This window comes from Labeo rohita, chromosome 1 (assembly GCF_022985175.1).
Source record: "Labeo rohita strain BAU-BD-2019 chromosome 1, IGBB_LRoh.1.0, whole genome shotgun sequence".
Lineage (NCBI taxonomy): Eukaryota > Metazoa > Chordata > Actinopteri > Cypriniformes > Cyprinidae > Labeo > Labeo rohita.
Window position 1 is genome coordinate 50,270,978 of NC_066869.1, and position 69,217 is coordinate 50,340,194.

The window sequence follows — 69,217 nt, forward strand, 5'->3', positions numbered from 1 at the left end:
CAGTATCTTTTGGCAGATGTATAAGCCTTTTAACTAGGGAGGAACAGTCAGATGTCTCAGCAGTTGGCTGTCATGATATTTGAGGACAAAAGTGAGGACATTTGGTCCTTACAAGTATAGTGAAACAAGTACACGCATACATAATAACACGGCCGTATAAATGAGGACATACTGTGGACTGTGGATTTTTGTATTAAGCTCATCATAAGGACTACACTTTCAGTCCGCTGCTGAAAGAAAACAACATTATTTATTTATTTATGAATCATTTTCACACAACGATGTCCCTGAGTGGCCTCGGAGTTCAGCTCTTGCTGCAGATTGTTCAGCCAACAAAATAGTTAAAATGCATCATTACAAAACATTTTCAGTGGACAAAACAATTAGACATGGCTAAGACATTAAGACAGACTGTGATTCCAGCCTCAGTTTCGTTGGTGTTTTAGTAAATATCACACCTGCTCTGATGGTCCATGAGATGACTGATAGACTGATGTTGCAAGTGATGTGTGTGAGTGTGTCGACTGCCACAAATTTAAAAGGGGGAAGAGATGCCGCACACCCACAGCGCTGCTGATGAGACACAGAAGCCGGAGCTCCACAGATGTCAGGATCCATTTGACTCTTCTGAGGGCCAGAGATCAGTGATGATCCGCACTGAGACTCTCGCACCATCTGCTGGACACCCCAGGAACTTCATGCTGTACAACTCTACTGAGCTTCACTGATCTCAGGCCTGTCCTGGGTGAACAGACAACAAAAGTGCCTGAAACTTTCAGCAATAAACGCTGTATCGTTGTTGATATTAACGGAGCTTACTATGTATTCAGTTACGTTCACGTTTTGTCGCCAAGTCAAGACAGGACGTAAAGTCTTGTCGTTTATGCATTCTGGTGCTGAGCGAAAGCGTTTATGATATATATACTGTATATATATATATATATATATAAAATAACGACTCCATTTTGTGTGAATGTCACCTTCAGAGCTGATTCCTTAAAATGTACGTGCGTGTTTGTTCATATGGAATGAGCTGGCATACGCTTAATTTATTTAAAAGCCGGTGATTTCACGTCAAATGAATATTATTATTATGAGTCAGACAAACTCGTGTAGAGCTCGAAACGCTTCACACGCGCTGTCCAATCAAACCCCAGCAGCGCAGAGAATGTAAGTCTCGGATAACACGTGAGGTCATTACATTCCCAAACTAATAAAGCGGAACCTCACTAGCAGTAAAATATGGGCTGTGCCTTTAAAACATTACTCTAGTCATCCATCTGAAACTTGTCTTGCTGTAGAACAGTTTTTTTTTTTTTTTACTGGAACTGAACTTATCATATAAGACATATAAGTTGTTAAATATTATATCCTAAAAAGGGTATTTCCTTCTCAAGGCGCACGTTACAGTGATGTTGCTCGTTTTGTGTGAGTAATTAGACTTGTTTGTAAGAAAACACAATGAGGCAAACGTTATAGTGTAAGTGCGTTTACATATAGACATGATTACATTGTTTAAATGAAGTTTCTGCTCGTGTTACCTGTGCGCATGCGCGCTACATGATGTACCTGTTTGGGGTGGAGTATTGATGGTGATCATGATGATGATGACGACGAGGGGGAGGAAGACGAGAGCAGAGGAAACACAAACCGGCCTCTGAGAGAGACACAACTAAACGTTAAAGCGTCTCAGATAAAATGCCGTTTTGACTGAGCTACTTTCGTCGTATTCACACTGGTTTCGGTTCGCGGTTTTTCTGGAGTTGATCAGATCAGCATGAGGCGGGTGATCGTGTCGGCGCTGCTTCTGAGTCTCCTGACCTCAGGTGAGTCTGATCTTCACACGGAACATCTCACACACACACACACACCTGTCCATTTCACTGCGAGAAAGCCAATATTACAATGACATTGTGAAAGTTGATCAATGGAAACGGGTACGAGTGTCACCTGTGCGCGTCCGTATCGATCACGTGACCGATGACTGTCGACACAAAGAATCTAATTCTAAAAACGTACACATTGAAAGACTGATAGGATGGACGTGTATAAAACTCGAGAATAAAAAAATTATGGAATCTAGAGAAATGCAAAGAAAAACAAGTGAGACACAAACGTACAGATGGAGTGATCATGAGCGAAAGTTTATAGGATGAGTAGGAGATTTCAAGAAATGACGTTTCCACAAATATTATGATGAACATGTCTCTTTATAAACGTGTTGGCCACTGATACTGAATTTGTCTGGAACCAGTAAAGAATTTCCTGCTCTTTGTCTCATTACCAGTTTTACAGGTTTGGCAGCCTGTGTGTTTCTGTGTTAACTCTCTGTCTCTTACTCAAACACAAACACACTTTCGCTTCTGTCCTTTCAGGGATTCTGTCTATCCAGGTCACCCTCTCAGAGACCGAGAGGCGTACGACTCTCTTCGCTTCGGTCACCTTGCGCTGTGATTACTCCACCTCAGCTCAGCTGCAGAATGTTGTGGTCACTTGGAGATACAAATCCTTCTGCAAAGACCCTGTTCTGGACTACTACTCCACAGGTAGCGCTTCAGCATCACGTAGAGCTCTATTATGTCTGTGTGAGATGTGTGGAAGAGTTTCCTGTGCGCTTTCTTCTTCTTCTTTTTCTTCTTTTTAACTTTATTTTTTATGGAACTTTATTTTTTTAACATCAAAAACATTTATACATCAAAATAAATTAGAGAAAATAAACGAAAACAAAACAAATGCAATGCAGGGGGGGTATACATTCTGTTTTTTAACAAGTATGCATATAATTCAAATTTGCACTTGTACTATATATATATTAGGGATATAAGGGATAATATCAACTTGTGGAAAACGGGCATCCGATGACCCCTTTAATAATTACTATCCATTTACCAAGTGAGGGGGTGTCCTGCTTATACCAGTGCTGTTTCCTGTACGTTTTAATAGACGTCAGTGTGTCTGTATGGGATGTGCAGTGATGGTGATGCATCTGGTGATGCTTTCTTTGTATTAGTGCTTTTTTTCTTAAAGTGGTGGAGACCAAACAGAAATGTATTTGAGTGTGCAGATTCACTATCCAGATCTATGGCCAGAGTGCAATTAGGAAAACAAGTTGTGGATTGAAACACAACACCAGAACTTTAATTAGGTGTTGTGACATTGTTGTCTTCACATCAACAATGTGCATGTGGTGTTGTTATTGTGCCACAGCGTACCAGTCTTCCCTCCAGTTGGGTCGAGACCCTGCCAACGACTGCGTGGACTCACAGCGCACCATCCGAACAGTGGCTCAGAAACTGGGATCCAATGAGGCGGTGCTGGGCGTCGAGTACAGAGATCGCAAAATCTACATTCAGAACAGTGAGTTGATGATTGACGTGCTACATTACTGCAGTGAGACTGTGCTTTTGTTTTGCTTTATTGTCTGGAGAATACTGCCGGACTAATAGTTGAGCATCTGACTGATGAGGATGTATGCAAACCTGAGCAGTAGTGAACTAGATTCAAGCCTGAGTGGTGGTGAACAGGAATCAAGCCTGTGCAATAGTGAACTAAATTTAAACTAGAATCAAACCTGAATGATGGCAAACTGTAGTGAACCGGAATCAAACATGAGCGATAGTGGACTAGAATCAGCTTAATTCAGTTCAGTTCAACTCAAATCACACTCGGTTCATTTTCAGTCAGTCAGTATGAATAAATAAGTGCCTGGCTAATATCTAATTTAGTGTTTGTTTGTTTTTTCGTGACTGTAAAGTAGAGCTGGGTGATCTATCGAGATTATTGCAATAACTCAATAAATGTAAAAGGACAGAATATTGTGGATGAGGAATATCGTTGAAAGTGCTTATGTGTCTCAGCAACTAGTTCCCCATCTGAGAGCTGATGGGAACATCGTGTTATGCCACAGAGCATCCGAAACTGCTGATAAAATCACTGATAGACGTGTGTTCTTAGATAAAACATTATGAATAATGTGTGAAATGTGGTCTGTGAATTACATTGCTCTTAAGAAGCTGTCTACATGTTGACCTATTTTTTTTTTTTTTTGTATCACTACCTTTGTGTTAATAAAAAGTAGTAAGTGGTCACTAGTAGGGTTGGGTATCGTTTGGGGTTTTTTCGATACCGGTGCCAAATCGATACTTTTAAAACGGTACCGGTGCCAAAACGGTGCCTGAACCGATACTTTTAAAAAAGCCACAAAGTGGTGGACGACACAAAAATATATTTTTATTGGACAAAAAAGTTCTTTAAATTGAACAATGTATTAAAAGTAAAAAAAAAAAGAAAAAAAAAAGTAGTAGTACTATACATTATTAAGTCAATGCAAAACGCAACAACAATAAAACCTAAGCCACCTAACCCAACTACAATAATTTAACAGCTTAAAATTTCAGAAATTCTTTTGCAGAAATATGACTATATGTGATGAGATCTGGGAAAACCCGTCGGATGTCGCGGTGGGACGTTTTCAGGAAATTCGTTTTTCATTAAATTATTATTCTATAACATCTTGTCTACCATCTCTGAAAATATCTCTTCGAAATTGACTTGTTTAGTGCAGAAAAATAGACATTTATTGCAGCAAGCAGAAATGACTGTCTTTCTCCTATGTTAAGAACGCGCTGCGGAGGTGCTTTCCCAAACAGTTAACCTATCAAAATAAACCACATAACATATTTAGTAAAGGCGTATCAGTTCACATTCTCCACCAGTCCTGTGTAAAGTACGGCAAGCAAATTTATTTATTTATTTATTTATTTACTTACTTACTTACTTTAATATGGTGAGATGGCGGAGCACAACAACGCCGTCTAAAGTACTGCAGCTGCTCACTTAACCGATCTTACTCGTCTCAGTCTGCCCAGTTTTGGTGATGTCAGTGCCCTAAATGATGTTACGGGCTATTTCACATCCAGAGATGAAGGATCGGATGATGAAGTTACTAAAGAGGAGTCCGATGACAGTCTGTTTTATCACAGTGCGCGAACAGTTGCGCTGCGCTCGCTTTTACTACAAAGTAGGCTGCATTATTTACTAAACATAAAATGGGTGATCAACGGAAAACAAACGTTAGTCTGTTTGTGTAATGATGCAGTAGCGCTCCTAACTTGACAGACAGCTCTCGTTAAACCCGTAAAGTGAAAGTGAAAGCCGTCTCACTTTAAAGCCGTTTTTCTCAAAATCCCATTCCTGAAAATCATCGCTATCAGCCAACCTAAGATAGCCATAACGCAGGTTATGTAAAAAATAAAAGTTTTGGAAAGGGGCCTGAACTCAGCTTTCATATGGTGTTAAAACCTAAAAAAGGTCAAATTTCACCATGTGTTGGGTTTTCCTAGATCGCATCACATATTTGTCGTCTCTGGCAAAATACGACACCTCTCCAGCTGATGTCTGCAAACTGTCAAACACGGCGCATCCCTCTGCTTTCACCTTTATTCCACATACCATCAAATGTTTCATGAGGTTTGACGCGTTTTCCCCTTCACACGCAACTGCTGTAAAACATTTGCTGCACGTCGCAGTGTCTGAATCATTTCTCGTGAAATATAGCCACACTTTAGAATGTTTAGTTTTTGGCATTTTAAGTTAGACGTGTTTAATGTCGCTAGCTAAGCTAACGGCAAACCACCTGCTGCAGTCAGAGCAAGTGTGACGATAGTTGCAGCATTCACGCGCTTCTCGGATGGTCTCATTTCCAGACGATTTGTGCTTTTAATTCGAAATGTGAAAATGGATAGTAACTACAAAGATGTCTTGGATTTCTATCATCAAAGCTTTCCGACTTTCCCGAGTTTTCTCATTCAGTAACAAAATGTTCTGATCATTCCGACACCCCATGAATGCAATATTTAAATTTAACTAGCGATCATGCATGTTGATGAATCAATGCTTCTACATCCGTGTCATAGCACCAGAAGACAAATATTTCAATCGACAGTTCAGGCATTTAAGTGGCACCGAAATTCGCGTTCTGATTCGGTCCGGTACATACCGGTCACATGGGTACCGGTGCCCAACCCTAGTCACTAGGTCTGCATATTTTCTTTTTAATAGTATACTTTTTTTTTTTTTTTTATTGGGCCAGAAGAAAATCACCTTATTCTAGCGCAAAAGATTTGTTTGTGTCGATTAGTCATTGCAGTCCTAGTGTAGATGTTCCTGCGGTGATGACGGCAAACATTTCTATGATTCTGCTGACTGTGTGTGTGTGTGTGTTTGTGTGCCATCAGAGGCCGATCTGGTCATTCAGGAGGTGATGTGGTGGGATAACGGGATGTACTTCTGCTCTGTGGAAGCACCCGGAGACACGGTCGGAGATTCGGACCAAGAGATGAAGCTCATAGTGTACCGTAAGTGAATCAAACGATTACCAGCACAAGAGTGTGTCCATTAAACACGGGAGAAGAGAAACCCTTTCAGCTCAGACTCAGATGCAGCCTATAGAGATGCTCATAAACGACAGCTTTGTGCTGAATGTCTGTATGAGTTAGGACCAATAATGGAATAAATACATTGGAGAAATGAGACACACTCAACATGCAGAGTAGCAGATGAGCAGTGCACGTCTGAATGCGTGTTGTGCTTTGTTCTGTTAGATTGGTTGACGGTTCTCCTCATCATCCTCGGCGTGCTGATGCTCGTCATCCTCTTCTGTATCTGCTGCTGTCAGTGCTGCCCGCAGAAGTGCTGCTGTTACGTTCGCTGCCCCTGCTGCCCCGAGACCTGCTGCTGCCCCGCAAAACGTGAGAGCGCACGCAAACGTCAGCTTCTGTCGCTGAACACAGAGATGAAGACGCTCGTTTTAATGCCCTGTTCTGTGTGTTTAGTGGTGATGCAGCACAGGCTGATGAAGGAGGCGCAGAAGGCCATGACGCCGTGGCTGAACGGACAGCCGGTCTACGCGCCGATGAGCAACCACAGCTCCTCTTACCAGATGAACCCCATGCTGTACGCAGGTCAGTCTCTGAGCTTCACCAGAGGAATAAATGAGGAAGTGAACGGATGGTGTATCTAGACCCTGTAAAGCCAAGTCAAGTCACCTTTATTTATATGGTACTTTTAACAAAGCAGCTTTACAGTATTAACGGAGAAGTTCACTTCCAGAACAAAAATGTACAGATAATGTACTCACCCTCTTGTCGTCCAAGATGTTCATGTCTTTCTTTCTTCAGTCGTAAAGAAATTGTTTCTTGAGGGAAAACTTTTCAGGAGTTCTCTCCAAGTAGTGGACTTCTGTGGTGGCCCCAAATTTGAACTTCCAAAATGTAGTTTAAATGCAGCTTCAAAGGCTCTAAACGATCCCAGCCGAGGAAGAAGGGTCTTATCTAGCAAAACGATCAGTTATTTTAAAAAGAAAAAAGGTAAAATTTATATACTTTTTAACCTCTTTTTTTGTAAAGGGTGTTTGATCTTCTTTGCATGTTCACTTTTTGTAAACACTGGGTCGGCACTTCTGCAGCAGTGTAGGGTGATTGTGAAGTTGGAGGAGAAAATGAGATGGGAGTTTTTCCACGTACCTTAACTGTATTGAGCTGGATTGCAAAGAGTTCACGCAGAGCTAGACAAAATGAAAATTTGAGGTTAAAAAGTGTATAACCATTTGGGAATGTGTAGAGCCCTTTGAAGCTGCATATAAACTGCATTTTGGCATTTAGCGGGCACCATACAAGGAAAGGACATGAACAAAATTTTTGTCCTGGAAGTGAACGTCATTAAATGGGAAAACAGTGTGACAATGATGCAAAAGGGCAACAGTAAACATTCAGTTTTCAGTTTAAGGCAGTTCATCATTGAATTCAGTGATGTCATCATCCCATTTGAGCATAGATGCCACTTAGTTCGATATTTTCTATATAATGCAGTGAAATTGCTTTTTTTGTTTGCAGAGATTGCTGTGTGTTTATGTACCTATACGTCTCTGTTTTCTCACGTCAGGCTCAACATCGGGGAAAGGTGGCATGACGCCCGTCCCACTGCCGCCTCCGCAGATGACAGCCATGCCCGTTAACATGCCTCCACCCAGCCTTCACGGTAATGGCAGCGCCCACGGGACCAACCAGGTACTGGACTACCTGGAGAATCAGATGCGCGGCATGGACGTCACCAGCCCGCTGTTACAGCCCCAGCCCGCCATCCCGCTGCAGCACATGCCGCCTCCACCCCAACACATGCCGCAGCACGTGCCCTTCTCCGCCGGCCCTCCCAGCATGCTCTCCGGCCTGGACGACGGTCCCGCCTCCCGCAGGGTCCCGCCGGGCTCGCGAGGAGGACGCTCCAGCGGCTCGTCCGCTTACGGCGCCTCCCGCCGCGACGACCGCCACTATCCTCGTCCGGCCATCCCGCGCAGCTACAGTCAGGAAGACGTCCTGGACGCCCGGAGCCGTTCCGGAGCGTACCGTCCTCGCTCGCGCTCCAGGGAGGACCTGCTGGCCGACGACCGCCGAGGCCCGACCCGACGAGACGATTATTCTCCTTTGCCCCGCCGCGGTTCGTGGAGCTCGACCAACGACGAGGACAGCAGACGCGGAGGCGCTCGAGGAGGCCGGGGAGGCGGCTGGTCCGATCATCCGCCCAGTTACAGCGAGTACGAGCCTGGAAAGAAGCCGGGGAAACGGCCCGAGCGCTTCTCTGTAAGAGTCTGAACTACTTGCTGTTTAGTCGTTTGTGTTCATGCATTCACTAACACTTTTGCTAGTCTCATCCGATCACACCATTAAACTAACGTGTGATGTTCTTGTGTCATGAGTAAAGCGGAATCCAAACATCGGAAACCACATCGATAACTTCAAAAGGTAGATAGTTTCTTCCTCGTTTAAACCTGGAAAGAAACGTGAATAAAGATGAGAACAATCAAATGAATTTGTCAGAAAGTAATTAATTACGCAAGTCACAGGTTAAGGTCAGATTCCAGTAAAGATTTTTAGATCATCTTAGGACCTGATCATCAGGATTAGTTCATGTAACTCTGGTGTAAAAACTAAAATTGAGCTCGTTTATCAGTTCAGCATTCAAACATTTGTGTGTTTCATTGAAAACGAACGCAAAGAAGTTGCATCTCTGATGTTTGGAACCCTCTGTATCTACACGTCACTTGCAAACACACACACACACACACACACACACGACTGTCTGTAGTTCAGTGGTTGTTGTTGTTGATCTTGTGTTTGACTGCAGCTCTTCTGTCCTGCAGGATAAAAGCTCTCGCAGCGGCACCAGTATAGTCATCTGACGACATCTGCGTCTGATCCAGAACTTCATGAAGGCTTCTGTATTCATGTGCACACAACAAAGCACATTTGTTTTATTGACATGTTTGAAGGATGTTACACTGACCGCTGATTTCTTTGTTTTTTAAATTTTTGTGCAGAGCAGTTTATATTAATGTGAATATGAATAGCAGTTTATAGTAACAACATTAGAGGAAGCTGTACTTTAATGACATATTTTTTACATTATTATTTTAGGTCACTTGGGTTTTAGGATTTATCCGTGTAAATATAACTGGTTTCATGTCAATATATTTATTCATATATTGGATTTTTAGTAATGTAGCCACGGCATTACAGCATAGGGAGATAATGCAGTCGAACACAAGAATTGGGGTTTGCACTGAACGCTATGGCCACCGATATTCTAAAGATCAGGTCTGCAGTAAGTCATTCATTGTGACTTGTGTTTGCTACTGGCCATGACTGAAGTCGCTGTGATCCTTTCAGTCTTTAGCTGCATAAACGCAAGGAATGACTTGTACAGACGTCCAGTGTGAAATGTGTATTTACAGTTTTATGAATCAAACTCAGGTCAAGCTCTTCTGTAATCTTTCTGTAAATAGTGTCTTTTGTGTAACTTGTTACTGTATCAAAGCTTAAAATCAACCTTTCTTCAGTCTCTATATAAACTTCCATTAAATATGTGAAACACTGTGTTGCTGCATGCCAACAGCCTCTGTAATGATGACAGACTTGTTTCTGTTTTGCAAATGTGAAGGGCCGTCAGTTTAATAATGTTTAGCATCTTATGTGTGTCTCGTGCAGGCAGTTTGACACAATTCTTGCTTTTCCATCTGCATAAATAAATCCTGAGGTCTGTAGGACACGTTCATCTGTGTTTCTCCATCTGCTCGGGCCAATATCACAGGATCTCTCCTCACTTGAATCACTTCAAGGTTTCAGCTTTGAGCGAAATGAAATGAATGAAAATGAATGATTTCTCTGAGCTCACGTGAAAGACTGTGAGTGACATAATGCCATATATTTTATTAATCAGTCAGTCAAATTCATCACAAAGAGACTTTATTTGTGTCTCTCGAGGCCGAAGCAAGAATGTTTGCTCTGTCTGAGAACCCCAGGCAGTTGCACACAACAGTTAAAACTCAAAGTCAAATATTGCGCTGTATACTTCTAGCATTGCAAGTTCCCATATTCCACAACCGCGAACCGCAGACGGAGTCTAAGGAAGTTACGATAACGATTATATTCGTAATACAAACGTCAACGCATTTTTTGTTTACAAACAGAACGACAATGCTGATCAGCCGAAAGAAAGCGAGTCGCGTATCTACGGCTAAAACCTTTTCGCCTCGTGTACAGCGCGTGCGCATCACACGCGTCGCGTCGCGTCTCTGATGGCGTCATGTGACGCAGCCATCGCTTTGCCACGTCGGTCTGTAACTGCAGCGCGAGGAACTTCAGCAACTTTGTGTTTTGCATGTAAAGGCCGTTAATAACGAGCAGCGCGAAAGAAAACCTCCCCGCGCTCTGATCTGAAACTCCACACGGTCTCATTGTTACAGAGCGAGAGAAACAAATGAGGTTGTTACAGAGTTTCGGTGACTGATGTCTGCGCTCATGATTGATGTGCGGTAAGTGTTCCTTTAATTATTCATTTCAGTGTTAATCACGCCTTCGGTCGCTGTTTACACAAATAAATATCAACTCATTAACATTCAAGTAGTTGAGTTCGTTTAGTTGGGGTTAGTTCAGTTACCAGCGACAAACCAACTAGTCTGTTTATTTCCTGTTTGTTTGTGTTTGTTAGTTGATGTGTTAGTCTGGGGTTCAGCCGATAGTTAGTGGTGGAGGTTTAGTCGCGAGTCTTGTTAGGTGAGCTGTTAGTCTGGTCTGATCTCGCAGTGTGTTTCTGTGCATCATGAGGTGATTCCCATCATCATCATCATCATCATCAGCAGCAGCAGCAGCAGCCGTCGTCGTTTGTGAATGAGTTTGTGTTCTTCGTCTCATGTGCAGTAAAACTGTTTTCTTTTCACAGTTCAGCTTCATTACTCTCTAACTTCCTCTTTTGCTGCAACAGTTTCAACTGCTGCTTTGTGTCTGATGATGAAACGTTCGTTTATCAGAACAGTACCAGCACTGACCTCTGACCCCAGTCTGTGAGGATGAGAGTTGATTCAATTGATTCTCTTTACAGCAGTTTTGTGCGTCGCCTTGTGATTTTCCCCTCGTGTTTAAGGGTTTTCTTCCTTCAGTGTATGTGGTGTTTATTACCAGGGTAATACTGCTGTAGCTGAGTTGGCGGTCAGCGTACTGACGGATTGTCTCGTGTGTTTCTCCCGCAGTGTCCGGGCTGCATTGGGCCGAGACGTGAGGACGTGGTCGCAGGGAGCCGCAGACGGAGATGCCCGGGGGCCGCAGGGGTCCGAGTAGACAGCAGCTGAGCCGCTCCGCACTGCCGTCGCTGCAGACGCTGGTGGGCGGCGGCCTCAGCAATGGGGCGGGGCTCCGGTGCAGGTGAGCTTACCTGAGCGACGTTCGCTCGCCGTCACCTTCTTTATTAACAAACGCATCTGGTGGATTCTGGAGTCCCTCCTTCATGTTACACAGTAACTAAAATGCAGGATGGCACACGCACACACAGTCCATATTAACGGCTGAGCTAAATATTTAATTGTAATTCATCTAGTTTTTTATAGTTAACACATTAACGCATCCAGTGGTGAAAGCAAAACTGTCGTTATGTGGATGACGGTCATAGTGAAATAGACATTTATAAAGGCACGAGACGGAGGTGCTTCGCTCGTCTCGCTCGCACAGCAAACGGACTTTGTGTTTTTGTATGAACTGCGTGACGAAATGTAGACGCTCAACCCTGTGAACTGCGATACATCGATAATAAAACGGCTGTCCTTACACCTCATGGGCTCAGACACATCAGACTGATGTTTGGCTGTTCTCCACTGGTCTTCACATGAGCATCTCTTCACTCACTTCAAAAAAACGCATGAAGAGCAGCACACCAAACGATGCTGTGTTCACCTATTACACAATTATCCTGATTATGAGATTCATGCTGTCGGGCTCATAAACGATCAGTTTCTATCTAAAGCTGTTAACGATCCACGCGTACTTTTATCAATGATCAAACCTTGAACAGAATTATAGACGGACACATGTCGAACAGTTTTACGTCAGTTCTGACATCTGTTTGCTTGCGCATCAATTCACACTGTCAAAGCAGCTTCACAGAAATCTGTAATGTTCACGTTTATAATTACACTTTAGAGCTGGACTGATGATATTAATAGCCCTACTGACAGTCTGATCTCACACACATCAGGATGTCGAGTCTGTTGTTCGCGGCCGGTGTGAGTAAATGAAGACTTACATGGTGTTAGTGTGAAACGGGTCTGATGTTTCCCTATACATGGTGACTCGATATGATAAAGCCCGCACTAGTTGAGCAGATTCACTTCAGTATAACAAGGTTATTGTTTATCTGTTTGCACACAAAGTTGTCTTTCTTTGTTTGCTGTGCTCTTTCACTCGTTTGTTAAGAATATAGGCCAGATTTTCACTGTCAGACGTGTGTTCTGTGTCTTCACGTCGGTCCTAATGCCTCTAAAAATGTTTTTGTGCGTGTTTTATTCTGAACTGCCATTGTTTTATATATTCTTAAATGTAGCTTCTTTTTCCTTGTGGGCTGTGGAAGAGCTGACATGAGCTGGTGTGATCACTGCTTTGAATATCAGACTGAAATCTACTTCCTGATGGAGCGGGAGGTTTAGTGAAGAGACTCGTGTTTTTCCCTGACGTGTCTAAATCATGGACTGGTGGCTGTTTGCTGTAGTTGGCTGTAGTTTGTAAAGTTTTCTTCTGTGTGTGTGTGTGTTTGTGTGTGTCTCAGGAACAGCGGTGTCGTGGGTCTTTCGGCTCCGCCCCTCACGGCCCTCATCACTCCCGAACCCGTCCGTCATTCCCGCATTCCCGATCTTCCTCTGGACAGTAACCTGCTGTTCGAGACGCTGCTCTTCCTCTACCTGCTGGTGGCGCTCTTCGTTCAGTACATCAACATTTACAGGACGGTGTGGTGGTCTTCATACAGCCACCCCACAGCCTCCACGTCACTGGTACAGTCAAATCACACTCCATACAAATCGATATTACTATTAACATATGATTACTGATACGAATCATTTGCTTCGCTTTATGTTGCTCCAAACCCGTCTGAGTTTCGTTCTTCAGTGGAACACAAAAGGAGACGTTTGGCAGGATGTTCATGCTGCTCTTTACTGTAAAGGTGCGATCGGGGGCACGTGTCACAGAAACAGTCGCGAATATGTTTTCTCGCGTCACACGATGCTTTGCGTGACGAGCAGACTGAAATGAAGTCTGTATTTCACTCGTGATTCTGTTTGGTTGAATTAGGTGCGCCACAGTTGGTCACTTGACGTACGAGATTCAGAGTTACAGTGAATTAATTTTCAGCGAAAGTCGAGTAAACAGACACAAATGAAAAAACTTCATGATGCTGTCACTGTATGATACGGAGCAGCGTGAACATCATGCTAAACGTCTCTTTTAGTGTCCCAGCGGAGAAAGAAGGTCATACGGGTTTAAACGACGTGAGTAAACGAAGAGAGAATTTGCTGTCGTTTCACATGAGTGAATGATTGAACGTGACAAAAATGAAACTGTTTTCTATACGAAGCGGTATGTGAAATGCCCTTTTTCTGTGTGAAGAACTTCCATCTGATGGACTATCACCTGGCCGTCTTCATCACCGTGATGTTGGCCAGAAGACTGGTGTGGACCATCATCTCAGAGGTGCTTCTGATTCTGTTCTCAATGATCAAGTAAAACTTTCCAGTTGATTGGTTGTCAATCAGTGTTCCCTTTCATTTGGCAAACATCAAAAATATGGCTGGCATCTATGTGTGTGTGTGTGTGTGTAATTATACAACAGTTAGAATGCTTCTGGAATCTGATATGTTGAGCAGCAGCTCCAGCAGTGTTATTATCACACCGTCTAACAGCTTTCACACAGTTTGTAGCTCAGAGGGAGCATTGGTTGTAACGTATTTGGATGTGGCTTTCCCTCTCTCTCTCTCTCTCTCTGTTAGTGCGTAGGAGGAAGTTTGAATGAGGGTTTCTGTGGTCTGTTTGTCACATCATGCCAGTGACATTTACATGACGATCATCACTCACTGTGAGCTGAAAGTACCTCGGGATGAGCGTTTCTCTGTTTCCTCCTTAATAAAGGTCTTGTTTGTGGTGTTTCAGGCCTCCCTGGCGAGCCCGTCGTCGTCTCTGGTGCGGTACGTGGCTCTGATCGCGGCACGGTTGATCCTGCTGACGCTGTGCGGATGGGTTCTGTGCTGGACCCTCGTCAACCTCTTCAAGCATTACTCCGTGCTCAACCTGCTGTTCCTGGGATATCCGTGAGTCTCCAGACAATCGCACAGGGGAATTCCAGTCAATAAAAGTCCCGGTTATTATCGTGCTCTGGATGCCACAGACAGATCAGGCTGAAGGCGGCTGACTGTTGAGTTTTCTTTGTGTAAAGTGACAAATATCTTTGGCCTGCAGACGTGCTGATGGGCGGCGTATTTTTCTCTGATTCTGCATGTTCATTTCTGCCATTCTAAACAGATTTGCTCAGTTATTTTCACTACGTATCTTATAAACTTACCTAGTTTAACTTCAGTCACGTTCAGTCCTGTCTTCACAGCATTATTTAGAGTTTTGGTATTCAGCATCCCAGTGAAGTTGCTGGCTAAGCTGTCAGTCAGAAAGTGTGTGCTCTTTATAAAATTTGACATTGTCTCAATGCACACACGTTTGGTGATGGTGCTCCTTAGATGTTCTGAACTCTGATCTCTTCATAGCCTTTGAACAGCCTTTCAGGAAATATAAACTAGGGATGTCAAATACACTAAACACGGGGGCTCAAGCATATAAATATAAATAGACCTAATATAAACCAATCCGGTCAACCTGTCAGTCAGTCGTCACGAAAAAACCAGTTCAGTACCATGTAAATAATTTGAGTTATGACTAGGTCTGAAAGATTTTGTCTGTGGCAAACAGATCTTTGTGAGTGCAGCCGCTATCATGAAAAACAAATTAAAATCCTTTTCCACTAGTCACAGACAGCTGGGAAAATCATCCCAAGTCAAAGGCAGTGGGCGCTGATGGTCCCGTCACTGGCGCTCTCGTCTGTGTCTGCTGTAATGTGCGCTGTTGTTGTTTCATCTTCAGTTTCTGTGTCTCCGATTCAGGTTCGGTGTTTATGTGCCGCTCTGCTGCTTCCATCAGGAGGGTCGAGCTCAATCCGCTCCGTCCGACTGCGGTTTCTCAGAGCAGGACGGGTCCGACGGGCCTCTGCTGCGGCCCAAAGACTTCCTGACGCTGCTGCGCGAAAACCTGCGCGAGCAGTTCTCCAGCCCCGCGCACGTCCCCACGCACACCTGCCCGCCGTCGCCGGAGCTCATCCGCAGCGAGGTCGAGGAGCTCAAGACCGACTTCAACCGCCGCATCAAGGAAGTGCTCTTCAACTCGCTCTTCAGCGCTTATTACGTGGCCTTCCTGCCGCTGTGCTTCGTCAAGGTGAGCCGTCCTCAGGCGGTTAGTAGTCGCTTTATGGACCGTAGTTCAGTGCCTCTGTGGCTCGCAGGGGTCAAAGGCTACGTACGTGTAGTTCCCAGCCCAGATCTTCAGAGGCGTAGATCACTGTTGGAACACATGGGTGATGTCACTGGTGACTAGGGTTGGGAATCGTGAACCGGTTCCATTTTAGAACCGTTCAAAATTTCCAAGAACCGGGTGTTCGATATGACGTGCATTTCAGTCCGCTTATCGATTCCTGCGTTTGCAATTTAATGTGAATTTGAAAGTTTAAAATGAAATGATTTAAACGCGGGAACGGAAAGAACGTGCGCGCTGTTTGTGTGCAGAGCACATATCTGAAGCGCGAGCGCGGTGAACAGCGATCCCTCGCGCGGGCTCCGGGCCGGGTCCGTTCTCGAACCGTTCCGTGGATCTGACTTAATTTCCAGCCCAATATGCACAAAAATACATCAGTATATCTTCATAAACAGCTGTTTTTTGTTGAAAGTGAAAGTAAACAGATGAGAAAGAAAACGCATGTGTAACAGTAGTTTTAGATTTGTGGGCGTTCGACGTTGAAGAGACGGCAGCCTGATAAACCTGCTGCCTGTCAATAATATTAATCTAAGAGCAGAAAATCATTCACTGATCTTGACTGAATATTTTTCGCAACTTCAGTGAGGTTTAATCTATAATTTATTTATGAAAAGAAAACTATGCAATGTTTTTAAACTTTTGATTTAAATTTCTGTACCTGCAATTTGTTCAGTTGTGTTTATTTATGCTATTGCTAAGTAATTTGCTTTTTCCTATTTTATTACTGACTGTTTACTTGTCTTTAACGATTTAATGTTTGAAATTTAGTCTAGTTTTAGCTGTGGTATATTTTGTTAAAACTATAGGCAAAAGTTCCTCTTAGGCTGATTTTTACTCCTGTTATTCAGCTGCAACAGAAAACTTTGTAAAAATACAGAATAAAAATGTTTGACTTTATGTTATTGGAATTTAAACTAGGAATCGGTAACATTGAAACAGATACCCAGACCTCAGTCCGCTAAAATCCATAGTTCAAGTCCACAGTCCACTTCATGTTTGTGTTATTTGTAGCCGTGTTCACCACTGATAGACAGGCATGGACAAAATGCAGTAATGTAGTGGTGCAGCATCGTATCCCTGCTCGTCCAGCTGCTCCATTAGTGGGGTAGATTAGTGAGACTGTACCGTTAACATGCTAAGCCGGGCAAGGGCAAACTCTGTCCTGGAGGGCCGGTGTCCCTGCAGAGTTTAGCTTCAACCTTGATCAAACACACCTAAGCTAATCAGTGTCTTTAAGATTGCTGGAAGGCTACAGACGGGTGAGTTTTATCAGGGATGGAGCTAAACCGGCGCTCCGGGACTGAGTTTGCCCAGGCCAGAGCTAAACGGTCAGAGACAGTGACACAAACCTGTGCCGCAGAGCAGCGTAACAGCCAGTCAGATTGGAGCTTGTGCTTGTGTTTTCCAGAGCACGCAGTACTATGACATGCGCTGGTCGTGCGAGCATCTGATCATGGTGTGGATCAACGCGTTCGTGATGTTGATGAGTCAGCTGCTGCCGCCCAGTTACTGCGACCTGTTGCATCGCTCCGCTGCGCATTTGGGCCGCTGGCAGCGGCTGGAACACGGATCCTACAGCAACACGCCGCAGCACATGTGAGTGTTCCTCCGTCACGCATGTGCTGAATCACACGCTCAGGTTCAGGAGTCAGGTTCTCATAAAAAAAAAAAAAAAACTAGGGGTGGGAAATTTTTGGTACCTCACGATTCAATTCAACGCAATTCTTGGGGTCACGATTCGATTTAAAAATCACTTCACAATTTGTTTTTATTTTTAACCACGATTCACAATTTTTCATCAAATTTTTTGTGCACACTGGACATTAAACACACCAGTATTTTAACACAAAAACACACCAGTCTAAAGTATGGGTAGTCCTGACTCAAAAAATAAGTGTTGCCTATTAACTATTAACTTCCTAATAAATCAAAATGACGTGTACTACGAAACCTCTAAATGGGAAGATGGGAAGAAAAAAATATATTTCAATGCTTTCTCTTGCAGTTATTTAGTAACTATACTGTATATAAGTTGTGCGCATCAAGGAGCCATTGTTAAAGGAGAAGTCCAAAACAAAGATTCACAGATAATGTACTCACCCCCTTGTCTGTCTGTCTTTCTTCAGTCGTTAAGAAATAGGTTTTTGAGGAAAACATTTCAGCATTTTTCTCCATATAATGGACTGATATGGTGCCCCGAGTTTGAACTTCCAAAATGCAGTTTAAATGCGGCTTCAAACGATCACAAATGCGGTTGTAAACGATCCCAGCTGAGGAAGAAGGGTCTTATCTAGCAAAACCATCAGTTATTTTCATAAAAATAATACAGTGTATATACTTTTTAATGTCAAACGCTCGTCTTGTCTTTCGCTCCCTGAACTCTGTGTATTCTGACTCAAGACAGTTAGAGTTTGTCGAAAAACTCTGATCGTATTTTCTCCCTCAACTTCAAAAATCATTTCAAAATCATCCTACATCACTGCAGAAGTACAGACACAGTTTTTGCAAAGTGAACATGCAAAGAAGATCAAACACCCTTAACAAAAAATGTAGAACAGCAACATAGAACATGAGATGGGAGTTTTTGGACAAACACTGTCTTGAACCGCAACAAAAACATTCCAGGCAGAGTAAGACAAGATGAGTGTTTGACATTAAAAAGTATATAAATTGTATTATTTTTATTAAAATAACCGATCTGATTTATTAAAATAACTTGGATGACAAGGGGGTGAGTACATTATATGTGAATCTTTGTTTTGGAAGTGGACTTCTCCTTAAATACGCACTTGAGTCTCCTTGAATGCGCGCTTGTGTTTTTTACTATAACTTTTGAGATTTGCGATCACACGGAGCGGCAGTAGGCCTACTCGCCACATATTTTACAAGATTAGATGTTACTCTGTTTATGTGGTAAGTGATATTTAATGTACTGTAATGTAACATGCTACTGCTAGCAAGCGGCTAACTATGTCCCTTTAGGCTCCATAGAACGCCTTGGCTTTCCGAATACGGATTCACTATTTGGGCACATCCCTACTTCAACAAAAGATCAACAGTTACCCTTGCTGAAAATGGGGCAGGATGTGTTTGTTTTTCCTCCTCCATTGCTGTTGTTCCAGCAACATCATGCTATTATTATTATTATTATTTTTATTATTATTATATTAATTCGAAAATTGATTTTTGAAAAGTTGTGAATCGATGCTAATTGCTCGAAGACTGAATTGCAATTCTTATGTGAATCAATTCACCCACCCCTAATAAAAACCGTCTACAGTCACTGTATAAATGGAGTATGAGCAGTGCTGTGAGTGTTTATCAAGTTGTTGTTCTCTGTGTTCAGCTGGTCTGACAGCACCATCTGGCCGCAGGGAGTCCTGGTGCGTCACAGCCGCTGTCTTTATAAGGCCGTCGGGCCGTACAATGTGGCCTTGCCCTCCGACGTCTCTCATGCCAGGTTTTATGTGAGTATCTGTCTTTTCATTAACTTAATGATGACATGGATGCAGTAGTAAATGAATGATTCTGAAGTATCCGCAGGTCATTTGAAAACCCTGCAGTTGATTTGCTGCTGGACGCTCACGTTCATATGCTGTTAGTGTTTCTGTATGTGGAGCACAGAAGAATAATTAACTTAGACTCAAATTTCAAGTCATTAATTATGGGCTGAGCTATTGCTCTAAAAAGGTTTCCTGACGCTGTCAGTCAGATAACAGTGAATTGCTGTCAGTCTGTCGTTTTAGAAGATGAAAACGTTTTGTTTTTTGTTTTTTTTCAACCAGTTAAGCGCAAACCTGCAGCCGATTCTAACAAACGCCATCCGTGTTAATTGTGAACTCGCAGTACAGATCAACCCATCAGATGAGTAAATGACTCCCAGATACTCAGACATACTTTCTTTTCCTTGATAAAACAAATTATTTCCAAATCAGTAGGCCACATATCAAAAGTTGGCACTCCATCAGGATTCCAGTGTTGTAAAATCAGTCCGGTTTTGCTTCACATTTATTCTGACGCCTCCACACCAAACAACGTTCCACTGTTCTAACGGTTACATATTTCCCGGAAAGAAGGCAAATAATAAGTTCCGGCAGGTGATGCGAGGAACTGATGAGTGAGCGTCTCCTTTGCAGCTGAACGGTTTGGACGTAAAGGTGGTATCGTGGTAAAAATGTGAACCACTTTAAATCGTATCAGGCCCAATCAAGCTTTTACCAAACTGTTATCAATAATTAGATGCATGATTCCCATTTCTCCTCTGATATATCTGTGCCCAGTTCCTCCTCCCGGGACAGCCGTGTTCTGAAGTTTCTGCTCGAAATGTAAAATGTGAGGCGGCCAATCTTTTCTGTAGTTGCAGGAACGATGCCAATCGATTAAATCTTTCACACTGACTATACCAATGTGTGTCCAAAATTGAATCCGCTAATCCTGGTGGAAAAGCAAATGGGTGTGTTTGCTGATCTGGTTTGTCGGGGGAATCTTAGAAATGTTTTATGAGCCAGTGAATTATGGGATCAAACATTTGTCAAGTGGCGTTGTGTTTTGCATTGTTAAAGGGTTTGTCTGTGACCCTGCTGTCATTAGATCAGGCTTCTGCAGAGTTCAGCTCAAATCCTGATCAAAGTCACGTAACTTTCTAGTGACTCTTAAGAGCTTGACGCGCTTATTCTGCAGCATTAAGGTTAGGGTTGGAGCTAAACTCTGCAGATCTGGATTGGGTTTAGATCACCGGTTCCTGTTCCTGGAGCCCCAGCCTGCACATTTTGCATGTCTCGTTTGTGTGACACCCATTTCAGATCTTGGAGTCTGTGCCTGATGAAGGAGACGTGTGTAAAGTGCAGCGGGGAAGCACAGGTTTAGATGATGACGATCTGATATCGGTCGAGTGATCGTGTGTCGCGTTGGCAGCGTCTCTAATCGCTGATCTTCAGGGCTCTGCGGATCAGGCTGCGGTGCGTTCGCTGCTCGTCACCCTGACGCCAATGTTGTTTTCTTCCCTCTGCATAGTTCCTGTTCCATAAGCCGCTGCGGATCCTGAACCTTCTCATCGGGATCGAGTCGAGCGTGGTGCTGTATCAGCTTTACTCTCTGCTGCGCTCCGAGCGCTGGAACCACACGCTCTCGCTGGGCCTCATCCTCTTCTGCAACTATTACGTGCTGTTCAAGCTGCTGCGGGACCGCATCGTGCTGGGTAAGGCCTACTCGTACCCGCTCGCCGGCGCAGGCCTGGGCGTGAAGTCTCAGTGAAAGCCAGCGAGGAGCTAAAGCCGGATCCCTGAGACCGTGCCGCGTCAGGGAGAGACTGGGGACTTCTGTTGCTTTTGATACGGTCTATTTTCATGCAACGTTTGTATCTATTTAATAAAATATTTTATTTTGTATACTGTTACACACAACGAGAAGACGGGCATTACGTTTACGGCGTGCCGTCGTCGTATCCTTTTGTAGCCCGTGTCCAAATTCAGCCAAAGATTGAAAAGATAAAGAACTGGAAGAGCTAACGCGATCCGGTCGCGACCAAGGACTGGACGGTCCGGTTCACTGAGTGCTGTTTGATCATTTCCACTGTTACTGTGTTTTACGAGTATTGTCTGTTCGTAGTATCTCACGTGTCCACTTTGTTTCAATCAAACTTTGTAGAAAAACAGCACCGGCAGGATCTTGTTTAAAGCTTGAGGCATCAGCACCCTCCTTGTCCTTTTCATATTAACCCTGTGCCAAATCCCAGGGGGCCGTTGGAGCGGGCGTGGCTAGGGCGCTCTGGGCGGAGCCTGTGGACTGTCAGGCTTGCAGTATTTTACAAAACCGCTCGCTTCAACGGACCGATGACATCCAGAATAAAAGACAAAAACAGCTCAAGTGCCCGTTTGTCTCCGATCTGTTGGTGGATCGTCATTGTCACGAAAACTGCCAGGAAATGTCTGGGTCATATTTCACCCCAAGATGACAAAAAAAGAAAAAATCAATAAAATGAAACCATTTATATTTTCTTAATATTATGATGGTATGTTTGTTTTTATTGTTATAGTCATGAGGATTTGAGAGGTGCTTAATTTCAAAGTGCAAAAAGCTTTGACGGGGACATCGGATAATTAATTAATTTTTTTTTCTTTAGTTCAGAAAAATCTGAAAATAAAACATGCAGACACTTTGTTACGGGCTGAGTCTGAAACTGTCTTGCAGCGAGCTGTTTGAATCCAAGCCGGTTTCTCTGTACAGTAGATAACAGGCAATTTGAATAAGACCAGCCCGGAGTCATATGAGGACATGTACACTTGTCTTGTGTGGGGAAAGAGAGGGGGCGGGGCGAGCAGTACCTCATTACCATTTAAACGAGTCGCTGTGAACAGAGCCGTTTTTGACAACCTATAAAGGGTGTTGTTTTACACATCCACTGAGGAACTTTAATCACAGTACATTTCAGGGGTGGCGAACTTGAATTCTGGTCCTGGAGAGGCGCAGCCCTGCAGAGTTCAGCTCCAACCCTAAATAAATCTCGCCTGCCGGTAGCTTTCTAGTAACCCTTCAGAGCTCGATTAGCTTGTTCAGATGCGTTTGATTAGGGTTGAAGCAAAATTCTGCAGGGCTGCGGCTCTCCAGGACCGACGTTCGCCACCCCTGGTATATTTCATGGAGACCCTAAAGAATCATACCAACTTGTGGAAAATGGGCATACGATGTCCCCTTTAAAAACAAGCTCCGTTTTCTTTGGATGTTCGGGTGAAATATGAGCTGGTCATGTTTTCGACCAACATTAGTACACACTATGTCTAACCGGAGCGTTTCTGCAGCTATTTCTTATTTACGACTGGTGCTTTTATTTTCTGCAAAAGCTTTTAATGTGTTGTGCATAACAGAGGGCATTCAAATTCTCCAAATGATTAGTGCCATTAAATGAATAAACATCAAAGTGCCGATCAGGAGCTGATATCCACTCATGTCTTTGATTTACAGTGTGTGTTTGTGTGTGCATATATCTGTAGAATCGTCTCTGACCACTAGAGGGAAACAAACACCTGTAAAAGCAGTATCTCAAACAGTAGTTCTCAATTTCCACATAAGCAAGCACCTCACACTTCAGTACATTAGAGAAAACACCAAACACTTCACAGAATCTGTGCCAGCCGCATCAGTGTTACGAACAGAAGGTGACACATCAGTCCTTCACCGGCGACCGCCGTGAGACATAAAATCAAAGACAGCAGACGGAAAAATACAAACTCCAAAAACATCTACTACATTATAATGCTACGTTTGAACGGCTGTCAGTGAAGAAGGATTCTTTGACCCTGACCTAACTTAAGGCAATTTAACAAAACACTTCGGTTCTTTTGCACAAGAAGTATTGTATGGCTAAAGAAGTATTAAAAAAACAAAGGTTTATTAGTTATTGATGCTTCAGCATGTCTTTGCATATTTCTGGACTGTGCAACTTTCCTGCATGAAATAACAGAGAGTATCTTATGTGCTAATGAAGAGAAAGCAAAGCGGTCCGCTGCTACTCAACCTTGTCTACAGTCCACGTAGTTTCCCTTGATCCAGTAGCAGATCTGGGCGAATTTAAGCGGAGTGATGCGCACGGCCACGTTGAACTCCTGAGGCGTCCCGCTGAGGTCCACCCACTGGTGTCCAGAGAAGACCCCGATGACTTTGCGCTCCCAGCGCCGACTCCTGCGGTTCCACATGCGGGCGTAGACGCCGGAGCCGCTGGCGCCCGGTTGAGCGTCGCAGCGCTGGTACAGGAGGTCGTAGGTTTCGTCCCCGGCCTCGCAGAAGCGGTACACCAGCTGACCTGGCCGGTCGTTGTCGAACCCGGAAAACTGCACCCGCTTGCCGGGTAGTTGCTTGGCCGCGGGGCTGATGCCCAGTTTCATGTGCCTTCGTTTGTGGGCCTTCTTGAGCTCCAGGAGGGCGTAGTCGTAATCCATGCCGATGTCGTTGGCGGTGCCCTTGATCCAGCCCTTCGGGACGTGCGTGCGCTTCACTCTGATCCACTGGAACTTCATCTTGTCGGGTCTGCCGCCTGTGCCGTTTCTGCCCGACGTCTCTTTATGCTGTGGTTTCAGGAAGCCCACTCTCAGCCTCTGGGCTCCTTTGACGTAGTTCTTGCCGTCGTGAACGCAGTGCGCCGCCGTGAGGACGTGCCGATCGCCCACCAACGTCCCGGAGCAGCCGGTCGACAGCTTGACGGCAGCGGAGAACGGGTAGTTCAACAGGAAGTCGTGGCCGACGATACTGAAGCGACTGTCGTGGCCGAAGATCTGCCGTTTGCTTCTGGAGCGCCCGGCAGGCGTCTCGTAGAAGGCGTTGGCGTCGAATCCGTAAATGCCCACCACCGTCTCGGTCAGCTGGCCGCTGGAGTGCAGCGTTTCGTAGGACAGGAACTGCTGCAGGTCCCAGTAGCTGGGCGGCAGGGCTCGCTTGTGGCACTCCGGACCGCAGGAAGAGGTGACCTGGAGCTGAGCGGGCCGCAGGAAGTGAGGCGGTGGCTGTTCCTCGATCTGCTGGGGCCAAACCACAGGCACGCGCTGAACGGGCCACTGGGGTCGCTGGGACGAGCCCGACGTCGAGCAGAGCAGGAGCAGCAGCAGCAGCGGGCCGAGCGGAGCGGGGAGCAGCGTGGATGCCATGAGGGCCGATGACCTGAGACAGAAGCAGAAACGTCTTAATCTTTAGCAGACTGATTAAAAACGAGTCATACGGCATAAATCACAGCAGATCTCAGTTCGTCCCGACACAGGAGGTCAAGGTCAGGTTGCGACGTTCGCTGCACCGAGCCCTGCTGTAAACTTCACGTTTCGGCGAGATCGGTAAACGCGCCATCGTGTATTCTATGCGTACGTCAGTTCTGCACAGTTAATCCGTTTCAGATCTCTGCAGCACAGGTCAACAGCAGCAGCGGCAAAATTAATTTTCTGTGCCAAAGGTCAGAGGTCAGAGTCCAAAACACACATGCATCTAACTGAAAAAAATAATGCAAACGTTATTAATCTAAATTCGCGGATTTACAGCGGTCAGGGGTTCGGGAATTTTCTTTATTCACCAGGGACAGAATGCATGGAAATATTTCTGAAGGATGACTGTGAGAAAATACCCGCTTCCATGACAGCAATGAAAACAGTTTACTGCACAAACTGTGCAGCTGCATTACAGAACTGAAACTGCCATGGTTTCAAAACAGATAGGACATTACTCAGACGCAGAACTCTCTCCCATGAACTTCAGACGTGATTATGACGCGCGCGTGATTTAGACACGAGCAGACGCGCAGTTTAACATCTCAGATCATATGAATCACTCGAAGTTCATTAGGAGTTTCGCGCGCTTCTGTCTGCAGATGTTTAGCTCTACAGCAGGTCAAAAGCAAACCATAAAGCACAACTTTTTTTTGTTGTTCAGCGCGTCTCGAGGAAAAATCTTCGCGTACAGAAGAAGTGATTCTCACCTGTTGATGCGCGCAGGTGTGTTCGATAATAAACTCCAATAAAACAGGCGCTCAGAGCACATCAGTGTTTCAGGACATGGATGAGATTCCCGCTGAGCGGCTCCAGACGAACACAGCTTTCTCTTGTCCTCTGCTGAGTTCGCTTCATCTCATCGCCCGCGCTCTTCTGATCCGTTCTCTCGGGTTGTGGTCTGCTCGGTTCTCCGCTCGGCTACAAGCGAATGGACGTGGGCGCGTCGCGCTGCGATTCATCTGGTCACGTGACCTGAGATATTCCGTGTAGTGATGGGTCGTTCTTGAACGATTCGTTCATTTTGAACGAATCTTTAATGTGACTCGGGACGAACGAGTCGCCTCGGGGAGTGATTCGTTCAGTCGCGCATGCGCAACATCCTATTAGGTTCTGTACTGGAATTAGTTCACCTGTTTTAGAGTCGTTCGTTCACCTTATGGGGCTGTCACGTGATGAACGAACGATTCAAACCCGAAGACTCAAAAGATGAACTAATCAATTCTCCTTCCGGCTCAGGCTGCATAGGTTAACATTACAGGGCTGTCACGTGATGAACGAACGACTCAAACCCGAAGACTCATAAGATGAACTAATCAATTCTCTTTCCGGCTCAGGCTGCATAGGTTAACATTACAGGGCTGTCACGTGATGAACGAACGACTCAAACCCGAAGACTCATAAGATGAACTAATCAATTCTCTTTCCGGCTCAGGCTGCATAGGTTAACATTACAGGGCTGTCACGTGATGAACGAACGACTCAAACCCGAAGACTCATAAGATGAACTAATCAATTCTCCTTCCGGCTCAGGCTGCATAGGTTAACATTACAGGGCTGTCACGTGATGAACGAACGACTCAAACCCGAAGACTCATAAGATGAACTAATCAATTCTCTTTCCGGCTCAGGCTGCATAGGTTAACATTACAGGGCTGTCACGTGATGAACGAACGACTCAAACCCGAGGACTCGAGAGATGAACTAATCAATTCTCTTTCCGGCTCAGACTGCGTTGGTTAGCTAATTGGGCTGTCACGTGATGAACGAACAACTCAAACCCGAAAACTTGTCAGATAAGAGGCGAGGTGAGCGAATCATAGACTAAAGACCCAGGTAAACAATGAATGAATCTTTTCTGTTTCTTATAGCATTATAGTTTTGTTTTGTTTGTAGTGTGATCAACGTTTGTGTAAGCAGTAGATGTGTTAGGGAGGTAAAACGTAACATTTTAATTATATTTTGCTAAAATGAACGAAATGAACGAAATGACTCGAAAAAAGATTCGTTCATTTTGCTGAACGAGACTCAAAGGACCGAGTCGGTAAAATGATCCGAACTTCCCATCACTAATTCCGTGTACTGATTCATTGCTGCTCCCCGTGTTAGAATAATTCGCTTATAAAACGTTTGCAATATTACAGTTTGATTTCTTCAGTCAGTCTTTGGCAGTGCTTATCTTAGTAAGTAAATTATGTGCGTTAAATGTAAATCCATGATCATCTTTTATTTATATTTACATTTTAAAAAATATTATATAATATACAGTAGTCAACACTTGAAGTGGATCAAAAAAGTTCATCAAAGTCCTAAGACAAGAACGGGTATTGTTTTGGTTTTAGGAGAATTTTGATGAAAGGTATTATATATGAAGAGTTCAGATGCAAAACCAGCTAAATCCATCTGACGTTTTTCTTTAAAATGAGCATTTCTTTCTGGCTACTTTGTATAGGTTTCTATGTAAGTACTGGCACTTCTGATTGGGCTGAGGCTGGAATTTAGCGAGTTTAAAGTAAAAGTATTTGATGGATGTATAATATGTGTCAGGAGCATTCACTCACTATCATTATCTCATTTTTGACCGAGATGGCTTTTAGCCGGTTTTGCATCTGAACTCTTCATATATATATATGTGTGTGTGTGTGTGTGTGTATGTATATATATATATGTATATAGTCCAGTAGCTCAGTGTTGCAGTTTCATGCCTGTTGTACTGACTTGAGCATCAGATCCTTCTGAAATGAGTAAGAAGAGCCCTCTCTGTGGCTGATGATGTGTGTGTGTTTAATAAATCTGTGCTTCATCTCCGCTGGATGCTTGGAGTTAATGAAGTACATTTACCTAATACGGTTAGGGTTTTTTATGTTTACAGTCACACACAGTTTATTATAACAAAGTCACAAGTAAGAAGTGCTGATATCGGATGGGCTGAGAGGTTTACTCTTGAATTAGGCCGTCCATTTTCTCGTTTGACCCATTCGGGTAGATTTGCAGACGGTTACAAGCACGAGAGCCAATCACAGTGGGACGGAGGAACTGCCTCACCCCTCATTAACTTCCACCAGTAAGTGAGAACACAGTGAGAAAAAGATGTAGCCTCAATCTCAAACTTGTTTTTTAGATATGACTGCTTAATACATGATTTGATCTCATATTGTATCATTTTTGTTTTCGTTTTGTGCTGTTAATTATTTTCTCCTCAGATTTATTTCCTGATTCCTCAAAGAAAAGGCCTCCGTATGCCGTCCGCAGTGTGCAAATCTCCTGTTTGGATGGGGCAGCTGTTCGATCTACGTGCATTACGTGTGGGATACCGTATCCCATAATGCAAAGCGCCTGGCTTGACCTTCCATTTCTAGTGTGACGAATGAACAGTAGGTAACATTAACTTTTAATATCTCATTATTATTTTAAAGCCATGCAAAATAACTACTTTTATTTCCAAATGATAACAGGGCAACATGCAATGCAGTGAGGTCGTGTGAAAATAATGAAGTATACTCATGTTTATCCTTGCATACTATAGTGCTGTAGTGTGCAGTGCGCCAGTGTTCCCTTCGATCACATGCTCCGCTGCTGGAGGACGGTGACATTAACCGCAGCGCGGCGGTGGGCGAGTCCGTCGTCAGATGAAAGAGCCGTCTGTCTCACTGAAGACTTCATGTCTGCCGGGTCCCGTCCACAACATTCTGTGACGCTTCTGGAATTCGTATTGATCGTGGAGACACTTAGACACTGAAATCTGGCCCCCCGGGTCAGTGCAGAACAACATCTCTGATCTTTTTATGCTGGATAAAAGACCACAAAGAAGCGTTTGAGAGGAAAAAAAACTTTCTTTTTGTGTTCCGCAGATAGAAAGAAAGCCATACAGGTCTGAAATAACATGAGGATGAAGTGGGTGAACGTTGGGTGAAGTAGTACCTATTATTAGTATTACAATATATGCTTTTGGAAAGCAGTAGTGCTGTTTATGTCAAGCCAGAATTTGAATGCATTTTGGCAGAGTTTTTCTAAAATCTTTTCCCTTTATTCAGAAGTATATGTGCCAACATCTGGCAACTCCACCGACTGTCACTGATAGAAAGGTGATTGTGCTTGAATTAGAGTCTTGAGGAGCGCTGGAGACGTGTTGAATCACTGCTCTGGTGTGAAGCTGAAGCGAGGAGGTGAAACATCTGTGTTTGAGATGTGAGAGTCGTGTGGAGTCGATGAGAAAATGGTGAAGGCACCTGACGTTTGCCAAGTCAATCTAACCCGCCTCACGAAGCCGTTTCCCCACAGATCCGGGCCAGAATGATAAACTACCGTGCATAAACAAAATTCCTCTTCTTGCGTGTCTCAAATAAAAAGCTTGTTAATTTACCGTTTGCACTTCTGCAGAGTTGGAAAAAACAACATCTGGTTTGTGACCAACAAAAACATGAGGTCACTTGTAAGGGATCGGTGTTTCAGCTGACTAGTTTAGAGCTGGCGACGAAGGGCCCCCAAAACCCCCCGCGATTCCCGCGTGAGTCATACGTGAGTCAGGCCAAACGGAGCGGGTGGAGATTGTCGCGTACGATCGCGCACGCTGGACTGAACACCGAACAACAAGGCCCATCCAAGTAAAAGCAAAGAGTGTCACTCATTCAGATGTTCTCCAAGCAAATTCCACAGGGATTTGTGTTTCTGCCAACAGCGGCTCTGCAGCTTCTCCAGCCAGCCCATGAACGCAGGAGAGTCAAACGCCGACAAAACGCGCCCCTGTGCTCGGTTCTTTTGTATTTTTATCCAACTTTTGATTTTTCATCTGTATTTGATTTTGTAATGAACAGTCCAAACAGTCCAGAGCTGCGTTTCCCAAAAGACTGACCCTCACCTACAGATTGAGAACTTATTTGTTTTTACAGCATATGGTTAGAAACGAATGACTCGATTTCTTTTTTTTTTTTTTTTTATAAATTAACCTCAAACAGGTTTGTTGAATTAAGCTCTCATGGGGCATTTTTGCATTCTTTTCAAGGTCGATGAGTAAGTCTGTGAAGACTTGAGAGGCACGTTGAGGGTTTGGGTTTTTCTAAAGCATGATCAGGGACAAATAGCAGTTTAGCATGTCAGAGATGTGGGTTAGGGTTAGGGTTAGGGCTAATGCTAACGTTGTGCAGCGTTTGTTAAACTAGTGGAGGCTCACGGACCTTTTAACGTCCTTGATGAAAGAGCTCATTAAGTCACGCGGTCAAAGTCACGGTTTTATTTCAGGGAACGTGTATGAAATGGTAGGAATTTGATACGAAAATCTGTTTGTTTGCATCGAAATGTTTTTGTGTTCCTCTCTGTAGAACCGCCATGCAAGGCTTACAGTCGCTAATGTCTGTTTGTTTTTTAGCTGTATGTAGATGCACTAGCATGTTATGATTGATTAGAGGTGTTAACTACTAATCACTAGTACTAGTGTGTGTGATCATGTGTGTTGTTGAGGAGAATGTGCTGCTACTGCATTGATCAGATGCACCGTTTCATCTGTTGGAGCAGAAAACAGCTGAGAAACCCCACAGACACACATCTACAGACCAGAGCTCGATTCAAGAATACATCAAGAACGCTTTATTACCGTAGCACTAGCATTGTGGCGTCGTCGTGCTCAAACAAACACCTCTCACATGTTCCCCAGAAAGAGTCAGAATGGAGTTTGTTCTCGTTGCTGTGAGCTTTGAGTCCTCTGACGGACGACTGTGTTTTCCTCGCCGGTCATGAGGACAAGAAATCAAATCTCACATAATTAGATCAAAACACACAACATAACTGGTCTAATTGCTGCTGGATGAAGCTCCGTGTTTCTGTTTCAAGTGAACGCAAAGTGCTCGCTATAAACACCGTTTGACAAACCGTTCATGTTGTTTGATTTGGATTGTCAGCAGTAACGCACCTGAAAAACATGCCTTAAGAGAATATTGTTGGGTGCGGCGGCGACGATTCATCTGAGGTCTGGGCTGAACGACAGACAGACAGGCTCACCGATCGAGCGGTCAACACACAGCGCACCGGAACCTTGTTTAGTGCTGAATTAGTATCTTTTATCTGTTTGTATAACAATACGCCTGGAGCCCAGTATTACTCTGAGGACTCTATGGGTCGTAAAATGAAAAGTTCTTTTTATTAAGCTGACCTACTTGTGGTTGGAACAAACACCGTTTCTGGTGTTTTCTGAGCCCACGTTCAGCTTTCTCATGATCCCTGATTATGATGCTGATCATCTTTAGTGACGTGACTCGCTTTTAAACTACGTTCTTACATCATACAGGATCAAAACCAGAACACTTTAGTTAAACGTCAGTTAGTTAAACGGCCCAAAACCTGACCATTAAAATGACGGAGACTTTTGCATGAACACAGTAAACCTAGACTCAAGCGTCATGTGAGCGATTTATCATCTTAGGGGCTCCATTTGTGAAAACGTGGAATTTATTCTTATAATTGCTATTTTACTGTGGTAATGCACATTTCATGCTCATTTATGAGCCGATCAGCTGTCGGCTGAAACTGAATTAAATAAAAACACAAGCGAGTTTACGCAGAAACGTCCTGCACAGATTCCTTCATCTCTGACGTCACTACAAATAAAACATCACGACGCTCTGCACATTCACCTCCTGTTATTCATGTTTCTCCGTGGAATTATTTGAGGTCAGATGCCCGTCTGAAAACACACACGCTCAGCGTAGCGTTTCCCTGCTCTGGGTTTGTTTGGAAGCACATAGCGTTCCTGTGTTCCCGTCTGAGGGAATGTTGGGTGTGGACGGGAGGTTGAGATGAGTCAGAGAAATACTGTTCCCTTCCTGACAGGATCGCGCTTCCTGAGAGATTCCAGCAGTGCTGATTCACATAGATGAACCATCAATGGATTGATTGATTGATTGATTGATTGTGCAGATGTTTTGTGTTTTGTGAGAAGAAATTGTTTTTGTTTTTTTTTCAACTAATGAGGACCAGTGGCTTGGCAGATTATTTCACTATATAAGTGAGGACATTTGGCCCTTACAAATATAGTTCAACAAGCACACGCACAACACTCATTTAGGAAATTCACTCCATATGTAATCTCACTGCAGAGTGTTGTGATTTTGCAGGTGTTTTCGCGTTGGAACGCTGTACAGATGCGGCCTGCGGAAGTGATAGTAACAGAGGGCAATTACAGCGGCAGGATCTGCTGTGAACGGAGCCTCCAGTGCTTTATGCTGCTTCCTGTCACGTGACGCTTCCTGTTCTGCCGGGGTTTTCCAGCCGTTTGCGCTCCTGAGAGCTTCTCACATTGCGCTGAGCTCTGAGGTGACGTCTTTGTAAAGTCCAGGTTAAGATCACTTTCCCACTTTCAAACTGTAAAGAGAGGTGGCGTTCTGACCGTGTGAATAAGTGCGTTCGTTTATCAATTGTGAACTCAATCCTTTCCTCATCAAATGTTCATGAGTTTGTACGGTTGGATCACGTCTCAGTCTCATGCTCCACATCCAGATTCAGTGTGTGAGGGGAAAATGGCCTGGAATGTTCGTTTTCCATGTTCTCGTCAGATGTTTCTCCGTCGGCACCCCAGCAGACCGCGTGTGAACCGTTTCTTCCTCTGATTGTTTTGCGAGCCAAATATGGAAGTCTGTGGCGTCACAGCGTTTGTGTTTCCATCTCAAATAAATGTGTTTCTCATGACAGTCCTTCATAATGTTCACAAGCTCTGGCTCCATCCTCTTTAAATGCAGAGCAATGAACGGTGTGAACTTTTATGTAAAAATGAAATTATTATGCTGCACCAAATTATAATTATACATGCAGTCATATATCATTGGCCATGTTTTGATTACATATTTAAAATAATGCAAAAATGAGTAGGTGTCTTTAAATTAAACACCTCTGAAATCTGTGTTAGCGCCTCTGACGAGGTGACGACATTATGTTTTGACTCACGATGTGGATTCTCAACAGACCGCAACACCCTACTGCATATTACTTCATTAAAATAACTATTAGTTTCATGTGCCCTAACATTCAGGAGATGTGATTTATGGATGAACGTTTGCCAAGAGTTCATAAAGTAGGATTTCACTTCAGTGAAACAGGCTGCATTATTTGTTGGAAAGTGCAAGGAATGGGAGTTTTAGCCGCGCACGTACATTTACCTCATCGAAACTACAGAATGAATCTATAGACGCACATGCGTTTAATGTGAAAGTCTCTTCCGTGTTTCTGTCGAGCTCTCGCCGTCTCCTGTGAATTCGTGCTTATTACTGTATGTGTGTTTACACTGGATCAGTGTTCTTTTCATTAGCGCTCTATGGGTTTAATCAGTTCACGCTGTGGCGCGGTTTTGAGCTGTTCTCAGGCGTTTACTGGCACCTTGTTCTTGAGTTACAGCTTCTTCATGTCTTCTACTGAAATCGGTGCCTTTTCCACTTAGAAAAACTGAAAAATAAAATGCGTTTAATCGATGTTTTTGAAATAAAGTCGCACTAAAATGACATGATATTGTATTGTGCCATCTCAGGCTACGTCATTTTTTTCTACCTAATGTTTTGGTATTTTTGTCAACCCTGTTACCGACACAAGCGCTACTAGACACAATAGTTTAATTAGAACTCATATTCCAGGGAATGATGTAGGCATTAGCGCAATAATATACCCAGGGCGACCTTTAACTTGTTTGAATTTTACACAGACAATGTTTAAAAACACGGTCAAACCTAATCAGTGTCATCCCTGTTACCCACAGGTCAAAACCTGTTACTCGGAAAAAGTCATCAAAAATGTAAAATGCTATTTCAATTATTTCAGACGCTATTTAATTGACTTTTTATGTAATATTGATGAAAGCATTCATAATGTTTTTGATTTACACAATTATTTGTCGTTACATTAAATCTATGTTTGATTATTTCGTAGGGACGCGAAAGGCACCGATTTCGTGGAATGACCCTGATGCTCTTAAATGTGCAGAAACATGTGAAGGGTTGCATCCAGAACACCAGCACTAACCTGGTCAAGTCAATGAATAATGACTACAATGCTCATACAAGAGAAACATAAGTCAAAAGAAATGTAATGGATTCATTTATGTTGATCATTTCCATTCTTTCCACCAAGTGCTGAACCGCACAGGATTGTGGGGGACTGAAGGACGCATTCACAAGTCGACCAGGTGAAGAGCGTATTTTCATGCCAACGTTACATTCAGATGTGCTTCCGTATGCGGTCTGATCAGGCTCGTCTAAAGTCTGTCTGATGTCGTGTGTTTGTAGAGACTTGCCTTAGAGAACGTCTCTTGTTTGATTTCAGCGTGAAAAGGCACCTGTATGACTCATCAGAGTTAAAGGTGTTAATGTGTTCTTGCTCCTGCATCTTTTGAATGCAAACTGTAATGCCTGTTCATTTCTTCCGTCTCGCTGTGAGTCATATGTGTACGTATCTTTATTTGCCTTCTGCGCTACACGTTTTATACGCATGTCTTACAGCTACAGATCCGTTAGCATGAATGAAGTGAGTCAGTTCGATGGCCAGCTAGACTTGAATGACCTGAACCCACCCATGAGCTGTTGATATGGAAACGTTCTGCTTGTGATTAACGTGACTCATTAGCATGAACTCACCGTTAACAGCTGCCAGTAGAACACAGCATTACTTTCTCCTAGATTGTGAATTTATAGCAGGAGGCATGTGCCATGATTTGTTTTTTAGTTGCTTATAGTCGAGTGTTTCTGCGCTGGTTCCAGCTCCGTTTCAAATCGATCTGAGCTGGTCATCGTAACCCTTCAGAACTGTACATGGCACATCTGATTTTCACATGATGCTGTGGAAATGAAACGGCTCATAAAGGAATCTCTGCAGCTGGAGCCGCTCCTCGGCATCACAGAAATGCACCCAATAGTTTTGAAACATACTGGAATCCATCAGTAAGATGCAAACATGCCAGGACATTTCCCAGCGGAATGATTGTGTGTGTAATATTATTTGCAGAAACACCCACTCACATGGAAAACGTGGGGAGGAGGAGCGACGAGGCCCGGAATGAAATCAGAAGGTCTTTCGTTCTCTGGAGACGCCGGACAGGCGAGTGATCCCTGATTTCGGGTGTATCAGAAAAGCAGCAACTCTCAAGAACAAGGAGCACTCAACAACGTCAGTCAAGTCGATTAAATGAGGACACGTGTTCAGTATCAAAAAGTGCAAAAAAGTTTCAGTGAGGTTCAGGTTAGGAGTAAGATAAAGACTCTTTCAGCCCAGATCCAGGTTCACCTGCAGCACTAGGTCTATTTAGAAAGGAACAGGCATTGCAAAAGCTCACATCACTCAAATGAAGTGTACTGGGCTCTATATTTTTTCCTCCGTTTCTTTCACCGACGGAGTATCGGTTCTTGCCTCTGTTGCCTTTGACTTGCTTAGTTAGGGACATTTGATATTTGGTAATATTATGGACTTGATTGCGCAGACACTATTGGAAGAGGACTGATCTGAGCTGATGGTGACATCACTGATTTCTCCAGAACTGCTCAACTGATGAATTAAACTCATTCCATAAATGATGGATTAACTGAACTGAATCAGCAATGAATAAACACTGTATAAATAAAGGTGACTTGACTTGACAATCCAAGAGGTCCGTCTTGCTGCCGAAAAGACACTTGGAATCAATTATTTGGATTAGAGAGCTGAGATGGAAGCTTTATGTTGAAGCTGGAAAATAAATTTTACTAAACACTTACACAATCTTTGAGACAGGAGCCTAAATAAACACACAGCTCCAGCTCCTCCACTGATAGATGTAACTGAAGCGTGCAGAGATACAGTACGATAGACATCATGAACAACAGACATGGACACTGAAGCCGTGTGTGGGTGAGTGCATTATGCTCAAGTCCGTGTGGTTTGGAAAATGTGTTTGTTTACTGATGACTCAAACCGTGTGTGTGTGTGCGCGCGTTTGTGTGTGTTTCTCCTCAACCTCACTGAACTTCATGAGTCACTTCTGTCCCCTGTGGTTCATAAAATCACATGTGAACAGAATGTGTGCTGTGACCTCTAACCTCTTTGAGATGACTTTTAATGTCTTATAGGCTGGACTCCTGTTCACGTGAGAGCTTATAAAGCCTGGTGGCGCATTAGCCTGCGGCAGCTGTACGGTCTGTGGACTCGTCTCGTCTCTCTTCTGTGTTTTTGGACTGAGATAACAGTCCGATGAGCTCATGACGAGTGTATGCAGACGTCTCTCTGCATCTGTCCTGCTTCACTCTCTCAACGCATGCAAACACACAGCTGAAAATGCGGTTTTAGACTTAAAGGAGCATTAGATGGTCAGAGATTAAATACAAATTATCTAAAAAATCATTTCAAATATGGGATTGTTTGTCAGGGTTATCTGCTGGTGTTTAGTACAGAAGCGGTTCTGTGGTTTATTGGCTTCTTCAGTGTGTTTTGAACATCTGGAATCAGGAACTGACTCTGGCTGAAGTGTTGCTCAATAAATGTGGGATATCAATTTGATCTGGTGTCTTGGGAAAGTGGAACAGCTGTCCACACGCTCTCATATTCGCTCTACATTTCCTTAATTTGCTCTCAGCAGAGCGTTTATGAAAATACACTGGGTGGAGTGTAGAATATTTGTTTTGTGCATTTGCTTGACCATGTATTCATGTGTGAATTTAACTTTGCTTCTTTGGGCTTTATTCACTTTTAGCACAGATGTACAGTATATACGAGTCCACGATTACAAAACACTCTCAATCGCAGTGTCAATTTCACACAAGAACAATGTGTGTTTTCTTTTACAACATACTGTGCTCTGTCCGGGGAGAAAAGTAAACGGGCCGTAAACGTTTACAGACTGTGCGAATGACTTGTCTTTATATATCTGAAAATAAATGGAAATAATATACTAAATCAACTAGTCTATTTTAAAAAATATTGTCAATTTTGTTGAATAATTGGAGAACTGTTGACAAAGCAGAATCCCAGTAAAACATTCCTTTGTGGTACTTCACAAATCTAAGAACATGAACATGAACATGTCCGTCATTAACAAGACCTTTGAAATTCAATGGAGAGTCATTAATCACCGTCTTCCAGAGACACAAAATCACGTTAATAAGCCTCAAAAGTTGAGATGAATTGAGATGAAATTACAAGATTGAAAAGAGCACAGCCATCCGTTTAAGGTGTTTGTGTTGTGCGGTCAAGAGAAGAAAGTACAGTGAGGGGTTTGTCTCGCCCTTTATATTAATGCGTTTCATGACATTTGTAACTATTCCAATATGACATCATGATCTCAGGGAATGTGATTATAATGTGATCCAGAAGCTAAAAAAAACAAACTTTCTTTTGTTGTTATTTTCAGACTGATGGATGGAGTCCAGAAGGAAGCAGAATGTCAACAGTATTTGTGTCTGCGTTTGCGGAAGACCGTTTTGTGCATCGCTTCAGCGATCTGTGATGAAAACATCTAGAGCTCGATTCCTGGAGGGACTTTAACAACAACACAAGACACTCCATCTACATGAACCTCAGCAGACACTATGAGACCGACCTCACACATCTAAGCTTTACTAAACTAACCATCGAGGGAATGGTTAGTAGGGAAACCCTAACCCTACATGGTTCCTCCAAAGTTCTGCTCAAAACATTTCAAATAAGAACAAAATCTGCATCTGCAAGTTCGCGTCACATTCTTCATCTTCATTGATGTTGAAACTGGAGTGCTGAAATGCATCTGTGATGAGATCAGTGCTGAAGAATAAACACACGATGGTTTTCATCTCTGTGTAAATGATGCCAGTTCGCTGTACATGTGCTGCGTGTGGATGAGGACGTTCGTCTGTTTTCCCTGAGAGGTGTGGTCAGTTACTGCATGGTTATGGTCAAATACAATGGTTAGTGAGAGCGTTCATTCTATTTGTTAAACCGATAAATGCCATGTGTCACACACTTGATATAAAAAGCAAACACTGGTTGAATTATTTTGCTCATCCTTACGATCTGGGTTCAAACTCGAAGTCTACAGCATTAATCGAGCTCCAGTCACATAATTCGTGTCTCTGAAGATGTTAGTCTCGCCGCAGTTGGCGGTGTTGCGTTTGCACTGACGGCATCGCTCATATTTTCCAAGTTGGTCTGTCAGAGTTTGACCACCAAACCTGAAGGAAACAGCAGACAACATTATCACGATTATAGAAACTCTGGCTCTGACGTCCTCTGATCTCTCATTACATTTCTGTTTTTCTCTTGTTCTTGCATTCAGTCAGCCATCCGTTATTCAATCTATCCATTTAACTAATTATCCGTTTGTTGCTCGTACCTCCTGATGTTCAGTTCCTCTTGGTCTCGCTGGCGTTTGAGGTCGGCGCTGCGCTGCCAGTTCTCCTCGCACGCGGCCCGCAGAAGTCGCAGCCTTTCGTAGTGACAGATTCGCTCTTCTAACATTCTGCAAACATTCGGTTAGGACAACGAAAGAGACGTTCACATTCCACTCTAACTTATCTAACAAACCCACCGCGGCGCAGTTCTGAGACGCATGCATATTGTGCCCAAATGACAAGAATGAAAGTTTTTCAAGTGCTTGTTTTTCAGAGGCATTATTGGGTTTTGTTACTCACTCTTTGTGTTCTCTCTGCATTATTTCTCTTTCTGTCTTCTGCTCGTTCAAGCGTTTCTCCAGCATTTCTCTCATCCTGTCGTTGGCCGTATTTATCAGTGCTTCAGAGATGTTCTGCGCTCTCCGTCTCTGCTCAGCTAAAGCTGCTGGATTGCAGTCCATCAGCCCAAACACGGGCTGCACCTCAAACCGCTGAGAGATTTCTGAACAACGGCGATCCGTCTAAATGCAGACAAATGGAAAAACACAAAGATCAAGAGATATATTACAGTTCATAATAAAATGAGACAGAAGGAAACAGAGCTGTCACGCATTTTATCGGCTGATGGACTCAAACCCTGAGATCTTCCCATCTGAGCTACAGAAATGCACAAATGCGGACCGTGAGCTACTGTCATTCACTGCAATTCACAACGTGCTTCCACGCTCAGAACAGCATACGAAAGGCCAATTCTACCAACCAAATCAGTATTGATAACTGCTGTTGTGTTTTTTTTGATCCAGAGAGACTGACTGCAGCAATTCACTCACATTATCCTTCCAGTCAAACACACTGAAAACTCATTCATGCCTTATTTTACACACACTATGCAAGTACATCATATTTAGCACAGGTACATCGATCCAGAGGAGGATGGGCGCCGAATGTCTGGCTCCTCTCAGAGCTTTCTTCTCCTTCTGATCTAAATATCGTAAGAAGTTTTTACATGAAGGCACAACTTTCTGTAACGCTTGAGATTTCCTGAATGAAGAACGTTATGAATCATCTGCATGTCTACTTATGACATAAATGTGAAAAATCTTGTGCTAAACAGGCAGTGCTGCTTCACTCATGAGATAAATAGCCCTAATTGATTCTGATCTCTAAAAAAAAAATCTCATCTGCACTCAACAGGAAACAAACTAAAGTCACTCACTTGTGCTTCAAGTGCCTTCCGGTAGTTCTTGGCCATCTCTTGTTTCTCATGAAGCAGCTGAGATCGTTTATTCGCGACCCTGAGGCAAACATCACAGAACAAGCACATACAATCACATCATCTTAAATCACACAGCGCTGCGATGAGGACACACAGGAAGCGAACGCGCTCACTCTTCAGAAAGCTGCAGCAGACGCAGTTTGTCCAGTCTCTGTTGTTCCAGCTGCGTCTGCGCCTGCGTCTGTCTGCGTCTGGCAGCTTCCTGCATCAGCTCCTGCACGTGGCGTCTCTGCTGCGGCAGGCGGTCCGCAGTACAGGGTCGACCCGCAATGATGTACGAGCCCTAAAAGCCCACGTGTCACATGACCAGAAAAACAATGAAACACACACAGACCCAGGTGAGGGCCCGAACGGCCTGTTTAGACTCACGTGAGACTGGCTGGATGTCTGCGCCTTCATGCGTCTCTGAGCTTCTGCAACGCCCAGATTAAACGCCGCCACCCTCTGACTGTCCTCCCGCTTCTTCAGCTTGTCCGTCTGTCAGTGATGGAAACGCACCTGATCACTGCATCTGTGTCTCACAGTGTCTTCTGTCAGGTGCAGTACAGTTTTATAGTAGTTTAATGCGATTCGTATTGAAATGAGCTGTTTAGTAAATGAGTGTGTGAGTTCAGGCACCTCTTCTTTCTGGAAATACTGCAGATCTTTCTGATGTTCACGAAGCATTAACACTCTTTCTTGTTCCCGCTCGACCCTCCTCGTCTCATCCGACTGGTACAAAGGAACTTTGTTTCTCTGCGCTCGCTGCATGCAGACGTAACACAGCTCCTGCGACGCACACGAGATGCACGTCTCGACAGGCCCAAACTGATGTGCTGATGAGCAAACAAACGTGATGAAGGCTCACCTGTCCGGCCCGTCTGTGGTCACGACACATCAGATGCTCGTCCGCAGCGCTCCTCTGTACTGTCATGATGTGGAGAGCGCCGTCTGGTGGCCGCGAGACCCCGACGCCTCTGTGTTTATGACAGAGAAAGTCTCAGATTTGTCCTGATAATCTAACACTCACATATTCTTTATTGAGACACAATTACAAACAGAAACTGTCGAAGAAGCAGGAACTTTAAACCTTCGTTCAGTCTGTCTGTCGGCTGACACACCTAAGGAAGGTCCATAACACAGTTGTTACAGTGACTTGGTAACACACTATTAATGATACAGTGGATTCTTGTACTATCGTAAGAATTTTACCATCAGACCGCCAGGCCAAATGAAGTAAACATTCTTTGACGAACCCAAATCTGTAGCTTAATCTATTCAGACACACGCGGTGACGCGAGGGTCATTTGCATGTTTAATGCGTTTCTACTGAGAGATGAACAGTGCTGACAGACTCCATCCTCTGCTGGTTACAGCTCGCATTTCAGCTAGACAAACCGGTCTTACGTCACATCTAAACACAACTCGTGGCTTTTACTGACTCTAATGGTCTGATGAACAGCGAGGCCACACACGGAGCTCGCGTGAATGGCGCGGTAACATAACGCCTCTGTTCTGAGCGTCTTTGAGAGGGTTCGCCATGCGATATATCTGAGTGCCTTTCACCTTTTTATATCCGAGCATCACTCATGATGCTGTTAGGCAGCTCTGGATGAACACAAATCACCCCGTGAGGAAAGAGACGAATCGGTCTGGAAATAGTTCACCATAGGATTAGAACAAAGCCTGGACTATTTCTGTAATGATAAGGAATGTACTTGCTTTTTACATGTAGCTCTTAGTTCAGTGAAAAAAATTGTAATGACAGTATGTATAACTCATGCTGGGCCAGCTGAATCTTCATCATCTTCTGTTGAAGTATACCTGTCAGCGTCTGATGGACGTTGGTCCTCCAGTCCATCTGTGAGGTCAGTCGCTTTGTCTGCCGGTTGCCGATTTTCTGTTGCAGATGTAATTCGATAAGAGCGAGTCTAACACAGTTGTTATAGTGACTCCCTACACAACTACCACATTTGTTTGGTTATCCTGAATTTACTCAAACTGTCATTATGGTTATTACAAACCCCAGCCATCATCATCATCAGTCTGACGGGGAGCTGACGGCTCGGTCGGTGGCTCTTTTCTCAGAGGTTCTCCAGCAGATATTCTGGGAAGCGTGGCGCCGCTGAAGGTTGCAGGCCGCGGCGCATTGCAGCGTCTCTCGTATACTCCAGAGTTACTCGTTTCCGGTCTCTGCAAATCAACAGAGTATAATTAAACAGATTCCACAAGGTTCAAACATACTGAAGTGTCAGTCGCTGTGACTCACATTGGTTAAAGCTGATGCAAGTCTCCCAGCGCTGTCTAAGGCTGAGATAAAGTCAGGGTAGAACGTCATCTTGACTCGGCTTTGCCGGAAAGTAAGAACTCCGATCCCAGGAAAAGCATGACAGACAGACCGTCGCGTCGCCGCGGCACGGAGCAGCAGGTGAACGGTTTCTCGCACGCATCCCTCCACGGCGTCTCGCTCATACGGGCCCTCCGCGCTCAGAGCCGAGAAGTTGAGCGGCACCACCGGCACATCTGACGAGACACGAGAACCCACAGATGACAGACTACTAGACGACATCTGCGCTACTTGTCAAACATCTGGACACATCTAAGAAACCTGTAGGTCAGATGGGTCAGCAGGATCACGAAAAACAAATTCAGCCAACTTTCGTGCCGCGTAGTGTCCACGTACGAGCTTCATTTATGGTGAATGTACATAGTTGAACAGGAATTATTGTTCTGACCTGTGGCCTGTGGCTTGATCTGTTTAAATCCATGATACTGAGAGAGTTTCTCTGACAGGATGAAGATGGGTCTCTGTAGGAGAACATGTTTGGTCCCGAGGTTGAGTTTCTGCTGGAAGAACGTGAAAGTCCCCAAACCGAAGACACAAACCCCCTAAAACACAGCAAAACCTGATGTCATGAGGATTCCACAATGAACACGCTCTTATTCAAGTTTACAAACAGAGAAAGGATGAGCATATATAGATGAAGAGAAGAAGAAAGAACCCAAAAATCTCTCGTGCACTTTTTACTCGGACTGTAAGAGTTCGTTCGTACCTTCCGCATGAGCATCTGTTTCTCAATAAAACACGACACACACGACCAAATATGACCGATATCTGCGGGGAATGAAACGGACAGAAACGCGAGAAATGCAGACGTGCGTTTGTATTTCAGACATTAGTTACGGCTCACTCAGTATTTCTGATTAGTCAGAATGTCACTTACCGTCGTCAGAAAGTCTCGAGAGAGTCGACAGATGATTGCGCTCATATTCAGACACTGCAGTGTGAAGCATGACAAAAGCTGCAGGCAAACGCTTCAGTTTGCACTCAATCATTAAAACATTTGTGCACCAGACAGATCTAGAACAACTGCAGGTGCAACAGCTAATATAAGTACAGATGCATGGCTTTGTGCTCGTGACAGTGTCGGCAAATCTGTTGCCATAGACGCGCCTCCCAACGGCGTTACTACAGTAAATACACAGACAACACTGATGCACGTTACTACAGTAAATACTCACACAGACAACGCTGATACTACAGTAAATACTCACACAGACAACACTGATGCACGTTACTACAGTAAATACACAGACAACACTGATGCACCTTACTACAGTAAATACTCACACAGACAACGCTGATGCACGTTACTACAGTAAATACTCACACAGACAACACTGATGCACGTTACTACAGTAAATACTCACACAGACAACACTGATGCACGTTACTACAGTAAATACTCACACATGATGCACGTTACTACAGTAAATACTCACACAGACAACACTGATGCACGTTACTACAGTAAATACTCACACAGACAACGCTGATACTACAGTAAATACTCACACAGACAACACTGATGCACCTTACTACAGTAAATACTCACAGACAACACTGATGCACCTTACTACAGTAAATACTCACACAGACAACACTGATGCCCGTTACTACAGTAAATACTCACACAGACAACGCTGATACTACAGTAAATACTCACACAGACAACACTGATGCACGTTACTACAGTAAATACTCACACAGACAACACTGATGCACGTTACTACAGTAAATACTCACACAGACAACACTGATGCACGTTACTACAGTAAATACTCACACAGACAACGCTGATACTACAGTAAATACTCACACAGACAACACTGAGCACCTTACTACAGTAAATACTCACAGACAACACTGATGCACCTTACTACAGTAAATACTCACACAGACAACACTGATGCCCGTTACTACAGTAAATACTCACACAGACAACGCTGATACTACAGTAAATACTCACACAGACAACACTGATGCACGTTACTACAGTAAATACTCACACAGACAACACTGATGCACGTTACTACAGTAAATACTCACACAGACAACACTGATGCACGTTACTACAGTAAATACTCACACAGACAACGCTGATACTACAGTAAATACTCACACAGAAAACACTGATGCACGTTACTACAGTAAATACTCACACAGACAACACTGATGCACGTTACTACAGTAAATACACACACACGTTACAACAGTAAATACACAGACAACACTGATGCACGTTACTACAGTAAATACTCACACAGACAACGCTGATACTACAGTAAATACTCACACAGACAACACTGATGCACGTTACTACAGTAAATACTCACACAGACAACACTGATGCACGTTACTACAGTAAATACTCACACAGACAACACTGATGCACGTTACTACAGTAAATACTCACACAGACAACACTGATACTACAGTAAATACTCACACAGACAACACTGATGCACGTTACTACAGTAAATACTCACACAGACAACACTGATGCACGTTACTACAGTAAATACTCACACAGACAACACTGATGCACGTTACTACAGTAAATACTCACACAGACAACACTGATGCACGTTACTACAGTAAATACTCACACAGACAACACTGATGCACGTTACACAGTAAATACTCACACAGACAACGCTGATACTACAGTAAATACTCACACAGACAACACTGATGCATGTTACTACAGTAAATACTCACACAGACAACACTGATGCACGTTACTACAGTAAATACTCACACAGACAACACTGATGCACGTTACTACAGTAAATACTCACACAGACAACGCTGATACTACAGTAAATACTCACACAGACAACACTGATGCACGTTACTACAGTAAATACTCACACAGACAACACTGATGCACGTTACTACAGTAAATACTCACACAGACAACACTGATGCACGTTACTACAGTAAATACTCACACAGACAACACTGATGCACGTTACTACAGTAAATACTCACACATGATGCACGTTACTACAGTAAATACTCACACAGACAACACTGATGCACGTTACTACAGTAAATACTCACACAGACAACACTGATGCACGTTACTACAGTAAATACTCACACATGATGCATGTTACTACAGTAAATACTCAAACAGACAACGCTGATACTACAGTAAATACTCACACAGACAACACTGATGCACGTTACTACAGTAAATACTCACACAGACAACACTGATGCACGTTACTACAGTAAATACTCACACATGATGCACGTTACTACAGTAAATACTCACACAGACAACACTGATGCACGTTACTACAGTAAATACTCACACAGAAAACACTGATGCACGTTACTACAGTAAATACTCACACAGACAACGTTGATACACATTACTACAGTAAATACACAGACAACACTGATGCACGTTACTACAGTAAACACTGATACATTCTACTACAGTAATTACTGATACACCTTACTTATGGCAAATACACATCATACTACAGATAATACTGATACATACATAAAAACTGATACACATTACTACAGGCAATACTGAGAAATCATTATTCAAACATACAAAACTACAACAATAGCTAAATTCAGCCGTTCTTGCCTTAGAATACAACTTTTATTCATGTGTAATTCGATGTGAATGTTTGACTAATAGAAAGGTCTTTAAGTACCTTTGATGAATGAAACGGCTTAGACTGATTTCACCAGGAAATATCAAATTAAATTACAAATATAATTTGACAGATATGATAGAACAAATTCTGCTGTCTGCACCATTTAGATGATAATGATGATCATGTCTGTTTTCAGTTTTCAGTTGGCTTTTCTTTCTTTGGCCGCTCACCGATGACATTAAAGCTTCTTCCCTGTGAAGATGCACTCTAGTGTGTGAAAACACTGAAACATGGAGATATACGTTTCTGTAAAACGGCTTTAAAAAATAAACACGACTAATAAAAGGTATCAACAAAAGATTTTATTTGCTTCAGCACCTCATATAAAATATTTTCAGCAAATAAATGAACAATGTGCCAGGCAGTATTTATGATAAGAAAAAGATCCTTGACCAGATGAAGCTCTTCATGGAAATTAAAACTGAACATTAAATGAATTATATTCTTCTTCAGGAAGTGACAGATCAAACTATTAAAAAGGCAAGTACGTCACGTCTTCCAGAAGTTTGGATTCTGCACCATTCGCCTCTGAAAGTTTTCATACCTGTGAGGAGGACAGAAGAATGACTCGAAACACTAACACTCATTTGCTGGCATTTCGCTTCGTCTCAAAAGATCACTCACCATTTGAGGATGGAGCTCGCAGGAACATACATCTCTGAAGGGTTTGGTGTCATCTGTGACTGAGACAGCGCAAAAGATGAGGTGAAGTTGTACAGGCTCTCCAGCATCTTCTGCGTGAACTGTGAAATAGATAACGTAGATCTTCATCACTTTAGTTTAGCAGTTGAAAACACGTTTGCTTCAGAACAGCTACAAAGCAGCCGCAGGAGCGTTCCTGACATCACAGTGACACTGGTTCGTAATCTAAAAATGCTGTGGTTCATCCCGACTACAAACAGAGGATCCACTTTAAAAAGACTGAAGACCCTAAAGGTCATTTCTGAAGCAGCTATAAGGTGGCTGATATGTCTGGAAGTCTCTATGCATGCGTTACCTGTGTAAAGGAGTCCACTGTGGAAACAGCTGAATTAGATACTGGCGTTTGTTGTGCAAGCAGGTCCAAAGATTCAATAGAAACTCCAACCTGAGCCACTGACGGAGCCTGAGGGACAGACATCATGCCGAACGGATGAGCTCCACCCTCACCTGAAACACACACACACAGATTTGTTTTTGTGAATTGCGGGGACATTCCATAGGCGTAATGGTTTTTATTCTGTACAGACTGTATTTTCTATCGCCCTACACCAACCCTACGCCTAAACCTAGCCCTCACAGGAAACTGTGCACATTTTTACTTTCTCCAAAAAAAAAAAAAAAAACTCGTTCTGTATGATTTATACGGCTTTTGAAAAATGGGGACATGGGGCGATGTCCTCACAAGTCACCCTCTCCTTGTAATACCTATGTCATACCCATGTCATTATACAAACTTGTGTCCTGATATGTCAAACACACACACACACACAGCATATCAGGGACAAACTCTCTTAGCACTTTAAGGCTGGAATACACAATATACGACTTTTGCTAAGATTCTAAATGGTCTGATTATCGATACGAGTTACCAGAACTAAAGCCAGTCAAAGTTTGGGCAGATGAGGTTGACCGATTTCATAGACAGTTGCAGTGTATGATGGACACAGACATCACTTGTGTCTAATCTTCACTTGTCATGCGTTTCCATGCACAATTCTGTGTGAGTTTGATGTGATTTTCCTTTGTAATGATTCAGGCAGTCGCCCTGGTGTTTTCAGATCTGTCGTGATTGTAAAAGTCGTGTAGTGTTTTCCAGCCTTTATGTAACTGATTTTACACTACCGGCTTACCAGCTTTCAGACCAGAGATTCTGAATATGGCACTGGGTTTCTCATTGGTTATGAAGCCTAAAAGCTGCCACACCTGTCCGACAGCAGGATCTGGAAAAGAGAAGTAGACAGCACCACCCATGCCGGCCGGGAAGGGCAGCGTGCCCAGCATGAAGACCACCACATGATTGACATTCTCATAGTCAGGCAGATTAAAGACAAATTTATCGGTGGCGACCTGCTGCGCGTCCGTTTGGACCTGAAAGAGAGCAGAAACCCCACTGAAATTAGGGCTGGGAGTCGATTCCAAAAAGAATCGATTCCTCGATTCTGAGGAATCGAGAGTCGATTCCAAAGGTTGGAATCGATCCCATCAAGGGGAATCAACTCCCCATTCGTAGCCGTTTTCAGTTCAACAAAGCTTACCTATGGGCGCCTCTTAAACGAAAGGCTGCATCATACGAAGGCTGCATATCTCGGCTGCTGTCATCAAACGTCGCTGAACATCGATTCACGAAAATAAACTGAATAAAAAGAGTCTGTACTGAGCTCGTTTGAGTTTGAGGATGCAGCCTTGCTCGCTAATAGTGATTAGAAGTCTGATTCGTTTCCACGAAAAGGTTCTTTCGGATAGATCGTTTTAATGAACCAGTTCAAACACGATTCAGAAGTTATTTTACGGTGAAGCAGCCTTATATTGTCCACAGTTTTGAGCGCCGAGGGTGATCGAGGTCTTGATCCTTGATCCTAAATATAATTCTGTTTTTTAACCTTTCTATCAGCCAATGATAATTCTGAAAGAAAACGCAGAGAGCACAGATCAGTGGCCGAGAGCGCGTCTGATTTGACAGATAAACCACTAGCTCATATGTCAGTGTTGTTGTTCTGGTTATTTTGTTTCAGCGTACAGTTTGTTAATTTCGCGCAAACCATAGGCTACCGGCGTAAAGTACACATCGATGGCTCAGCTGAAATGTGGAGAGGGCTATAACTGCAGCCTGGAGATCTCCAAATGGGGGCGGGAACTCCAAAACAGGGTGGGCACTTCAAAATAGGGTGTTGCTTCCTCCCTTTGACAGACAGGCACATGACACGCATGCGCAATTTTTCCCCCAATCCACTTCAGCGCAAACTCCGCCCCACGACTGATTTTAAAGATTTTATTGGTTGTGGCAATCAGAGTGTTGATTTCCTATGCTATGCTACACAAATGCTAACCCCAAACCTACCCCACACCTTACTCTAACCTTAACCTTAACGAGTGAAACTGACTGCACGGCGGGATTGGCGCTGAATAGCACGGTAGACAAACAGTTAATAAGATTATGCGATACGAGACCGTCGGGCCGTTATGCAACTCCCCGACCAAACCTCAATGGAAAAATGGACCTCTTTAGTTACATCCAGCGTCAATACCCAATCCTACCCTGCAAATTTCAAGCCCCGAGACGCCCCCGTTGCTTAAAACAAAGCAGTAGAGTTCAACCTTTCCCTTGCGCTTCACCGGGACGGCTCGCGGGAGATTCCCGTTTATATCATTAACCACTGACCACGAGCTTTGAGGCTCTGCTCTCACTGAACATATTTATTTATATAGCATAGTTCATTTTATTTGAGATCAACTACAAACAATATTTCATTTATAAATTTTGGTTTTGAAATGTAAGTCAATAACAATAGGCTGAAGCCAGAGCCAATGGGGAAAGTCTTTGCACGACGAGACCCCGCCCCATTTTGGAGGTTCTGCCCACTTTGGAGTTCCCGCCCCATTTTGGAGATCTCTGGTCTGCAGTTACATATACTTGGAAACGTGCCTTGTAGTGATGGGAAGTTCGGATCATTTTACCGACTCGGACCTTTGAGTCTCGTTCAGCAAAATGAACGAGTCATTTCGTTCATTTTGTTCATTTTAGCAAAATATAATTAAAATGTTACCTGTTACTTCCCTAACACATCTACTGCTTACACAAACATTGATCACACTACAAACAAAACAAAACTATAATGCTATAAGAAACAGAAAATATTAATTCATTGTTTACCTGGGTCTTTAGTCTATGATTCGCTCACCTCACCTCTTATCTGACAAGTTTTCAGGTTTGAGTCGTTCGTTCATCACCTGACAGCCCAATTAGCTAACCAACGCAGTCTGAGCCGGAAAGAGAATTGATTAGTTCATCTCTCGAGTCCTCGGGTTCGAGTCGTTCGTTCATCACGTGACAGCCCCATAAGGTGAACGAACGACTCTAAAACAGGTGAACTAATTCCAGTACAGAACCTAATAGGATGTTGCGCATGCGCGACTGAACGAATCACTCCCCGAGGCGACTCGTTCGTCCCGAGTCACATTAAAGATTCGTTCAAAATGAACGAATCGTTCAAGAACGACCCATCACTAGTGCCTTGTTCCGTTCATGCAATAAACGCATGTCCACTGCTGAGCTGTGAGCTATGACTAATTTCATGTGCAATGCAGACAAAATTTCAATTTAAATATAGAAATGTATCATAATTTTTAATAAAATAAAGCTTAATTATATGATAAGGCTACTTTCTAAAATTTTCGGACTCGAACAGCCCTAGCTGAAATACCGCAGGTGTCATTAAAGTTCTGTCTTGACACCATAAAACGTGAGCATCAGTAAAATGAGACGCTGCTGATGTGATCGAATATGTATGTAATAATCGCACTCGATTAAACACGTTATGGCGTTGCATACAAGGCTTTAACTAGTCTTACAGGTTAGTCCTCTGATTTTGTTGGAGATTGGTCGTAACGGTTAAATAGAACGTAGATTGGTCTCATCTGAATCCGAAATAAGGCGTATTAGCCCTTGGCTAACCGCTAGCTGGTCAGACCACAGATATGTGGACGGGTCAGACCGGTTCCGAACACACCGCGACTGAACACCAATCTACTCACCAATCTGCCGGCGACTAAACAACCGAACATCACCACGTTTGCTGCAGAAACGCATTCGAGAAAACACAGTCGATAGCAGATTTCAACAGAACCATCATCTCACACGTTACTACTAGAAAGTTCCAAAAGCAGCTGACAGCCTCGACCTCAGACCCGGAAACAAAACACAACGCGCTTCACTGATTGGACGATCCGGCGCGGCGCCTTCCTCCAAAAACATCAAAACGAACGAGGTGTGATTGAATCACCAAACATTTTATGTACCATGTTTAATATAAATAAAGAAAAGGATAAAAATACTATAAACATCAACACACTAGTAATGTAATGTTTGAAGCATCGCTACATATATCAGCTTCATGTCATCAGTCACACTGCTCTAATGACGTGATCAGCTTAAAAGTAGTTACTATTTATTATTAGAGCCCAAAGTTAAAGAGTTTCAACATAGGAGGGCGGTTGTGACCTAATGGTTATGGAGTTGGAAACCTAAAGATTCGACCCTTATTACTCACAACTGAGCACAGCAGCAAATCCTGAAGACAAATACAAAGCAGGCTTTTTTTTTTTTTGCATTAGAGCCACAGTTATGTGAATGCACCTTACATAAATTTAAAATTTCATTAGTAGTAAAGCTAGCAGCTAATAGTAGTAACGTTTTTTTTTTTGTCTGATGAGATAGAAACGCTCCCGTTTTCATTTTTTATGATATCTAGTGAATTAGTGAATACTCACTGTTTTTCAGTGTTGGCTTTAATTGAACATTTTCACAACAATTGAAATGGGTTTGAAAAACGGTGAAAGAAATAGGGTTAGGAAAATAGATTTTATTAAAGTCAGACAAGAGAATGGCAAAGAAAAAAAGCAAAAGACAAAAGCAAAGTCTCAAGATAAAGACAAACGCAAAGACAACAGAACCTGACGATCAATCATTTCAACAATCGATGACACGCGAGCCATTCAGCGCAGCCGGTCCCAGCGCCAGATCGACGCGTCGTCACACACCGCGATGAGAATGCTGCTGTCCCGGCTGAAACTGGTCTGTCTGATGGCCGACGTGCATTTAGGGAGGGTGAGCGTCGTGCACCTGAGGAAGGCAGAATAAAGTTTATAAAGCACAAAGCGGCTCCGTTCAGCTGAATACGGTGCCGTGGACAGTGCGAGCACAGGAATCTTACTTCGCTTTATGAGGATCTTCCACTTCCAGGTCCCAAACGTAGAGCTTCCCGACTTGATTTCCAAGAGCCAACATCTGAGGAGGTGAAGATACACACACACACACACACACTCTTCATTCATGTGGTAACGTCAGATGTTTGTACTAACCCTATTTAAAGAGACACCGTCTTTGGCTTGTTTTGTTGTTAGTAGTCTACAGTTCACATCTGGACCAGTGCAGAATGAACGTGAACGTGTATCAAGAAGCTCAAACCTTCTGCCAGAAGTCCATGGAGAAGCGCATGTACCAAATGTCGCACTGGCTGTAATCGAAGCGGCCCAGGATGGTCACGTTAGACTCGTTCGGTTTGATGTGGTCGATATCGTCTTCCATTTTCCCGGGTTTCCAACACACAATTGCGTTTTCGCATGACTACAAAACAGCACACAACAAATGACTAGCGTCATTACCGAGTAACTTATGCTGACAAAATAAAATGTGCACTGCAGAGAGTACCTTTGAAAGAATCAAATCGCCAAGCCAGCGGACGCAGTCCACATAGTTCCTGTGAATGTCTCGTGTGGAAAAGTCTGGGAAGTGAATCTTCTGAGACACAAAAGGCCTGAAAATGTACGTAGGAAAGACTGGCTAAACCCACACGCTAAAGCACACAGACCGCTGAAGAAGCCGTCAGGAACCTGACCGAAGAGCACTAGTTAGGACTCACCGGTTGGTTTTGCTGGGGTTATACTCATATGAGCCGCGTATGGCTTTCTGCATCCGCTCAGAGTTGATTCTCCACAGCTTCAAGGAGTGATCCATCCCACAGGACATGATCTTCTCACCAAGCAGGTCAAAATCCTAAAAACAAAACGGGAGCATTTAGCGACACGAAGACACTTTCATCAGCCTGACGAACCCCGGCGCGAGAAACGGTGCGTCAGCGGACGCGTGTTTATCGGAGTCGTAAACAAACGCAGCATTGGTTAGGATCACACCGCAGACCGGCCGAAGCGTGTCTGATCAGGAATAGCAACGATACTCCACGACTTTAAACTCACCGCGCTCAAGACCTCGTCACGATGGCCTTCGACGCCTCCGAAGATGGCCACCAGAGTGTCCGTCTGAATGTTCCAGAGGCGCAGCGCGTGATCTGACAAAAACAACACAGCAAACGATGAACAACGTGCTCCGAGCGGAGCGCGGGTCAGCGTGCGGAAGGTCTGAGAGCTCATTACCTTTACTGACCGACAGCAAAAGGTTCGGGTCCCTCGGGTGAAATTTGAGCTCGTTGATCGCATTTCCGTGGCCGACGTAATGCTGCAGACGAAACGAAGGAGAAGTCAGCGTGAACGTGACCGGACAAGCAGCGGACGCACACGACCGCACTACTGCAGATCGGACCGTTCAACATTCATCCTGACTCACTTTGACACACTGCATGGTGATGTGGTTGATGATGCGAATGATGCCGCGCGACCCGGCCACGGCCAGCAGCGGGTGACTGGTGCTCGTGTCGAAGGTCCAAGCGCAAGTGTAGAAGTTTTCGTCTGCCTAGTCAGTGCAAGAATCAAGGGAATAACAAAACACACCGCAGCGGCAGCTTCATACGGACAGAATAACGCCAGACATTCCGGGATGAAACCCAACCATCGAACGAGTGAAAAGGATACGTCAGCATCTACATACGACTGCAGGAGACGAATCTCTCCTTGAGAATGACACTCATATAAAGTGACCTGCAGGAAGAAGAGACGCCCAACATGAGGAAATCTGCAGAGACGTGTGTGTGTGTGTGTGTGTTTGACGAACGGCGAACGTTCCACTCACTCGGTTGCTGCCGACGGTCGCGAACACCAGCGGGTCGCCCTCCTTACTGTGCCAGTTAAACTGCACTCCAAACAACGGCTGCCCGTGATCCTCCTGCACGTCACACACATCACCGTCAGAGTGCCCTCACAAGTACACACTTCAGAAACACCTCAGGCTCTCTTACCCTCAGACTGTTGACACACTTGAAGGAATATTTGCATTTCTTGGACTTCCACTTGCCTTTGCCCCAGCTCTTCCTGCCCGGGGCATTGGCCGTGTTTGTGGGAGTGTCGGGCCGCTCCATGTTGGTGCCGCTCTCAACGCTGACGGCATCATCCTGGGAAAATGGAAACATCTGATTGTTAGGCCGTGAATTAACATGCAGCCCTGTGTCCAAGTGAGCAAAAGTCAATGAACTCTTTCAATACAGACACTGATCCAGAGCAGATCACGTGATGGAGACAGAAACAAATGCATTCACACAAAAACACAAATCGTGCTTTATACTGTCATTAACCGATGTTCACCATCATCATCATCATCATCTGTATAAATACATGGAACTACACTAAGCCCTCGGATCACTCCTGACAGGGACACAGTCGCGTGTGTCTAATAACAGAACAACACACAGCGTGTTAAACGTCCATGAAACCATGATGACAAACACTGAGCAGCGAAAAAGCAGCAGTTTAGCGCTGATGAGAAACACGCGATTAGAGACAAAGAGAAACTTCACTCACGAGCAGCTGCACAAACACACACAACAAACTCATTCAGAGCACAATTAACCTACATTGTCGTCTCCAGACAGGTCGGGGTTGCTGTTTTCATCACTGCTCAATTTCTGCTTTTTGTTACTCGGCATCTCGTTTCCCGCCTCGGCATGAGATTCAGACATCTTCCTCCGCATCTTCCTCCTGCAGTGCCACACTGCCGGAAAGCAAAGCGTGCGCGCGCATGCCACACTGCTGCAAGACAGCACGACAGCTGCTGTACCGCTTAGCGACAGCAGAGGGAGGCATTTCACATTCACACAGTCACACACATGGCGCTGCAGTCACTCAGAAAAAACGGGAACTAGAGCAGATGCACAGCTACAGAACTGCGAAAACTTAAGAGTCAAGTTTAAGAGAAGCGTTTTAATGCCTTAGGTGTGCTAATAGTTTACGCCGTTTGTAATTTTTTGAAGACAGAGAGCAAGTCAACATCTCACACGATTTCATTGCATTTGAACTAAATCGCACTGCAATCGTTTGAAGGGTTGTAGAATAACCAAGGTTTGTCTTTAGCAAACACTGTCAGATGTTAGGGTTATTAATATTTAATGAAGGTTGAGGTGCGGATTAAACTCACTGTCACTCAGAAACGAGAAACTAGACCTTTGACCTCCACCAGGATCTGTGTTTGTTCACGGTTATTGAAGACAAACACTAGAGTGACTGAGATCAGTTATTATCATGGACCCTTTTTTGTTTCGATTTCTAACTGGTGTTCACCCTGACGCTTCACTCCATGACAAACCTGTTTCATTCAGCATGAATCACTAAATCACATCTTTTCTACCCGTTTGAGTTTTCAGACCAGCCAGTTCTAGTAAAACATGAGATCTGGGAACAGACACATTTATTTTTCTAGTATAGAACAATCTGACTCTCCGATACGACAGTCCCAGTACGAGAGAGAGCGAGTGTTAGACGCAATGAAAAATCAAGAATGAACAGATTTCTGACACGCTGAGACCCGTCAGGTTACGCAATGGCAGCGCGTGCCACACAGTGTTCAGAAGATTGAGATGTCGATCTCATCCTTTTTTTGAACACGTTTCAAGTGTTTCAACAGTCACAGTTCCCCAGGTGCTTCTGTGATGCTCGTACAGTTGAGTGAAAATAGAAACACTGTGACTTTTTGTCACAGAATGGACTTGCTGATTACTGACAGACTCCCACACTGTGCGTTAGACAAACTTTTCTCGTGTCGTCCTCTTTTCCTGATAGACACAGTGAGTCTTTTACTCCAGGTGATGAGTTAAAACAGCCCTAAACGGCTCAATGTAATTCATTAAGATACTCTAAATATTAACAGCATGAATTTGGAGACCACATCGACTAGATGAGCCCCAGAGACGGATCCCCAGTGAAGACCTCGTCACCGAGACGGCCGCTGGCACAAGACCACGGGAACCAGATGAGTCCTCTGCGTCTGGCCGGAGGAGAACTGGCCCCCCGACTGAGCCTGGTTTCTACCAAGGTTTTTTTTCTCCATTCTGTCACCGATAGAGTTTTGGTTCCTTGCCACGGTGGCCTCTGGCTTGCTTAGCTGGGGACACTTATTTTTCAATCGATATCGTATACTGTTTGAATCATCACTGAATTCAATGATGAACTGCCTGTAACTGAAAATGGAGTGTTTACTGTTGCCCTTTTTTGCATTATTGATGCACTATTTCCTATTTAATACTGTACAGCCACTTTGTCACAATTCTGTATTGTTAAAAGCGCTATATAAATAAAGGTGACTTGACGACTTGAATTTCAGTAAGGCTGCTTTGAAACTATGTGTGTTGTGAACAGCGATATACTGCGCCGATTTGACTCCTAACAGCCGAACATCAGGCCGCAACACCCAAACAGGACACTGATATCAGGGCGGGAGCATCGTTCAGATGCGGCAGAGTAATGCCGGACACTTTCGGGAGGGCGGTCGAGCCTCTCGTTTGTGTGAGTTTCTATTGCAGCGTTGTGCAACGGTGCTCGTTCTCTGACTAACAGGCAACAGCGGAGATTCCAGAGCCACGTCACCGGGGCAAAGGTCACCGTGTGTGATATAGAGCAGACGACTGAACTGCCTTGACGTGTACGTTTAACTGTATAAAATGAAGTATTTCTTCCTTTCATCTTAAAAATAGTACAGAAGTCATTGACATGACTGACAGACACATCAAAATAAACCAGCTGAATTCTGAAATATGTCTTTGTGACATTATTGTTTGACACATCCAGTGTTTGGTTTTTCTGTGCATGTCATGAATATTCTAGTCAAATAATCTATAAAAAGACAGCAGTTGTGGGATGACGCATCAGTGCTGGGAATCTGACTCGGACAGGAAATACAAGCACCTGCAGGAGGAAGTGGGAGTTCCCATACTGTCAGCTCGACATGAACCAGAGCCGTCACTGAGACTGTGTTCTTCTTCTCACAATAACCAGACCAGCAGCGATGACTGCTGGGTGTTAAACTCGATCAGTTGAATGCTGGCTATCGCCGGTCGGGTTTGCGTCGGGTAGTATTTGCAGATCAGAGGAACTATAGAAGCTCATGGGAACAAATGACCCAACAACAAAAATATAAACATATCAAAAATAATGTTTTAATATCAGTGTGATTAAAAAGGCATTAGAGAAACCCTCCCATCTTTTTTTTTAATTTTTTTTTTTTTTTTACAGCATCCTGCTCTGTTAATAATGTTGATGATTAGCTCGTCGGTCATGCATGTTGTTCTCGAAATTTACGTAAGAAAATTGACTTACCCAAATGGCCTCGAGCGTGAAAACCGAGTACGAAAACCTCACAAAGGCTTTTGTTTAATGATCTCCAGTGACTGTTGATCTCAAATATGCAGACACACCGGTTTAGACTTCAACTTTCATTAAAACTCGAGGATGTTTTGAAGCAGAGCCTCTTTCAGACGTGGCAGATTTTTAAAATCCACTGAAGAAGAAAACAAAAACCATACAGTGGACTCATATTAGACAAAGAAATGATATTATGGCACATGCTTTTATTTAATGTACAACACAAATAACAATAACATGGAAAGATCAAGTTCCGAATTTTAAAATCTCTGATATAAGATGGAGACTCCTTGAATTCATCAGGACATTAGCGTGTCCCATCAGACAGGTCCGACTCGTTTATCTCGTGTTTTTACTGCACACACTAAATGGCATTAAACAGACACACCCGAGGAACCTGAAGTGCATAAAGCTTCACTAGTTTTACTATGATCATGTCCTGAGTTTGATTTGTAGTTGTAAACAATCTCTGAGTTTTTGACCAGTACTGTAAACAGCACAGACTATGTGAGCGAACCTTTGGAAAAGCGAATGAGCGGTCACACGTTCAGTAGCTGAATCTGAAATTGGGTTAGGGTTAAGAGGAGACTTGAATAATCTTGGTCCTGCCTGTATTGTTTGACATCACTTATGAAATGAAATGATGCGCATGTAAACACACACAAACACACTGACACTGAATGAAAATCTGGTTCAGTACGAGGGAATTTCTGATGCGTGGCCCGGCCTAGGTTAATGAAACTTGAGGTTCACTGAACTGTGAGAACACTGTGGTTTCGTGTTTCTATTAATATTATTTGAGCAGACAAGAAAAACACAAGAATTGTGTAGGACTGTGACGTGTAAGAACCCAAGCAGGAAAAACACAGGGAAATGCAGAAGTTGATGTGTTAGCTGATCATTTAAAGGCTTTCGCTGGTTCCCAAAAGTCCTCTAGAGTTTCAGCAGATTCTCCAGACTCAGAATATGAGGAAACCTACGGTTTGTTATACAATGACATATTCATCGTGCTTTCCTCTTATAAAAAGAAAAGGTCAGCAGCTTACATAAGTGAGAGGAATCTCCTGGGATATACTTTTCAAATCTATTTTCAGTGTCTTCCATGTGTCTGTCGTATACGAATGAGGCATTTTGTCATTGTGAAGATTTTCAAATGCACTTAAAGGTCAAAGTTTTTTTTTTTCTTTTTGGTTAAATTATATTTTTGGTCTTTTTGTTCCTTTATTATTCAGATAGGACAGTGGAGAGATGACAAGAAAGTAGCGGGTAGAGCGAAGGGGGTGCGGTCAGCTTAGGATCTCGAGACGGGAATCGAACTCGGGTTGCCGTGAACACAGTTGCGCTGTATACGTCGGCGCATGAACCACGAGGCTACCGGTGCCGACTTAGAAGTTCAGAAGCAGATGAACATGGTCATGACCAGTGCTGGGAAGTAACTAGTTACATGTAACGGAATTACGTAATTTAATTACAAAATAAATGTAACTGTAATTAGTTAAAGTTACTGAGAAAAAATGTGTAATTAAATTACAGTTACTTTTGAAAAATGCCAGTGATTACAAAGGGGGTTACATCTGAATTTTTTCACACCCCCACTTACAGATTTAATTGACTGCTTTCATAAATTGCATTGACTGCTCTAAAATGAGACACCAATGTTTCAGGAGTTTAGAGCACATGCTTATTCGATAGCTGTTTTATTTCCTATTTGGGTTTATGCATAAACTTTATTTTTTAAGATAGTTTTTTCCAAGGCATTGTTAGATGCTAGTGTTTTCTGTCTTAACTATGCAAACATTGGATTTCAAACCCAGTATCATAGCTATTAAACTCTTTCTTGTTATGACGGTGAACCGAGTTCGATTCCCGTCTCGAGGTCCTTTGCCGATCCCGCTCCCCTCTCTCCTCCCATCTCTTTCCTGTCATCTCTCTACTGTCCTATCAAAATAAAAGACATAAAAAGTCAAAAAAATACGTAAAAAAAAGTCTGAATTTGTGGCTGTGCTTTAAATTTAATTATTACACAGCTCAGACTCATTCGGGGCAACTTAAGTCATGATTTTCTTCGCGGAAGCTTTGCGTTTGGTTAGCTAATAAAATATTAATGCTTAATTCAATATTATGTGGACACTTTCTTAATTCTGTCATCCTGGTACCGTGGACTTGCTCTATTGTTTCATACAAACACAGCTGCTGACATTTTTTTTTGTACACTGTAATGGATTATAAAATAACTAACAAACTAGTACTACTACTTAATTATTTATGCGGTGAAATGTTGTGGAAGAAAACTGGTATGATATTTCAACTCAGATCAGTGTTTCGTGTCCAATAATTTTGACACGAAACATCTAAATAATCTATCAAGCAGCTGTGTAATAAGTGAGATAACGTACATTCAGCCAGTTGTTATCGCAACATAAAGGTGTATATTATCACTAACTTAATTCAAGTGATGAAGGATTTAGAAAGTCTGACAGTAATCAGTGCTGAGTGCTACTGTAAGGTTCACTCTGCCTGGCTTAAATGTTTCAAAATGATTAACAGTTGAAAATATTAGAAATTTAGAAAAGTAATCACAAAGTAATTAAAAGTAATAAGTTACATTACTTTAATAAAGTAATTGAAAAGTTACACTACTTATTACATTTTACATCAAGTAACTTGCAATCTGTAACCTATTACATTTCCAAATTAACCTTCCCAACACTGGTCATGACAAACACTTTACCAACAGCTAACCCCTGTGCCGATAACACATTAGCACTTTTACTGCGACCTTTCGTGAATTCCTGTAAGTTGTGCTGTGATGTACGCTTGTGTTTCAGTGCGATTATTTCCTGGTCTGGATCGGCTTTCTGCTCTTTTGTTTTGGCACTCTTCAATTCGAGTTCTGCTTCAGTCTCCTGCGAAGGCTAAAACTCTCATGAGAAAACAAAACATTAACAAAGAAAGTTTATTTAGGACTGAATTACAGCAGATAATTCAGTTTACAGAATATCAAGTGACCTGCAAAGGAAACACAGACACCAACCCACTCCTGATGCACAATGGAAAATAACGCTAAAGGACAATATATACCTAACAATATATGCTCATCCCACCACCACAAACATATACATCAACAATATCATGCAGATACATGTAATATGAACTGTTATAATGCACTAACACCATCTGTCTTCATAAAGAAACACCTTTAACCCTATTTTTATGTGGATTCTGAGAATAGCACTTACTATAAAATAGAATAATCAGAGTTATCCAGAATAATTAGAGGACTACTGGAGAATCACAAGCCTTCAGAAGAAGTTAATCATCAATGGCAGAAAGTCCCAAAATGACATGCCGAAACATGACTCGAGTCAACGATTGGGACGTTCTGGTTCAACAGGTTTAAAGTTACTGATTAGCATCTCAGGTAAAGACTGTTGCTCATGTTTAACGTGCAAACCTTCTGACAAAACACACACTAGAGTAATAATAATAACAATACGGATATAGTTACATTGTTTGGAGATTATAGTTTACAACCTTTTACACACCAGAGCCAAATGCAGCACTTCAGATCTGCTACTGAACAAGAGAAAATGATTCACTGTTCAATCCAGTGACTGACGACCTTCTTTCTCTTCAACGACGTTCTCATTTATTACTACTCTCTGAATAATCCTTCCTAACTTCCTCATAACATTAGTTTCCTCTTCTAACGTCAGGTAGCTTCTCTGAACTGTTGCTCTCACTTTCCTGTGCCGTCTACTACTCAGTAGTGAACAATGATAAAACTGTTTCATGGAAACAACCGACATCTGCCCAAAGCGGCAAATGAATCTGTACACAGACCGGACTGCCTGACTGACAGCGATTCTGAAGGGAAGAACGGGACGGTCGCTCACGGGCGGGATGGCGCTCCTTTGCCTTTCAGGATCCGACGCACCTGTGGAAATTACAGAGAAAAACAGGTCACTGAAAATCTCAATGAATCAGCGAGTCACGCATGGCCTGAGGCGCTTTAGTCTGAACTGCTCAAACCGGTTTGCTCAAAACGACTATTTAAAAGCAGCTTAGAGGAACTATAACCTCAGCTCCTGTCGCTTATTAATGTCAAGGGTTGGGGAGCAGGGAGGGGTGCCAGATCGTCATCTGGTCTGACCGGTCAGTGACGGGACAGCAGGCTGTCCAGATGGAGAACCACAGTGAAAGTACGTTTCGAAAACGCGCGGTGAGGCCTGGAGTACGACTGCACGATTAAAACAAAAATCATAATTGTCGATTATTCTTCTGAAAATGTAATTGTGAATATTAATTACGATGATCACAATTTACATTGAATGATGTTTTGAATAGCTTTATACCGTTGTTAGAAGCAACTGCATGAAACTGTATATAAAAATGTGTCATCTTTAAATATATAAAAAAATAAGTAGTTACATAAGTAGTTAGTTAAAAGTAAAAAGTTACCAATTAAAACAATAAGGAAAAAAAAGACCCTTAAGATAACCTGTAGCAAATATAAACACTCTCTCTCTCTAACACACACACACATCTTAAGAAAGCAGAATAATGTAAGTGGATTTTTTTTTGTAATGGCGCCTTTGAACGTTACATAACTGTGGCATCTTTAATTGTAATCCCGATTAAAAATTCGATTAATTGTACAGCCCTACCTGGAGTCACGAGATAATGAAAATACAGTCTAGCGCAAGACACGCAAAGCCAATCTGCCATAAACGTTTCATTATAATGAAAACAATGCTATAATAGAAAGTTGTAAACACTTTGTGCCGCAGCGTTTCGGCGCGTCGTCACTGGAAGAGCGAATGACTTGTGCGGACGGATATAAGCTGTAGTATTATGTTTATGTTGGCCGTTTGTCTGATTCATCTCATATAAGATGCATTCGGATGAGGAAATTAACATGCTAGCAGAGCGTGACGGTGTTCAGCGATACCCGACTTTATGGTCTCATACGCTCCTTTTCAAAAATATGGATGATGCATCGTTAATAATAACTAGCAGTGTTATTTGTCCCGTCATCAACAGCATGTTTTATTGAAACATTCTAATCGATTAATCGTTTTACTGAGCTTTTCCAAACACTCATCAATTCTGACCTGGTCTCCCAGCGGACCGTCGGGCACCAGTTGGGCCGGCTGCTCATTCTCCAGGTTCTTGGCACTGGGATCGGCTCCTCGTCTCAGCAGCAATCGAACCGCGTCCACTTGAGCCAGGCGGCCCTGCAGAGCGCTGGCCATGTGCAGCGCCGTGTTCCCGTTGAACGCCTGTCAATCAAACAGAGAGATGTCACGATCAAAACGGAGTGCCGATCGCCCGCGGGAGAAACACGACGCCGCTCACTAACCTTCACGTTTATGACGGAGTAGTAGTTGGACTGGTCCAGAAAAAGGCGCAGAAGCTCAACGTTGGCCTCTTCGGCAGCCATGTGCAGAGCGGTGCGGCCGCTCTTGCGGTCCTGTTTGAAACGCGACAAAAACGCATGAGTCAAGACCATCAGACACAATCACACCCGAAGCTCCAACGGAACCACGTTCACCTTCGCTTCCAGCGACGCGCCCATCTGCAACAAAGTGCTCACGCACTCCCCGAGCAGCTTCCTCTTCTGCAGCAGCGCCAGACTCTGAGCGGAGGGGGGCGTCCCGTGACCGTACAGCTCTTGCACCGCGGCATTGTGGGACAGGACCGCAACATGGAGGGGCGTGAGTCCTACGGACGCAAAAAACGTTCGGCATCTTTCACTCTGTTGTAAGGGCAACGGCAGATGAATTTATTACATGAAATAACCAGGGCAGAGGAGCCCGTTTCTAGAACACACTGACCGTCGTAGTTGACCACCTCCACGTTGACCTGCCGCCCACTAGTCTGCATGGATTTCTGGATGGCCTGAAGGGAAACAGTGATTTTGCTACTTACACAATTCCCAAGAAAGCTCTAGAAAACAGATCTCAACATGTACTGCACTGTGGCATTCTGGGAGGGAATGTGTACGAACGCCAAAAGCGTCACCGACCGCGGTGACGGTTGCGTGCCACGACCTGTCGACAGTTAATGGCTGACAGAAACGCAGACATTTTGTTTTCCAGTCTTATCAAAGGAGGTTGTGTTGTGCGGCCAGTCGAGGGAATTTTTTGGCTGTGTTTCGTGCCTCTTTTTTGAGGAAATGCATATTAGTTAAGCATGTTATGAGGAAGTCAGTAAGCGGCTGGTTAAATAAAGACTGAGCATTTGATCGAATGATAGACGAGGACTGTTGACAGAAGATGAGAAAACGATAAGAGGAAAAACAGCGGCTAACAGATGCAGACGCAGGTTAACAAGGAATTACTGTGTTCATGACTGTAGGGATGGGCCTGACTGGGTGACTAGTCAACTAGTTATTTGACATTTGACTAGTCGGTTACTGGTTGCCTATTTAAATGAAGGTGCTAATATTAATTTAAACGTATGAGAGCATTTAAGCGTGCACAGCAGTCAGTCTCGTTCCTGTTATCATACTGGATCCACAGGTTTACTAGTTTTATTAGGTTTATTAGTGTTAGCTGCTGTACAGAGATCACTTGCTCAGATTCTTCAAGGTGTTTCACATCTGTCGGACAGATGGCTGTTGAAAAACAGTTGCAGTAGACAAATAGACTCATCAAATTGTTGGACCTCATGAATTAAATATTTCACACACAGTCTGTCTCATCAAACGACTGTGAACGTCTGAGGTGAGTCTGAGTGCAGGAGCTTCTTCAGAGTTAAAGAGTTTTATTAATATGACAATCTAGCGTTTCTAGATGTGAAACAACACAGTGGAAACGGCTTTTCAGCGTGAACTCGTAACATTAGTAACCAGCGTACGCACCAGGGTGGATTTCCGTTAGGGTTAAGGAGTGAACAGGAAGCGGTACCTGCAGCGTGGAGGCGTGGCCCTTCTCAGCACACACGTGTAACGGGGATCGGCCCCAGCAGTCCACGGTGTTCATTTCAGCTCCCAGTAACAGCAGGTCTTGTGCAATCAGGTGCTGATCCGCGGCAACGCTGACCTGGAAAGCGCTCTGAGGAAACGAGAGATCAAATGAGTCATCGCACCTCAACGCATTTGTTTGTTTGTGTTAATAACAGGGCGTGTGCACAGGTATGTTCCCGTCAGTTCCTGTACAGACAATCCCGTCGGCCCAATGGGAATGTTTCTTGGCCGTACCTGGTTGTTGTGTTCTTTCATGTCCAGCATGCCAATGGCAGCCATTTTCCTGGCGAGGACGTACGCCAGAGCTCTTCTTCCCTGGGCCACCGCGATGTGCAAGAACCTGCAATCAGTCAACAATCACCTAATGACTCTATGCCGTGTCTCTAAAGATGGAAACCAACAAAATAGCCTAGCTGAGATTGGCTACGACACAGTAATGATTCAAGAGTATAACGTATGAAAATGTCCCCACGTGTCTCCATCCCCATCTCTAGTGGTGAGCTCCACGTGGCTCAAAGCAGCCAGTTTCTCCTCCTCGTGTTGTATCTGCCATTGGAAGAAGGACACCGGAGGCGCGGCGGTCGTACCGAGGCCGGACGCGTGCGGCGGGGCGGAGGACAGGTACGTGTTCTCCGCGGACGGCAGCGGATGGCAGCCGGCGTAAACGGGGCTTCTGGCATCGGCGTACAGATCTCGAGGGGGCGCCGGACATCCTCTCACCGTCACGGAGTCAATGGAGAGCCGCTCTTTAAACAGGACGTCACCGATGTCCTCCAACATCTCAATGTCGCAGAACACGTTCTCACCGTGGCTGCACAGAGACTGGGAGACACAGAACAAGCGGTTCAGGACGTGGTGCTGTGTGTTCTGCAGGGAACGCAGCAAAACGTTATTAAACGCAATGAAGAGGCTCAGGAGTGACCGGAGCTTCAGGAGGGCTGAGAAGCACACGAGCCTGAGTTTGGTCAACTTCAAATCTCACTTGAACTATTTAAACGAGTCTAAAGTTCCCTACGCTCTTCACCAATGTTTCTCAACTCTTCCTACATACTTAATTTACTTACTATATAAAACATTCTGAGAGATGAGAAACGCTGCTCTGCGTTATGATTCTTATTGAACTGTATAGTGTAGATACACAAAATCCACACAGATCTTTTTCCTATTGAACTACAGACAGATGTCATTGATCTCGACAGGCCTTAGAATCCAGTGAAGCTCCAGCGAGCGGATATAACCGATCCGAACCGATCTGATAAACGCACCAGGATGTCCGAGTCTGCGGCTCGCAGTCGTTTCACAGGAGAGACACACAGATTCTCCGCTTCCATCTTCGTTCTCTGCAGCGCATGGAATATGGCTGTAATAAAACAAATTTATTATCCAGTAACTTCTGACAACCAACTTCCTGTTACTAAGTCATAAGTGAATACATTGATGTATCTACCTGGACATTCATCTTCACTTTGATACTGCTGAGCCTGTGAAGAAGCACATAATTCCATCCATTTATAACAGCATAAAAGAAACAGCACTGCGGATTCATTCAAGTCCGATGGAGCAGATCACGTGTCACCAAAAACACAACATATTTTTTTTTTTTGCAGTCAACAATCACATTTACAACAATAAAAACAAAAAAGACAACAGTGAGGGTTACATCCAATAATCCAAAGCGTATTATATTATCTTACAGGATTTACACCAAGAAAGAGTCTTGATTGCGATGGGGTTATTAGAGTTTCTTATAGAATTCACATATATATCAAAATCTTTTTTGAAAATAAAAAAGTAAGGGGTTTTCTTTGACCATTTACATTTATGAATATAAAATTTTGCAAGAAATAGCAATAGATTAATAATATGCTTACAGTGAGAAGAGCCTATATTTAAAAAGTAACCAAAAAACACAATTTTGGGAGTTATACAAAAGTTTGGAAGTAAATACTTGTTAACAAAATTAGAAAAATCAACCCAAAATACTTTACAATAAACACAGTCCCAAAATAAATGATTGATTGTTTCTTCAGACTTAAGACAGAAAGAGCAATTGGGGGAAATACTATTATTAAACTTAGCAAGTTTGTAATTTACCGGGTAGCAATTATGGACCACTTTAATAGAGACTTCAGCAACTTTATTAGACAAGAAGAATTTTTGTCGAAGAAGCCAAAACTCTTTCCATTCAATATCACTAAATATGTTATTCCAATAACTTACACAAGCAGGTAGAGAAATCTGAGATCTATTAATAATTGAACGAATATCTTTGTTTGACATGGTATTGAGAAGAATTTTGTTAACAAATAAGTTAGTGTTATCAAAAATTGGAGAAACTAAAGATCCTTTAGGGCCACAGTTGATTAAAGGTATAATACAATCAGGAACTGCACCAAAAACAATGGCATACCAAAAACACAACATAATGTCACATAAGTTGTACCTGAATGTCGTAATGGCGTTTCTGCATGATCAGCTCTTTGACGGTGTTCTTCACGCGCACGCCTTGATACCGACTCGGTTTCCGCGCGCTGTGCGCTTCCACTGAGAGAATAAAACAGATTTTGATGTAACGTGATTGACTTCATTCGGTTTACTGTCTCTGAATCCCACCGAATACAGTCTCCCATGATTACATACGCTTTCGCACTAACACTTTGCTGTCCTGATACGGTCCGTGTGAACACACCACTTCAGTACGGTTAATGAAATTATTTTAAAAAGGATCTCAAAATTATTGATTTTTTCCTACCGTTGACGCCGTTTTGAGGGCTACCCGCATTGCTCCAGCTCTGATCCGAATCCGAGTTCGGAGATCCGGCCGACAGACTCGCGTCCGTGGGAGAAGGACATCCGTAGAAGGACAACAGGTGGACCGGACTCGTCATGACATCGCTGTCCCGGTCCAGAACACCCGCGAATCCCTCACTAACTCTGTCAATGATCATTGTCTCTTGCTGTGACGCGCGTACGAGCGATTGATCTGAATGACGCGACGCAACATTCACCGAAGAACTTATTTGCGGGTGACGTGCCGCGTGACGTCAGGACACTCCTTCAGCCAAAAGAGATTGGTATGATGATGGAAAAACAAACTGAAACAAATAAATACAGCCAGCTTGATAATATACAAAATATGCTCCAGTATCACATGATTCAAAATCATGTATGTATACACGATTTTGAATAATTAAAATGTAATCGAGACAACATGATGAGAGTTTTCTTGTTTTCGGATGCGAGTCCGCGTCAGTCTGATCAGTGAACGAAGAACCATCGAGATCTTCATGAACCGAACGGTTCGGCTGTTACTGAATGATCCAATTTAGCCAACATTTGATGATTTAACGACTTATTTCAGACCGACAGAGCAATCAAGAGAAACCAGCCAAAGTAATACTAATAATTTTATTATTATCAATAATGTAGTCAAAAAGGAAATAATACTGGCTGCCTCTACATGATATAAAATATCAAGAAACAGCGCAAACGCGTAAACGAAAGAACAAGAACAAAACAACAAACTCGGTTATGACGCCCAGTAGGGTTAGATAATAAGCTCCATCTAGCGGTACTAGTTTTAGTTAGAGATCCAGTGAACCAGCAGCTGCAGGACGTGAATATTATCACAGTAATCTAAAGTATTTCACACTTCTTAAAATGTCTAAATCTCTAAATGCGTGTCTCTTCCCACTGTGTGCTGAAGTACTGATGTAAAATACCAAGAGGGTGAAACAAAGTAAAATTTTATTTACAGAAATGACTTTTAAAATATATAACATAGAAAAAAGAATAAAAATGTGAAATAAAAACTTACTGCATGTGCCACACTGAACACTTGTTGCAGCACATACTGTAAATATCCAGATGCACAAATACAAATATTTACAATAAAAGCCTATTCAGCTCTCAATAGGTTCAAACTGCAGCAGGCTATCAAATCAGTTCACATTTATTTCACATACCTACATGCTCGTCTACAGTTCGAGGCTACTTCGGGTTGTGTCGTCCAGGCTCTACATTTACAGTAAAAGGAAACACGTCTACTGGTAAGTGCACTGAAAGACCTTGGCGCTCCGGGTACGCAAAGATGTAAAGTACTTTGAACGGAAAGCTGCATACTGACATCCCAACAGTGCGCATGAACGTACTCCACTGTTAGAAAGAACAAAGGCAGCAGCGGGCAGTCACATAAAAAGCCACTGTTGAGTTAAACGTGAGCTTCTTCAATCCGTGTTTGACTGCCGACAACACGACTGTATCGTGGAGATAAAAGGCTGCGTGTCTACATGTCTACTGAAGGCCGGTGATTTAACAAAGTTAGTGTATGGTCTTTAAGAAAAGCCAAAGGCAGGGCACTGCAGTCTGACAGAGTTCTGTGATGCCTAAACGTCAATCAGCAGTGCGACTTTCAGCCTGTAGACTCAGGTCAGGACAAGCGCTCTTCTTTTCCATGAAGAGAGAGATCAGATGGATCTTGAGGCGTTCCTGTTCCGTCACCTGCTCCTTTATCCTGCTCCTCCTCCTCGTCCTGTCGCTGCACTGATGACAGATACTGCTCTAACAGGCTGCCATCCTGACTGTCCCCGGCGGCTGGCGTCACGGGCCCGAGAGAGCGCACCGTCTCTGGAGATCCGGCCGTGGCCGTGCTGCTCAGGCTGTTGTCCAGCGCCGCCCGTCGCTCTCGAGGGGAGTGAAAGCCAGACTCCGGGATGGAGATCTCAGTGCGGACGGGCGTTGCTGCGGGAATGCTGGGATCCAGCGCGGAACCCTGCGCCGCACTGAGCCGCTCGTTCACAGACGACTGCCACTCCAGCACGACCTGAAGCTGTTGGACAAAGAGAGCACTCAGACAAAATAAGGAAAATAGTCCATTTTGATGATTCACGGGCATGTTCGTCACCCGTCCCTCATTTCCCAGCTGAACATGTCTGATAATAGCGGATCTACTGTGAAAACATCAGCCGCATTCATCATCTTCACACTGACCTGCTTCCACAGGAACTTCACAGCTTCTTCTTGCACGCGTCTCTGCAGTCGCTCTTCTTCTTGCTGCTTGCGCACGCTGCCAAACATACTTTAATTACTGCGAAATACTTATACTGTATAAGCTTACGTTACTGTTAAAGTTGATTTAATCTTTGAACTAATCAGCTAAAAAGCCAAAGAAAACATTAATTTTACAAAAGTACCAGAATAATTCTGATAAAACTGCATCACTTTCCTTTCTTTATACATCATAACCTGATGGACAAACATGTAAGATGTGCTGAACAGCAAAAAAAAAAGGTTTCACCTTTCCAGTTCAGCGGTCAGGTGGACGATGTGATCCTGCATCCTTCGCAAGCGGATCTCAGCACGCACTTCTTTGGCTTGTGGGTGGCAGTGCCGCGTCCAGTGACCCCTCCACCAAGACTGAATCCTTACAGCTGCGTCATGTGGTTCACACTGCTTTGCTTTACACTGCGGCACAGCAGTTTTCTGCATCCCAGGCCAGTCCGAATCCTCCACAGAACCGTTCCGTAACACGGCATCTCCGTTTAGCGCGCGCCGCTGCTCGTTAATGTCGGAGCGGGCAGTTCTGTCAGCGCGGTCCACGTGATCCGATCCTTGTGTCAGGGAGGCGAGGACGGCTCCGCCTACTGACTCCTCCTCTGATGGGCGGTGCAGAGTGGATGTGGGAGGAGCCAGAGAATCAT

At 43.6% G+C, this 69,217-nt stretch overlaps 8 protein-coding genes and 1 long non-coding RNA gene across 9 annotated transcripts in view; 3 read left to right on the forward strand and 6 right to left on the reverse strand.

Annotated features, from left to right (window-relative positions):
- The first annotated feature begins 1,613 nt into the window (after positions 1–1,613).
- ildr1a (immunoglobulin-like domain containing receptor 1a) lies at positions 1,614–10,099 on the forward strand. The gene is made up of 8 exons (XM_051121610.1): positions 1,614–1,826; positions 2,376–2,546; positions 3,208–3,357; positions 6,237–6,356; positions 6,603–6,749; positions 6,834–6,962; positions 7,942–8,636; positions 9,197–10,099. The coding sequence occupies exons 1-8, from the start codon at positions 1,778–1,780 to the stop codon at positions 9,233–9,235; spliced, it is 1,500 nt and encodes a 499-aa protein (XP_050977567.1). The 5' UTR covers positions 1,614–1,777; the 3' UTR covers positions 9,236–10,099.
- Positions 10,100–10,615: 516 nt separating this feature from the next.
- tmem39a (transmembrane protein 39A) lies at positions 10,616–22,873 on the forward strand. Its single transcript, XM_051107026.1, has 9 exons — positions 10,616–10,867; positions 11,582–11,753; positions 13,147–13,369; positions 13,983–14,066; positions 14,523–14,680; positions 15,521–15,848; positions 17,353–17,540; positions 19,291–19,411; positions 20,958–22,873. The coding sequence occupies exons 2-9, from the start codon at positions 11,641–11,643 to the stop codon at positions 21,195–21,197; spliced, it is 1,455 nt and encodes a 484-aa protein (XP_050962983.1). The 5' UTR covers positions 10,616–10,867; positions 11,582–11,640; the 3' UTR covers positions 21,198–22,873.
- A 120-nt stretch (positions 22,874–22,993) lies between these two features.
- LOC127163699 (serine protease 23-like) lies at positions 22,994–25,608 on the reverse strand. The gene is made up of 2 exons (XM_051107038.1): positions 25,396–25,608; positions 22,994–24,593 (listed from the first exon to the last, which is right to left on the reverse strand). The coding sequence occupies exons 1-2, from the start codon at positions 25,455–25,457 to the stop codon at positions 23,453–23,455; spliced, it is 1,203 nt and encodes a 400-aa protein (XP_050962995.1). The 5' UTR covers positions 25,458–25,608; the 3' UTR covers positions 22,994–23,452.
- Positions 25,609–25,763: 155 nt separating this feature from the next.
- LOC127163708 (uncharacterized) lies at positions 25,764–30,605 on the forward strand. The gene is made up of 3 exons (XR_007827529.1): positions 25,764–27,749; positions 27,889–28,059; positions 28,212–30,605. It is a non-coding gene; the product is annotated as an uncharacterized LOC127163708 (long non-coding RNA).
- A 4,971-nt stretch (positions 30,606–35,576) lies between these two features.
- Positions 35,577–42,742, reverse strand: LOC127163686 (coiled-coil domain-containing protein 81). Its single transcript, XM_051107012.1, has 14 exons — positions 42,469–42,742; positions 42,298–42,359; positions 41,980–42,133; positions 41,514–41,767; positions 41,269–41,437; positions 41,069–41,144; positions 40,113–40,221; positions 39,884–40,033; positions 39,635–39,742; positions 39,379–39,548; positions 39,206–39,284; positions 38,290–38,510; positions 37,992–38,117; positions 35,577–37,830 (listed from the first exon to the last, which is right to left on the reverse strand). Exons 1-14 carry the CDS (start codon positions 42,578–42,580, stop codon positions 37,692–37,694), a joined length of 1,929 nt encoding a protein of 642 aa, XP_050962969.1. The 5' UTR covers positions 42,581–42,742; the 3' UTR covers positions 35,577–37,691.
- Positions 42,743–45,550: 2,808 nt separating this feature from the next.
- hikeshi (heat shock protein nuclear import factor hikeshi) lies at positions 45,551–50,157 on the reverse strand. The gene is made up of 5 exons (XM_051120356.1): positions 50,003–50,157; positions 47,101–47,338; positions 46,266–46,417; positions 45,893–46,011; positions 45,551–45,812 (listed from the first exon to the last, which is right to left on the reverse strand). Exons 1-5 carry the CDS (start codon positions 50,030–50,032, stop codon positions 45,758–45,760), a joined length of 594 nt encoding a protein of 197 aa, XP_050976313.1. The 5' UTR covers positions 50,033–50,157; the 3' UTR covers positions 45,551–45,757.
- Positions 50,158–50,809: 652 nt separating this feature from the next.
- On the reverse strand, positions 50,810–54,013 carry eed (embryonic ectoderm development). The gene is made up of 12 exons (XM_051127717.1): positions 53,770–54,013; positions 53,158–53,310; positions 52,992–53,084; positions 52,835–52,900; positions 52,590–52,715; positions 52,400–52,481; positions 52,223–52,314; positions 51,889–52,022; positions 51,678–51,783; positions 51,435–51,593; positions 51,181–51,254; positions 50,810–51,089 (listed from the first exon to the last, which is right to left on the reverse strand). Exons 1-12 carry the CDS (start codon positions 53,884–53,886, stop codon positions 50,963–50,965), a joined length of 1,329 nt encoding a protein of 442 aa, XP_050983674.1. The 5' UTR covers positions 53,887–54,013; the 3' UTR covers positions 50,810–50,962.
- Positions 54,014–59,485: 5,472 nt separating this feature from the next.
- Positions 59,486–66,803, reverse strand: nfkbiz (nuclear factor of kappa light polypeptide gene enhancer in B-cells inhibitor, zeta). Its single transcript, XM_051106430.1, has 12 exons — positions 66,271–66,803; positions 65,962–66,062; positions 64,966–64,999; positions 64,784–64,878; positions 63,991–64,340; positions 63,753–63,858; positions 63,460–63,606; positions 62,386–62,449; positions 62,103–62,272; positions 61,911–62,021; positions 61,663–61,830; positions 59,486–60,485 (listed from the first exon to the last, which is right to left on the reverse strand). The coding sequence occupies exons 1-12, from the start codon at positions 66,464–66,466 to the stop codon at positions 60,441–60,443; spliced, it is 1,587 nt and encodes a 528-aa protein (XP_050962387.1). The 5' UTR covers positions 66,467–66,803; the 3' UTR covers positions 59,486–60,440.
- A 445-nt stretch (positions 66,804–67,248) lies between these two features.
- cep97 (centrosomal protein 97) overlaps positions 67,249–69,217 on the reverse strand; it is a 7,784-nt gene continuing 5,815 nt past the window's right edge. The window contains exons 9-11 of the mRNA XM_051106420.1: positions 68,815–69,217; positions 68,508–68,583; positions 67,249–68,346 (exon numbers count right to left, since the gene is read on the reverse strand). The exon at positions 68,815–69,217 is cut by the window's right edge and continues 228 nt beyond it. Coding sequence (XP_050962377.1) covers positions 67,948–68,346; positions 68,508–68,583; positions 68,815–69,217 — 878 coding nt within the window. The 3' untranslated portion in view covers positions 67,249–67,947. The remainder of the gene's footprint in view (positions 68,347–68,507; positions 68,584–68,814) is intronic.

Coding starts and splice junctions, on each gene's coding strand:
- ildr1a (XM_051121610.1), top strand. CDS start 1,778: ATGAGGCGGGTGATCGTGTCGGCGCTGCTTCTGAGTCTCCTGACCTCA. Junction 3,358..6,236: donor CAAAATCTACATTCAGAACA/GTGAGTTGATGA, acceptor GTGTGCCATCAG/AGGCCGATCTGGTCATTCAG. Junction 8,637..9,196: donor AACGGCCCGAGCGCTTCTCT/GTAAGAGTCTGA, acceptor TCTGTCCTGCAG/GATAAAAGCTCTCGCAGCGG.
- tmem39a (XM_051107026.1), top strand. CDS start 11,641: ATGCCCGGGGGCCGCAGGGGTCCGAGTAGACAGCAGCTGAGCCGCTCC. Junction 13,370..13,982: donor CCACAGCCTCCACGTCACTG/GTACAGTCAAAT, acceptor TTCTGTGTGAAG/AACTTCCATCTGATGGACTA. Junction 19,412..20,957: donor TCTCTCATGCCAGGTTTTAT/GTGAGTATCTGT, acceptor CCCTCTGCATAG/TTCCTGTTCCATAAGCCGCT.
- LOC127163699 (XM_051107038.1), bottom strand. CDS start 25,457: ATGTGCTCTGAGCGCCTGTTTTATTGGAGTTTATTATCGAACACACCT. Junction 24,594..25,395: donor ACACCTGCGCGCATCAACAG/GTGAGAATCACT, acceptor CTTCTGTCTCAG/GTCATCGGCCCTCATGGCAT.
- LOC127163686 (XM_051107012.1), bottom strand. CDS start 42,580: ATGATTGAGTGCAAACTGAAGCGTTTGCCTGCAGCTTTTGTCATGCTT. Junction 41,438..41,513: donor TTGCATCAGCTTTAACCAAT/GTGAGTCACAGC, acceptor GTTGATTTGCAG/AGACCGGAAACGAGTAACTC. Junction 38,511..39,205: donor GGAAGGCACTTGAAGCACAA/GTGAGTGACTTT, acceptor GTCTGCATTTAG/ACGGATCGCCGTTGTTCAGA.
- hikeshi (XM_051120356.1), bottom strand. CDS start 50,032: ATGTTCGGTTGTTTAGTCGCCGGCAGATTG. Junction 47,339..50,002: donor GTTTAGTCGCCGGCAGATTG/GTGAGTAGATTG, acceptor GCTCTCTTTCAG/GTCCAAACGGACGCGCAGCA. Junction 45,813..45,892: donor GCGAGCTCCATCCTCAAATG/GTGAGTGATCTT, acceptor TCCTCCTCACAG/GTATGAAAACTTTCAGAGGC.
- eed (XM_051127717.1), bottom strand. CDS start 53,886: ATGCGGAGGAAGATGTCTGAATCTCATGCCGAGGCGGGAAACGAGATG. Junction 52,901..52,991: donor CGACCGTCGGCAGCAACCGA/GTGAGTGGAACG, acceptor TTCTTCCTGCAG/GTCACTTTATATGAGTGTCA. Junction 51,090..51,180: donor GAAGATCCTCATAAAGCGAA/GTAAGATTCCTG, acceptor TGCCTTCCTCAG/GTGCACGACGCTCACCCTCC.
- nfkbiz (XM_051106430.1), bottom strand. CDS start 66,466: ATGATCATTGACAGAGTTAGTGAGGGATTCGCGGGTGTTCTGGACCGG. Junction 65,000..65,961: donor AACGCCATTACGACATTCAG/GTACAACTTATG, acceptor GCTTCTTCACAG/GCTCAGCAGTATCAAAGTGA. Junction 64,879..64,965: donor AAGTGAAGATGAATGTCCAG/GTAGATACATCA, acceptor GTTTTATTACAG/CCATATTCCATGCGCTGCAG.